At 46.2% G+C, this 70,544-nt stretch overlaps 3 protein-coding genes and 1 pseudogene across 8 annotated transcripts in view; 1 reads left to right on the forward strand and 3 right to left on the reverse strand.

Annotated features, from left to right (window-relative positions):
- Nucleotides 1-7,296, forward strand: part of TCL1A (T cell leukemia/lymphoma 1A) — an 8,254-nt gene extending 958 nt beyond the window's left edge. Inside the window, exons 2-5 of one of the 5 annotated variants that reach the window (XR_001113742.2) lie at nucleotides 848-1,024; nucleotides 1,442-1,490; nucleotides 2,374-2,857; nucleotides 7,286-7,296. Coding sequence is in view for 4 of the 5 variants with exons in the window: in XM_012498203.2 (XP_012353657.1) it covers nucleotides 911-1,024; nucleotides 2,374-2,748 (489 nt within the window). In the remaining variant the exon portion in view is untranslated. Of the gene's footprint in view, nucleotides 1-469; nucleotides 1,031-1,441; nucleotides 1,496-2,373; nucleotides 3,138-7,285 lie in introns of those variants that run through there. The other 4 variants (XM_030803421.1, XM_003275355.3, XM_012498205.2 and 1 more) reach the window with 4 other exon arrangements.
- Nucleotides 7,297-20,860: 13,564 nt separating this feature from the next.
- On the reverse strand, nucleotides 20,861-27,101 carry TCL1B (T cell leukemia/lymphoma 1B). The gene is made up of 4 exons (XM_012497900.2): nucleotides 26,870-27,101; nucleotides 22,593-22,763; nucleotides 22,162-22,230; nucleotides 20,861-21,564 (listed from the first exon to the last, which is right to left on the reverse strand). Exons 1-3 carry the CDS (start codon nucleotides 27,050-27,052, stop codon nucleotides 22,177-22,179), a joined length of 408 nt encoding a protein of 135 aa, XP_012353354.2. The 5' UTR covers nucleotides 27,053-27,101; the 3' UTR covers nucleotides 20,861-21,564; nucleotides 22,162-22,176.
- Nucleotides 27,102-35,607: 8,506 nt separating this feature from the next.
- Nucleotides 35,608-50,436, reverse strand: LOC101178768. The gene is made up of 5 exons (XM_004091835.2): nucleotides 50,246-50,436; nucleotides 44,313-44,382; nucleotides 43,355-43,490; nucleotides 42,451-42,603; nucleotides 35,608-37,278 (listed from the first exon to the last, which is right to left on the reverse strand). Exons 1-4 carry the CDS (start codon nucleotides 50,434-50,436, stop codon nucleotides 42,491-42,493), a joined length of 510 nt encoding a protein of 169 aa, XP_004091883.2. The 3' UTR covers nucleotides 35,608-37,278; nucleotides 42,451-42,490.
- LOC100581102 lies at nucleotides 43,518-48,868 on the reverse strand (annotated as a pseudogene). The gene is made up of 2 exons (XR_001113687.2): nucleotides 48,815-48,868; nucleotides 43,518-45,802 (listed from the first exon to the last, which is right to left on the reverse strand). The product of XR_001113687.2 is annotated as an uncharacterized LOC100581102 (transcript).
- Nucleotides 50,437-70,544: the final 20,108 nt, after the last annotated feature.

Below are 70,544 nucleotides of genomic sequence, written 5' to 3' on the forward strand. Positions count from 1 at the left end.
TATGTCCAGTAGCAAACAATCAAAAGTTATTGAGTGTTGACTGTGTCTCTACAGATGGGAAACTGAGGCACAAAAACGTACATTTGTCCAAGGTAGGATTGCTAGTGGGTAATGGGGTTGGAATTCTAGGCTCTTAACCACCACAAAATTTGCATTTTTATTGGCATTTCAATTTTTTAAATACGTTTTTACTTTAAAAATCAAGTTAAATACTTTTTTAAAATCAAAATTTGAAGAAATAATTTGAAGATTCAGTGAATTTCTTTTTTAAATCTCTGGTTGAGAAATCTCTTCTTCAACGTGACACCAAAACCACGAACCAGACAGTTTTTCATAAAATGATAAATGCTCCACAAAAAATAAACCACTAGCAAACTGTGGGACAGACAGATTTTGCCTCACATCATTGAAAAGGCCAGTATTCTTTTTCTCTCTTTCTCCTTTGTCTTTTTTTTTTTTTTTTCTGTAGATACAGGGTCTCGCTCTGTCACCCAGGCTGGTCTCAAACTCCTGGCCTCAAGCGATCCTCCTGCCTCTGCCTTCCAAAGCACTGGAATTACAAGTGTGAGCCACTGCAACCGGCCAGAAAAAAGTGTGCCTTTCATGGCCCTGTCTGGGTGGCTAGACACATGTGCGTGCTGGTGGTCCTGGCCCAGCCAGAGTCCCTGAGGGGAGCATGCATGGCCTAAGGAAGTGAGCTTCAGGGAACAGTGATGACCATCATTCCACACTCGGACCCCTGCCCAGATGGGTGGGTGGCTGGCAGGAAGGATTCCGGTTTTCTGTGCCTGGAGGAGCCCTGGCAAGCGGAACCTGAAAGTATGCCCTGTCCTTTTCTTCTCCTCAGATAAAGGATAGGTTACGGTTACGGGTGCTCTTGCGTCGGGAAGACATCGTCCTGGGGAGTCCTATGACCCCCACCCAGATAGGCCCAAGCCTGCTGCCTGTCATGTGGCAGCTCTACCCTGATGGACGATACCGATCCTCGGACTCCAGTTTCTGGCGCTTACTGTACCACATCAAGGTGAGAGTGTTTCTCCGAGGGATCTATCGGGTGATCTTAGGTTTCCCCTCCTCCATGTCTGGCCTTAGTGGTTTATCTTCCCTCCATCCCAGTCCCAAAAGCGTTAAAAAATGGGAAATGTACAAGTGCAGATTTCTAAAGGACTTTACCAGAGAGAAGATAGATCCTCTGAGGTCTCTAACAGAACCCTACCTCCACTTTCTCCTAGCCCCCTCCTGGCTGCAGGAAGACATCTCTGGTGGGCAGTCACAGGCTGAAGGCTGGTGGGAGGAGGGGCAGTCTCCGAGAGCCCCTGAAATCCTCACACCTGGGTTCCTACCTGCTGTTTCCAGCTAGGGGAAGGAGCAGGACTGAGGAATGGAGGGAGTGGAGGGCTCTGGCCGATCAATGCCTTCTCTCTCTCTCTCTGCCTCTCAGATTGACGGCGTGGAGGACCTGCTTCTCGAGCTGCTGCCAGATGACTGATGTATGGTGAGCTCCACTGGAGCCTGACCCCTCTTAGTCCACAGTGGCTGTATCACAAAGAAAGACCACCCCTTCTCCATAAAGGCAGTGCTAACCCCTCCCCGACTGCTGCCATCTGAGGGTCCCCAGGGATGGGAGAGGCTTCCTGGAGGCACTCATGTCTCTCCCTTACCACTTTGGGAGCCAAGGGCTTTGTAGGCAGCCCCCTTTATCGCAGCTGCTCATATCTATAAAGTACTTCACAAGTTTCAGCCTGCACTTTCATTTACCATTGCTTTTTTTTTTTTTTTTTTTTTGAGATGAGTCTGGCTCTGTGGCCCAGGCTGGAGTGCAGTGGTGCAATCTCAGCTCACTGCAATCTCTGCCTCCCGGGTTCACACCATTCTCCTGCCTCAGCCCTCAGAGTAGCTGGGATTACAGGTGCCCACCACCACACCTGGCTAATTTTTTGTATTTTTTTTTTTTTTTTTTTTTTTTTTAGTAGAGACGGGGTTTCACCGTGTTAGCCAGGATGGTCTCGATCTCCTGACCTCGTGATCTGCCTGCCTCGGCCTTCCAAAGTACTGGGATTACAGGCGTGAGCCACCACGCCCGGCCTTACCATTGCTTTATTAAATAAGCACTGGTGCTTGATTATATCAGCTAAGCCAGATATTATGCTATTGAGTTTTGAGGAAGTAAGACTACAAAACTCAGAAATGAGTTGAGGAAGTACCTCTTCAGATTAGAGCCGGGGGTCAGAACTTGCCTTGGCCCAGAAGGCCTCTAGGGGCCATCCCTGACCACCAGGCTTCCCACTTAGACTTGCTCCAGCAGCACCACCCTTCGCCACTGCCTGGTCCTTTCCTTCACCCTTGACTCTGTCTTCTCTTGTCCTTCCCCAGGTCTTGCAGCACCTGTCTCCTTTCACCCCAGGGTCTGAGCCTGGCCAGCCTACAATGGGGATGTTGTGTTTCTGTTCACCTTCGTTTATTACGCCTGTGTCTTCTCCACCACGCTGGGGTCTGGGAGGAACGGACGGACAGAGGATGAGCTCTACCCAGGGCCTGCTGGACCTGCCTGTAGCCCACTCTGCTCGCCTTAGCACTACTACTCCTGCCAAGGAGGACTCCATTTGGCAGAGCTTCTTCCAGGTGCCCAGCTATACCTGTGCCTTGGCTTTTCTCAGCTGGCTGATGGTCTTCGGCCTCTTTTGTCCCTCTGTCCCTCACAGCACTAGTGTTTCATGTTGCACACCCACTCAGCTCCATGAACTTTGAGAACACAGCCGATTCACCTGAGCAGGACCTCTGAAACCCTGGACCAGTGGTCTCACATGGTGCTACGCCTGCACGTAAACACGCCTGCAAACGATGCCTGCCCACACAGGTTCAGGTGCAGCTCAAGGAAAGGCCTGAAAGGAGCCCTTATCTGTGCTCAGGACTCAGAAGCCTCTGGGTCAGTGGTCCACAGCCTGGGACGCAGCAGGAGGCCAGGCCGGCGAGCCCTGTGGATGAGCCCTCAGAACCCTTGGCTTGCCCACGTGGAAAAGGCATAGAGGTTGGGTTTCCCCCCTTTTATAGATGGTCATGCACCTGGGTGTTACGAAGTTGTATGTGGCATGAATACTTTTTGTAATGATTGATTAAATGCAAGATAGTTTATCTAACTTCGTGCTGAATCAGCTTCTATCCTTGACTTGGATTCTGGCATAGAGAAGTGAGAATAGGCAGCCACCAAATAAAAAATATTCATGGATTTATTTATTTCCCTTTGAAGATAAGGGACTACAATTTTTTTCCCATGTAATCCAATGCTTAAAACCCTAGTGTTCTTGAGGCATACGTTGAGAACCATTGAAGTAAGCAACCTCAAAAACGTTGTTGGCAATGCCTGGTATTCAAGAGCCCCTCCTGCCTCCATCTGGTCCTGCCCTCCTCACCCTCCTCATTCCCATGTGCCCTCGGCCCCAGCCAGCTCTGCCTCCTCCTCACCGAGGTATTCACCAGGCTCTGTCCTTGCACAGATACTTCTATCCTCTCTGCTCACAATCCCAGCAGAAGCCCCTCCTGCCTGAAACTGTCCCTGACTACTCAGGCCCCAAGCAGACTCCCTTCCCCACCTCCCATGACCTACAGTCACAGCAGATCCCACCCTGTGCCCTGTCCTCATGCTCCCTTCTCAAGACCCTGCTGCCCCTCCTGCACCTCCATAGATGGTAGCTGGACCTCAGATATTAGCAGGCGATGCCTTCCAGAGAAAGGAATCCGTCCTGTGTCAAATCCTGGGCTTCCCACTTCCCTGTGTCTCTAGTCCACAGCTTTCTTGTCACAGAGATGAACTTAGAGGGTTGTTCTGAGGATTCAGCGGGATATATAACTGAAGTGCTTTAAGAGAACTGTATAAGAAAAACACTACTTCTCCCGCTTTACAGTCCCTGAATCCAGGTTTCTTAACCAGCACTAGACAGAGAAGAAACGCTGACGTCCAACGTGCCAGGGTCTGTGTCTTCTGTTGTCACCCTGCACAGACCACGGCAGCAGGGGAGTTTGGTCTGTGGGAGCAATTACTGTACAGATGCCTCTCAGCACGGCCAAAACATGGAAAGTCAGAGCAGGGGGACCATGGGAGATCAGGCAGCCGCCTCATTTTAGGAATAGGAACGCGGGGACCCAGAAGGAGGAAAGCTTTTGTGCGAGATTCTTTTGTTGACCAAATATTTGACCATCGCCATGAATGGTGCCAGGAACTGGGACTCAGCAGGGACAAGGCGAAGGCCCCACTCTCATGCAGCCTTAGTTCTGGAAAAAGATAAAAAGAAGGTGCAAAATCCCAGAAGAAAATAGAACAGGGTAACAGGGTAGGGAGTTCGATTGGCTGGTAAGGAAATTCCTGTCTGTGGGTGTGGCATTTAAGATTGGGCCTTGAAAAAGAGGGAGCTAGATTCTTAGGAAGGGGATGGCAAGCGCTTCACAGATTTAATTTGCTGTGGAAATTAAAAACATAGCAAAAGGATTACTTTTTACTAAAAGAAATGCTGTTTTGTAAGAATAAATGGCCCTAATAAATTAACTAAATGCAATGCAGAATCTCAGTTTTCCTCAAGACTGACTCTAGGGTTTTGGCTGGAAACACAAAGTTGTTTTGTCAATGTATTCTAAATACCTCATAATTTTCCCTCTACATATATATATATATATAAAATTTTTTGCGGGGGTGGGGGATGGAGTTTTGCTGTTGTTGCCCAGGCTGGAGTGCAAAGGCGGTCTGGGCTCACTGCAACCTCCACCTCCCAGGTTCAAGCGATTCTCTCGCCTCTGCCTCCCAAGTAGCTGGGACTACAGGCACCCACCACCACGCCTGGCTAATTTTTTGTATTTTTAGTAGAGACAGGGTTTCACCATGTTGGTCAGGCGGGTCTTGAACTCCTGACCTCAGGTGATCCGCCCGCCTTGGCCTCACAAAGTGCTGGGATTACAGGCGTGAGCCACCGTGCCCAGGCTCCCTCTACATGTTTTGTTACATATATATATATTTTCTTTAATTTCTTTCAATAACATGTTGCAGTTTTCAGAGTATAGGTTTTGCATTTCTTTTGTTAAATTGATTCCTAAGTTTATTCTTTTTTTATTATGATAAAATCCAATTAGCCTGGCGTGGCGGTATGTACCTGTAGTGTCAGCTACTTGTGGGGCTGAGGCAGGAGGATCGCTTGAGCCTGGGAAGTCAAGGATGCAGTGAGCCGTGTTCCTGCCACTGCACTCCAGCCTGGGTGACAAAGCAAGACCCTTCCTCAAACAACAAAAAAAAGCAAACAAAAAAACTAACATGAAATCTGCCCTCATAACAGACTTTTAAGAGGGCAGTACAGTATTGTTAATGATATGAACATTGTTGTACAGTAGATCTCTAGAACTTTTTCATCCTGCATCACTAAAACTCTGTGCCCTTTAAAGAGCACCTCTTCATCACCTCCTCTTCCCCAGCTCCTGGAAACCACTACCCTTCTTTCTGCTTCTATGAGTTTTACAACTTTGGCTTCCTCATCTAAGTAGGAATCATGCAGTATTTGTCCTTTTGTGACTGATTTATTTCACCTAGCCTGATGTCCTCAAGGCTCATCCATATGGCAGGACTTCCTTCTTTTCTAGGGCTGCATGAAGTTTCATTGTATGTATGCACCACCATTTCCTCATTCATTCATCCACCAGTGGATAGGAGGTGGTTTCCACCTCTTTGCTAGTATGGATGGTGCTGCCATGAATGTGGGCATGCAAATATCAATTCAAGATTCTGTTTCCTAATTCTTTTAGATGAATACCCGCCAGTTGGATTGCTGAGACATATGGTAGTTCTATTTTTAATTTTTTGAAGAGCCTCCATACTGTTTTCCGTAACAGTTACATTTTACATTCCTACCAACTGTGCACAAGGGTTTGCCACAGCCTCACCAGCATTTGTTGTTTTCTGGTTTTTTGATAATGGCCATCCTCACAAGTATGATGTGAGATTTATTTTACTTATTCTGTTCCAATCTGGATGATTTTTCTTTTGTCTTCTTGCCTAATTACCCTGGCTAGAACCTCTAGAACTGTGTTGAATAGAAATAGTGAGAGTGGGCCAGGCACGGTGGCTCATGCCTGTAATCCCAGCACTTTGGAAGGCCGAGATGGGTGGATCACCTGAGGTCGGGAGTTCGAGACCAGCCTGGCCAACATGGTGAAACCCCCATCTGTACTAAAAACACAAAAATTAGCCGGGCGTGGTGGCGGGTGCCTATAATCCCAGCTACTTGGGAGGCTGAGGCCGGAGAATCGCCTGAACCTGGGAGACAAAGGTTGCAGTGAGCCAAGATTCTACCACTGCACTCCAGCCTGGCAACAGAGCAAGACTCCGTCTCAAAAAAAAAAAAAAAAAAAGAAAGAAAGAGTGAGAGTGGACATCCTTGCCTTGGTCCTGATCTTAGAAATCTTCATCTTTCACCATTAAGTCTGATTATCAGCTATGGCTTTTTCATAAATGTCCTTTAACAGATTGAGGAAGTTCCCTTCTATTCTCAGTGTATTGAGTGTTTTTTTTTTTTCATGCAGGGATGTTAGATTTTGTCAAATGTTTTTTCTGCATCTGTTATCTATTGGAATGTTGGTTTTTGTCCTTTATTGTATGGATATGGTGTAATACACTCATTTTTATTTTGTATGTTGAACCATTTTGCATTTCTGGGATGCATTTTACTGGGTCCTAGTGTATAATATTTTTTATATGCTGTTGGATTTGGTTTGCTAGTATTTTATTAAGGGTTTTTATATCTGTATTCATAAGAAGTATTGGTCTGTAGTTTTGTGATGTCTTTGTCTGATTTTGGTATCATATATAACTTTTTAATACTAGAAATTTTATTTTATTTTTTAATTTAAAAATACTATTATTAGAAATAGGGTTTCACCATGTTACTCAGGCTAGTTTTGTACTCTTGGACTCAAGTGATCCCCCCACCTCTGCCTGTCAAAGCCTGGGCAAGATGTTAAGACTTCATCTCTAAGATAGGTAGGTAGGTAGGTAGATAGATAGATAAATAGATAGATGATAGATAGATAGATAAAAAAAAAAAAAAAAAAAAAAAAAAAAAAAAAAAAAAAAAAAAAATAGATAATAGATAGATGATAGATAGATAGATAGATAGATAGATAGATAGATAGATAGATGGATGATAGATAGACAGATAAAAAGGCCGGGAGCAGTGGCTCACACCTGTAATCCCAGCACTTTGGGAGGCCGAGGCAGGCGGATCATTTGAAGTCAGGAGCTTGAGACCAGCCTGGCCAACGTGGTGAAACCCCATCTCTACTAAAATACAAAAATTAGCCAGGCGTGGTGGCACACACCTCTAATCCCAGCTACTCAGGAGGCGGAGGTGGGAGAATCGCTTGAGCCTGGGAGGCAAAGTTGCAGTGAGCCAAGATCACACCACTGCACCCCAGCCCGGGCAATGGAGTGAGACCCTGTCTCAATAAATACATAAATAAATAAATAATCGATAAATGAAAAATAAGTAAAATTAAATAAAATTAAATTAATAAAATAATAAAATTAAAATAAATAAACATATCGGGCTGTGTAAATTATGCCCATATATCAAATGCACATGGATGTCCTCAGTTTTCATGATTGTTCCCTGTGCATTTGAAAAGGAGGCATTTCTCTCAACCAAGTTCAGAGATATAAATCTCTGCTTTATTATTAATATGGCTTAGGCTTTCTGTGTTCTCCGTCAGTATTTTTGTTCATTTGTTCTATCTCATCCTGAAAAAAATACAATAATGTTTCCTATTAGTATATTTCCATCTTCTCCTTTAATCTCTGGTAGTTTATGCTTCATAAAGTTGTTGCTGTGTTACCGGCCACATAAATGTTGATTGTTATATCTTGTGTAGCCTTTGGCTCAATGAACTATCCTTTCTTTGAGTGATTTCTGGCTAGATTTCTACCTTGTCAGATATGAAGATCATGAACTGTTGTCTATTTGTTTCTACTAATTTGCATTTGTCTGGCATATTTGTGCCTAGCATCTTATTTAAATCTTTCTGAATCTGTTTTAGGCATGTTCATTCATGTATGTGTGCATGTGTATAAAAAGGTTGGATTTTGATGCATTGTTTTGAATTAGTGAATTAAGCTCATTTCCGTTATTGATGTATCTGATGTACTGGTCTTAGTATTGTTTTATGTTTGTTTTTATATACATATAAAATTTTTCTCTATGGGGACTATTTTCTACATTCTTTTTTTTTTTTTTTTTTTTGAGACGGAGTCTTGCTCTGTCCCCCAGGCTGGAGTGCAGTGGCACGATCGCTGCTCACTGCAAGCTCCGCCTCCTGGGTTCATGCTATTCTCCTGCCTCAGCCTCCTGAGCAGCTGGGACTACAGGCGCCCGCCACCACGCCTGGCTAATTTTTTGTATTTTTAGTAGAGACGGGGTTTCACCGTGTTAGCCAGGATGGTCTCGATCTCCTGACCTCGTGATCCGCCCGCCTCGGCCTCCCAAAGTGCTGGGATTACAGGCTTGAGCTACCGTGCCCGGCCTACATTCTTTTTTAGTATTCTCTTCATGTTGCATTTTCATTTCATACCTTTAGACTAATATCTTGGGGTAGTTTCCTCAGCCCTTCTTTTTTTCTTTCTTTTCTTTTACTTTTTTTTTTTTCTTTGGAGACAGGGTCTCACACTGTCACCTAGGCTGGAGTGCAGTGGTGCGATCTCAGCTCACTACAACCTGTACTTCCCAGGCTCAAGTGAACCTCCCACCTCAGCCTCCTGAGTAGCTGGGACTACAGATGAGTGCCACCATGCTTGGCTAATTTTTAAAATTTTTTGTAGAGATGAGGTCTCACTATATTGTCCAGACTGGTCTTGAACTCCTGGGCTCAAGCAATCCTCCCACTTCAGCCTCTCAAAGTGCCAGAGTTACAGGCACGAGCCACTGCACCTGACCAGCCTTTCCTTTAAAAATACTATCTACTGTAGCATTGTCCAAAGAACTTTCTATAATATTGGATATATTCTGTATCTGTGTCGCCCAATGTGGTAGCCACTAGCTTCTGTGACTATGGAGCACTTTAAATATGGCTAGTATAATTGAGAAACTTAATTTAAAATTTTATTCAATATTAATTAAATTTAAATAGCCACATGTGACTGGTGGCCAACCCGTCGGGTGGTGCACGTCTTTTGATTCCCTATTGTGAGCAGAATTGAAACCCCTAACATTTCCTTCCCCCACCCCTCTCTCTCTCCAAAGCATCTAAAGTAATATTCTTTAAGTGCTAAGTAATACCTCCAAGGCAGCCATCAAGCTTACTTTCAGTAAGAAAAAATATTCTCTTTTTTCCCATTTTTGATAACTGAAATATACCTTTATTATCAGAGAATGTAACAAACACATAGGATTTCTCACATTCGTGCCCTTTATTGAGTCTTAGTTCTTCAGTTAAACGTATTCATTTCTCACCACTAGTCCTAATGAAAAGCTTCCTCAACATTTATTGATTGTGTGAAGCTCATAGCTTAGTGGATTACTCAAGAAGTGCTCACACGAGCATCATTTCCTGATTCCTTCCTTCCTCTTCATTGAGGTTTGTCTGTGGCCTTTCTACTTGAAGGTCATTTGGCTGAATTTAAAAATCCCGAAGTGGGGAGGGTGTTACGTTTCTTTTCTTGGGTATTTGTACTATGTTACTCCATTTACTCCACTGTGTTTTTAACTTAAAAGTATTCTGTGAAGATCTAATCCCATGTAAGTTACTTGGTCATTTTACCTTATGCCAAACAGATTTCTGTTCTATAACGTACAATAATTTTAAGGCTATGTCTTGGAGTCGACTGTTCTTGTTTATATGTTCTAGGCACATCATGTTCCCTTCAGATACGCAGGTTCAGGTCAACTTTTTTGTCTTCAGGAATGTTTTCTTTAGTAGTTTCTACCCACTGCCTTACTTTCCTCTTTGGGGGGTCTGGGGGTGAGACTTCTATTATGGATATGTTGCATCTTCGTTGCCTGTTATATCCATCACTTTCTCTTCAATTCTCTTTATCTTTTTATTCTGTTTTTTTTTCCTACTTTTCTATACTCAGTTTTTCTTTTGCTATCCTGGTTGCTCTTCTGGACTTTGTGAGGAGAATTGGGAGACTGAAAAACAATGCCACTGTCAGCATCTTGCCCTGAATCTTATTGTGTTTTAAAGTTACTTTGTTACTGTCACTGTATTTTGCTTACAAAACAACTTTATTCACAGTGAGGAAATGCCTGCGGAAATACACCAGTTCTCAAAGATTCTAACCTTTTTGTATATCAAGTGAGTTAACTTGAGCTAGTTCAATGAATTTATTGTCAGTGAACCTCCTACGGCAAATACAACTTACAAATTTAAGTGAGAAATTTTGCAAGAAAATGCTCTCACAAATACTTGACTATAATGATCGTTTATAGTATGAGGCAAAAATTCTATAGCTCTTGAAACTACTAAACACATTTTAATAATATGGGAGAGCTCTTTGTACTAGTCAATACTAAAACTTATAAATTCAATGTTGGTACCTGGTGCAGTAGTACGGGACTTACACAGCAGGTTCACTGGTTAAGATGCCAATTACTTGGGCCCCTGGACTTAGGAGGCCCCCAAAGCCTGAACATGGCGAGGGCTGTTCTGACCTGGTGGTGCCTCTCCTCAACACTGCCCCTATCAGCTCACTAAGCAAGGACAGCAAGAAGCCATGGCCGCTTTACCATCTTACTGGCTGGACTGTACTGAGTTAAGTAACTCAGTGTCTCATTTCTACTCATCCCCACAACTTGGAGGTCATGTGTAACCACAGTAAAGCTTTATTTTAAAAGAGACTCTCACATATTTAGGCTATCTTGTATAAGAATAATAGACTGAGCATAGTTTTATAATCCCATCTGGTTCATTGTGAAATGCCCTGTGCCCCCTGTATCTGTATGTCAGATGGGGCACTCCATCTTTTTAGACTTAATTTAGTTTGGCCCTCCCTCCCATACCACCTTTCACAATCTCTCCAAGGATTTCAATGAGGTCTTAATGTTTTTCCCCATCACCCCTTCCTTTGAGCTCTAACATCCACTGATTTTGTTTGGTTTTTGGCTGATCCTATTCTGTTCCACGCACATCACCCTACACTGAACATTAACACTACTCTGATTCTTTCTCCACAGGGCTGCCGATGTCAGCCTTTGGGGATACATTGGGGGTTAAGTTTGGGGGTTTTGGGAGGGGTGGGGGTTAACATTCAGACTACAGCTTAAAGTGGGATATTAGAAACTTTGTTTTGAAAAAGACCCTTAAGCATTGTTACAGCATTACCACCACCCCAGTAAAGCCCCACCACCCGCATCTTTCTCAAGTCCTCTCTGCCTCACAGACCGCACCCTCCTCCTCCCTTTATATAGGTAATCCTTGAAACACCAACATTCTTACTTTATTATGCAGAGCCACTTGGTTCTCTAACTTGGGGCTATCTTCTCTGGATTTAACACCAAGTCAATGTCGTTCCTGGAACTGAGCCAGGTCGGCTGTGTTTTCTCATAGCCCAATAATGAGAAGCAGATAATCAAGGAAAGAAGGGAATTTATTGCTATAACTGGATACAGAGAGAAGGCTGGAGATAATTCCACCAGACCAACTCAAAGTGTTGCAATTTTCCTAGTGCTTATATAGGTTGGGGTTATGTGCCTATGTGCAGTATAGCATTCACTTAAGGCTATAAGTAACTAATTTTGTTTCAACTAGAAGGAGATGGGTTCAAGAAATTTCTCGCTCTTCTCACTCAACTGGCCCTGCAACACCTGCCACTGTTGTATTTTTTCAGGGCAGCAGGCAAAATGAACCACCATTGGATTGTGATGATAATGTTGGCTTTTAGGTTTTTTTTGTTTTAGTTTTTGAGACAGAGTCTCACTCTGTTGCCCAGGCTGGTGTGCAGTGGCGCAATCTCGGCTCACTGCAAGCTCTGCCTCCCGGGTTCACGCCATTCTCTTGCCTCAGCCTCCCGAGTAGCTGGGACTACAGGCGCCCGCCATCACGCCCGGCTATTTTTTTTTTTTTTTTGTATTTTTAGTAGAGATAGGGTTTCACCGTGTTAGCCAGGATGGTCTCGATCTCCTGACCTCGCGATCAGCCCACCTCGGCCTCCCACAGTGCTGGGATTACAGACGTGAGCCATCACGCCCAGCCTGGATTTTAGTTTTAAAGCAGGTAACGGATGGAAAGTATCTGCCATATAGTGGGTTCCATAAATTTCAATATTCCTCCTTTATGATATTGTCCACATTCAGTGAAAAGCATCAATAGTGTTCTTAGGAGGAAAAAATTAGAACCTTTCCTAAGATTATTTTACTTTGAAAAAAGATCATAGAAAGTACTGAGAGACAAACTAAATGTCAGCGTTTGTCCTTCCATTTTTATTCATATAATTTAAGCAGGAGGGAAGGAATTACTACTGGTCTGCAACTAAAGAGATCAAGAATGTTGCAAGAATAACACAATTTGCTCAATTTTTTAAAAATCAAACAATTGGCTTGAGATGCTCACCTTAAAAAATATGGCATATAATCACAAATAATTAGGTCGATTTTTGCTCCAAGTTACAACTGCCTTTTCTCAACATCTCTACTTTCTTTGGCAACTGTTCAACAGGGTGACAAGCACCCCCACCTACCTTTGCTTCAGGCTCTCTCAGAATGAATGTAGTCAGATGCTAATGTCACAGCAGGAAAAACTAAACCTGAAGTAAAACTGTATCGTTAGCTTTGTAATTACTTATAACAAAGGTCTTTGTATACATAAGGAAAAGAACAAAATGTATATATTATGCATTTTTCTCCTTGAAATTCTAGAAAAATCCTTTCTTAAAGATGGATTTGTACATACCAAATTCTGAATTTTATTAATCTGTTTCTTGATATTTTTAAAATGAACATCACTACCTTTGTTACAAGAAGCTCAGGGTAATGTGCCCAGGAGTTGGCAATGCTAGGCTGAAAGTGTGTGATGTCATACAGAGTTACGAAGCTGGGGTTTTATTTACTCCCAACCACCTACGATCTTACCCCAGGAGAAAGCCTTGCCAGCCTCATTTGGCACCTAAGGTCAAGACAATAAATTCTGGATTTTTTTTAGAAGGCCAGGGGTGACAAGTACATACTGTTGTGTAATGGTTACACTAAGCAAAAAACACCAGCCACTCACAGTCCTTTACTGTAAAGTGTAGATAACATTGTGTGGTATGCCTTGATTGAGGAATTAAAGGTAGTTTAACTGAAGACCTTGAGAAAACTTTGTTCTGGTTTTAGTATACCAGAATTACTTTTTTTCAATTTTAGAAAACCAAGGAGGTTAGAAAAACTAGAGAGGAATTAGGGGATGCTTTTTTATGGGTTCATTTATAAGAAGAAGAGAACTAGCCATAAATACTTGGTGAGATTTGTCCTGTCTTAAACTTGAATTATAATATGAGTAATGCTTAAGGGAATTTAATAAAGAAGGAAAGCTAAAAAAACAGAGAGAGAGAAAGGCAGTTGGTCCAAAAAGTGATTCCAGTGGACTAGCTAGTGTGATGTGTGATTAACACAGATTATCTCCTTCAGGCCTTACGAAGAAGTAAGTACTCTTGTTACCCCCAAGTTCTTGGTGAAGAAACAGCCTCTGAGACTAGAAGTTACTTGCCCCAAGTTAGTGAGTGGTGTGGTCCGGATGTTGCCAGAATCTGCCCTGTTTCTCCCTTCTGGTATTTGTTGATTCAACTCAATCTTTGGCCCTGAGCTAGGTTCAGGGGGTATGCATTCTAGCACAGAAGGAAGTCCCATGATGGAAAGAAACCGAGCAGAGTGATCAGGAAGGCAGGAAGAGCTTTGTGTGGGCCCTTCAGGCAAGGCCCCTCTGGGAATTCCCCATTTTAGGTCTCTTTTTCAGCCAAGTATAAGGCAAGGACATCGCACCTATGAGAACAGATGGACTGACACAGCCATCTTTGATCCAGGGGAAACCAACTTACTGGAGAAACTTGATAGAATTGCTGAGCAGATCTGGCCTTTTGAGGTTTGCAGGCAGGAATTCAAAGTGGAAATTGTCAGCCTATTTTTATGAGTATTTTGTCTATCAATATTTTTCTCTCAGGTTTAGAAAATAAGGCAAAGTGGGTTCCACCAAATGTGGCACTTCACCTGGCAAGTGATGCAGAAGAGTGGGGCAGACAGTCTCCCATGTGTGTGAAGGAGTTTTTGGAACGCAGAATCTAAGCTGGTAAGGGATGAATGAAGTGTGGAAACAACCATAAAGAATCTTTAGATATTCAGGAAAGAAGTCCTTTGTCAGTGTTTCTCCACATACTGATCTGTGTTTTCACCATGGTTAACTTGTTTTGTACTTTATTTTGTTGTTGTTGTTTCTGCTAGGCAGAAATGTTTGATTTTTTAACATTGTCATACGTATTGCTTTTCTTTTGTGTATTCTGGGTTTAGGTTTTTCTTTTTTTTTTTTTTCTTTTTTTTTTTTGAGACGGAGCCTTGCTCTGTCTCCAGGCTGGAGTGCAGTGGTGTAATCTCGGCTCACTGCAAGCTCCGCCTCCTGGGTTCAAGCGATTCTCCTGCCTCAGCCTCCCGAGTAGCTGGGATTACAGGCACCCACCACCAGACCCAGCTAATTTTTTGTATTTTTAGTAGAGATGGGGTTTCACCATGTTGGCCAGGATGGTCTCGATCTCCTGACCTCGTGATCTGCCTGCCTCGGCCTCCCAAAGGCTGGGATTACAGGTGTGAGCCACTGCGCCCGGCCCAGGTTTTTCTTAATAAGGACTTCTCTGCTCCACAATAACAACTATTCTTCATGTTTTCGTCTATCCTTTTGTCATTTCCTTTGTTTAAATCATTAATCTATCTGGAATTTACTTCTATATGAGAAATGAAGTAGTGATCCAACTTTTTTATGCAAATGGCTAGCCAGGTCTCATGACACTGTTTAGTGACTAATGTATCCTTTGGCAGTGCTTTGAAATGCCACCTTGATTGTGTAAGGAAGGCAAAATTTCACCTCTACCCTCTTAGCATTTTCGGCTGGACTAGAGAATTAAATTGACATAAAACAGATTCATAGGAGAAAAGCATATTGATTTAAGTTTTCTGTGACACAGGAGCCCTCAAAAGGAAACAAAGACCCATAGAAAAAGAGTTAAACACTAATTTTGGACAAAGAGTAGTATATTGTGGAAAATGTGACTAGGCAAGGGGCCTTGGGCTAGGCAAATTGCTTGTGGCTGGAGGAGAAAGGTTCATTTATGATGTTAGTTTATACAGAATTCTCTCAGCCTCAACTCCCAGCCCCAGTGATGAGTGTTATTTCCCTTCTGACAGAGGGAGGACATCTTCCACATGGAGGTTTCTCTCTTGCTTTCAGGAAGAGAAAGGAGAAGGCAGAGCACCTTCGTGCATCTGTTGTTTATCAAGGGCCACTAGCACAAAATCGTTATAACAGAGTGGCCACCTTCACTCGTGTGCTGAATTCCCACTTGTGTTTTCAGCTCTCCCTCAGCCTCTTCCGTTTTCACTTCTCTGATGCCTGCACCTGCGTGAGCACCGCCCCCACCAGGGTTAGTTGCTGCAGCTTTAGGTTGCTTGTTGATGGATGCTAACCCTAGTCCACCCTCACAGCTCTCCTCGTTCAGATTTTGCCCAGCTTTTCTCACATCATAAATTCTCCATACCAATTTGAGGTTCAAATTGTCCAGGTACAAAACTCTTTGTTGTGATTGCATTACATATATAAATAGGCTTAGGGAGATATTATATCTTTGCAATAATGAAGCCTCCGATTGATTTAGACAACACTTTTCCATAGCCCTATGTACCACTAAGAGCTTTACAAATACTAACTTCTGCACAACAGCCCATGAGATGGCTATTTTTATTGTCCCTGTATTACAGATGAGGAAACTGAGGCATAGAGGTAAATTGTCCAATTCACATGACTATTTTAAGATTTTTAGGTTTATTCGAGACTTGTTTACTGTCCTTCAGAATTTTAAAATTTGCTTCATGTAAGTACTTTACATGTGATCACCCATTTTTTTTTCTAAATGACATGAGTCTATATACAAGAAAACTGTTGGCTGTTATATGTTAAATGTATAAACACTTAACTTGTTGAATTCTCTTATTGGTTCAAATATATTTTGGGAAGGTTGTTTTTCTTACATAATTCAGAAGGTCTGAATTGCACCTTTAGAGCTTTTATCATTTTTTTGAGACAGGGTCTCACTCTGTCACCCAGACTGGAGTACAGAGGCGTGATCTCACCTCACTGCAATTTCCACCTCCCAGGCTCAAGCGATTCCCCTGCCTCAGCCTCCTGAGTAACTGGGATTACAGGCATGCACTACTACCGCCTGGCTAATTTTTGTATTTTTAGTAGAGACGGGGTTTCACCGTGCGGGCCAGGCTGGTCTCGAACTCCTGACCTCAAATGATTCACTGCCCTCGGCCTCCCAAAGTGCTGGGATTACAGGCGTGAGCCACCATGCCCGGCCTTTTAGAGCTTTTATGTGGCCGTTCTGTTTATTGTTCTATAACCTCTCCCAACTGTCCCCTGTGAAGGATGAGGAAACAGCATCCTTGTGCTTCCTCTCTCCTCCTGTCCATATCTGCTGCTGCCACATTTGGTTAGTTTTCTTATGAGTCTTAATTCTTCTAGCTTGTCCTTTAAATAATATGTTCCTAGCTCTGTGACTTGATCTTTCAACTGTATTTTCTGGACTTCTTTCCATGGGAAAACCTATGTACTTTACCTCTACCTTCTCTCTCCTCCCCTTCCCAATGTTTGAAAACACTGTTATTTTTGTATTTCTTGGAGGTCAGGAGGGTGGGACTAAAAGTTCCAATCCTGTAATCACATGGTAGGTTGAAAGGGATTTATTATGAAGAACAAAAGATGCTCCTCTCACTCCTATTACTTAGAAAATTCCAGAGGAATTCGGCAGCCCTATGCTAGGACCTGGGGATGGAGACCAAATCTGTATTTCTTATTGTATCACAATGTTACAGAAACTTAACAGCAAAAGGAGCCTGGGCCAGAGCCTCTGGACCCAGGCAATGCGAAAGAGCCCACTACTGACGTGGCCACTTTGTCTGGGGTATATACCCCGGAGTTCCTTGTACAACACAGACACACACGAGGAATTTAAGAGCAGAGGTTTAATAGGTAGAAGAGAAGAGAAACAGAAACAGCTTCCTCTACAGAGGAAGGGGTCTCCACGTGGATAAAGGACAGTTTGAATGCTCTTGAGTTTTGTGGTCCAGTTGAGGAAGTAGTATCTGATTTATATGTATGGCTCACAGATTAGTTTGGGCGGGGAAGGCTGGTCACCCACACGGATCTGATGGGCTTTCCAGTTGATTGGCCCCATCTGGTCTGCTCCTTAAAATACACGTGGCTGGCAGAGAAGTTTCCCACCTTGAACATGTCTAGTCCTTAGTTCCTGCCAGCACTCACCCATGCAAGCTCCCAGCTTGCAGGCTGCTTTGTTAGAAAATGATTTGGGGCTGCTTTTGTTAAAAAGAAAAGCCTTGGCCGGGCACGGTGGCTCATGCCTGTAATCCCAGCACTTTGGCAGGTAGATCACCTGAGATCAGGAGTTCAAGACCAGCCTGGCCAACATGGAGAAACCCTGTCTCTACTAAAAATACAAAAAGTTAGCTGTGCGTGGTGGCGCATGCCTGTAATCCCAGCTACTTGGGAGGCTGAGGTAGGAGAATTGCTTGAACCCAGGAGACGGAGGTTGCGGTGGGCCGAGATCGCGCCACTGCACTCCAGCCTGGGCAACAAGAGTGAAACTCTGTCTCAAAAAAAAAAAAAAATGAAGAAAAGCCTTACCGAGGACTCTCACGCCCTTGCTATCTGCCTAAATAATTCCTTTTTAACTCCCATATCAATATGGTGAGGTGGGGTGAGAGGTTCCCTGGAGTGCATCTTCTGTGGGGCACTGCCATGCTGCATCCAACACCAATGCCAAGTGCCAGGGCAAGCTGACCTCAGCAGAGGCTTGGGTGTGGACCACCCAGATGGCAGCTGGAAAGGGGTCACAGCTAACAGTTGGGCCAGAACAAGTAGTAGGATCCCAGGTGAAGCCAAGTCACCCAGACCCTGGGAGTCACCAGGCACAGACCATGCGTTGTCCTGCTGCAGACCTCAGCAGTGAGGCCAGGAGAGCATGCAGACCACCAGCAGGTGAAGGACGGCACCCAGGAGGGGCAGCAGATCCCAAAGTGTGCCTCCCTGGGGACCAGCCGGGGGCTGGGGGCCCCTCCCAATGCTATAGGACTAATAGCGCTGTAAGGTCAAGGAGCAGAGTTATCCTAGGTGGCAGGGACAAGGGCCTATTTCCCAAGGAAGAAGCAGCACCCGAGCTTTGCTTCCCATGGAACTGATGACTTCCTTCCCTCACCCTGGGAGCCTGAAACTTCCCATATGAAACTGCCCCCCTTGCAGTTTGCATGCTGGGTTCTGGACAGAAATACAGTTATAATTAAGCATTGATCAGGCTGCACTTAGACCCACTTTCTCGTTTCTGAAAGTCACGTAGCACTCTAGATAGTGACCATTTGCGTATCTGATGTTTCTACAGATGGGATTTCTGACTTCAGGATTGTAAGACTGACTGTTTAATAATTCATTTGTATCCCCTTTGTTCCTATAGACAGGATCTCTGACACTAGAATAAATCACTTAAGATGTTTTCCAGAGTCTGAATTCCAGCAACCAGTTCGAAGACCCCCCACAGAGGAACAGATCAGCATGGGAATACAGCTGCTTCATCTCCCTGTCCCATGTCATCCTGTACTTTTCAATCAATCAACAATCTCCCACTTTGGCCCGCTCCTAGTCTCTGGGAGATGGATTTGAGGTTTCCTCCTATCCCCTCCTTCGGTGACCCTACCATTCAACTGCTTTCTCTGCTGCAACCCAGTGTTGGGAAATGTGCGCATTTCACAACAAACCTATTAGAGTGACACATAGACCCCAAGTGTCCAGGCACTGGACGGCTGGCATTCCCAGACCCCACCCACCTGGTACCCAGGAAGTCTGTGCAGCCTTCATCATTGCACTTGCACCCAGCCTGCACTATAAGAAGGCAGCTAAGGGACTGAATTCTCTCTCCTGGATGCAGACACCCACTGGGTATCCAGCAGAGCCTGCTCCTTTCTGGGGGGCACGTTTCTGTGGGTAGGAAAACAATGCCTCCTTCCCTCTCTGGCTTTGTAAATTTCCCATTTACCAATAAAAACCTTCCTAGGCCGGGCACGGTGGCTCACACCTGCAATCCCAGCACTTTGGGAGGCCGAGGTGGGCAGATCACAAGGTCAGGAGATCAAGACCATCCTGGCTAACACGGTGAAACCCCGTCTCTACTAAACATACAAAAAAATTAGCCGGGAGTGGTAGCGGGCACCTGTAGTCTCAGCTACTCGGGAGGCTGAGGCAGGAGAATGGCGTGAACCCGGGAGGCGGAGCTTGCAGTGAGCCGCGATCGCGCCACTGCACTCCAGTGTGGGTGACAGAGCGAGACCCCGTGTCATCATGAAATCCTTATATTGACTGGGATGCATGCTGCATGACACACCCTCTCCTGCATACCCCCGACTCAGGCCAGTGGGAGGGAAGGCAGGCTAGGGGAGGAGGGTTCCTCAAAGACCAGGCTGCCAGATCAACACAAGCTTCTCAGCAGAAGGTACAATGCCAGCCTGCAGTGCTCACCCCAGCTCCTGCTCACGGGGCATCCCTTTAACCATGCCAACACTGTGGAATCTTAACTCTTACCACAATGCTCTCTCTTCATACCTCTTGTGTACACCACACGTGCAAGTGTTTATCTAGGGTAGTGATTCTCAGCCAGGGGCAATTTTGCCCCCACAGGAGGCATTTGGCATTTTTGGTTCTCACAAGTTGGGGTCAGGAGATGCTTCTGGCATCCAGTGGGTGGCAGCCAAGGATGCTGCTAAACATTCTACAATGCACAGGAGAGCCCCTCCCCGCAACACCACTGGGCTTGAGCAAGCCCGCTCCAGGCAAACACTGGCGTGCCTTATATACCATGCTAAATTGTGATTGATGCTTCCTAATATTTTGTCATACAGAAATGCTTCACTTGAAAAAGTTTGTCTTACACTGTCTTTTGCTTACACCTGTGTCTTACTTGGGTTTTTTTGTACCCCACGTTCATGAACATATTTCCCCAAACTTTCTATGAATGCTTTTACAGATTCATTTCGTAAGGTTGGGATTTCAGCCCATGGGTGATTTTTTCTTGTGAGTGACATGAGGGAGGGAATCCCTTCTCCTTGCCACCAATGCATGGGTCACCCTGACCTGCACTGTATCGTCCTCTTCTTCCTGGTCACAATGGCGGTGCTGCTCAGTGCCTTGGCCCCCTGCCTCATCCCTCCCTGTTCAAGGACTCTGCCCGTCTGTCACGTCATACTCTCCCACACATGGGCCCTTCCTCCCTTGCACCTGCATTCTGCATCTCCTGCACTGACATGTTGTTGCATTGTCTCGCTTTGGGAGCTCTCCCTTGCTCCCGGTTCTCCTGTGACCACCACGGGCTTTCCTGCCCTTTCACAGCAGGGCTTCACCCAGAGCCCGCAATAGTCTCCTCCCCTTCCTTACCTCCCACCGGCGTCCTGCTGCTGAATGGACCAATCACAATTTTCTTCCCAGTGTAGAAAAATATAAAATGGATCATTAAAATGTTACCTTAACATTTCGGTACCAGAAGCTGTATTTCTATGCTATAAAGAGGTCAAAGAGAGGCTCCAATTCAGCACAAAAGTGGACAGTGAGCAATAAAGTTTAATTAACCAGTACTGTGAGGTCACCTTCATGGACTAGCATCCCTTCTGTGAGCTGAAGGACTGAACAAGCAGAAGCACAGGCCAAACCCATCCCTCCATGCTCCCCACTGTGCAGATGGGCTCACTGAGGCCCCGGTGTACACTGCTTGCTCAGCACTGGATCTATTTCGGGCCAAAGTGTCAGCAGAACTGATACCCACAGGGCATCCAAGTCCACATCCAGACTGGGCTCCCTCTGCAGCCATCTCTTAAACCGAGCCACTGCCTGCTGATGGTGAGTTTCCAATCATGAGCTGCACTGAGGGTGCTGGAGGCCTGGCTGGGCACACATCCTGGTGGGTATGAAGGGGATTTGGGAGTGGCATCTAGAAGATCAGCATGAGGGGCACAGAGGAGAAAGAGAACCCACAGCTTGCAGCCAGCAGGGGAAACTGGCTCAGCGCACAGACAGGGCCCCTAGTGAAGCCCATCCAGGCCAGCTGCCCTAAGTGCAGATCCAAGCGGGACAGGACAGGACTGATAACTAAGGAAAATGAGAGAAGCTGAGTGTGCAGGGGCCCCACTGCCTTCTGCCCGCAAGGAGGCTATGCTGGGTGTGCAAACAGAAGAGCAGGTACATGAAGATCCTCACTGAGGGGGCATGAGAAGACACCAGGCCAGAAGAAGGCAGGGCCAGCAGGGCCTGGGAGAAGACCAAAGGAGACAGTCAGTGAACCATGGGGGAGCCCGGCACCCCATCCAAGCTGCTGGGGTCAAAGGCAAGCCCAGTGTCAGCCCCTCCAATGGACCAGGCCCTGCCTGGCCTGCTCCAAGCTGCTGCCCACCTGGGAGGAGCCCTCTGTGGGTCAGTGCTGGGTCCTCCAAGGCCACCGTCATATGGCACCTTAGTGCCGTGGTTAAATCTAGGGACCTGAAATCACTAGATTCACCGCTATTTCCTGGCTATATGGTCTCGAGGAAATCATTCCCATCCCCAGAGTCTTAGTCTTTCCATCGTGAAATGGGACATTAACATGTACACCTCACAGAATTCTCACAAGGATTAAATGATGAGTCTATTCAATGAGATCCCATGTTTTAGGAACTTATTATGGGGGCCCACCTACTGTGGACCATCACATCCAAGGGGCTGGGGAGCAGAGGTGGCAGGTGGCTATGTAAGAAACATCTCAGGAAACAGTAGGGAGGAGAAGGAGGCCACACCGTCTTTCTGAAAAGAGGAGAGGTCTTCTCGCTTTCGTCTGATCCCTACACCGAGACGCACAGGGCCCCAACATACCAGCCACTCCCAATGTCAGTCTTTCCTTTCCGGCTGATATGTTAGGACCAGCTGCTCCATGGAGTCGATCTGCAGGAGAGGGAGCAGCCATCAGAACCTCTGGGAGATGCCCCTCCAGTCAGCCTTAACGGCTGCCCATGCAGGCTGGCAGCAGCAGCAGGCAGGGGCGAGGCAGGTGGGAACTCCGGCTTGTGGATTTCCCTAGCCCAGGGAAGGCAACCCTCCCTCCTTCACCCACTCTGCCTGCGTCCCACATGGGAACTCATGCACCGACCCACCCACACACACTCAGGCCTCCTTGAAGGAAGACTTGAGCAACAGGAAGAGGACAGACAAGAACCCCAAGGGGGCTAGGGGTACAGAAGAGAGAGGGCCACGGCAGTCACCAGGGGGCCACCTGTCGCTTTCACCTGGAATCACCACACACTTGCCTGGCCATGGTCTGCTATTTCCCAGAAACTGGAATCCGCTGCTTGGTACTTCTTCCCGGAGTAGAGCTGCCACACAGCAGGCAGCTGGGAGAAGGGCATCTGGCCGGAGGAGAGTGGCTCCCGGGTGTGCACTGCCATCTGCCACAAGTGCACCGTGATGCTGGGTTCATACTGAAGGGACCAGAGAAGAGGCGGCAAATCAGGGATAGGGTTCCCTGCCAACTGGGCTGCACACAAGCAATGCAGGCCTAGATGCTCCGGCCCGGCCAGTGGGCTGCCAGGGTCAGAGGTAAATGTTTTCAGAATTCCAGACCAAGAGCCTTGGCACTGGTGCTTGTGGCTTCATCTAGGATGGCTGGGGCCCTTCTGGCCCCCTCTGACCTGCACCCTGTCTCGCCCCACTGCAACTCCCAAATTTAGCCACTGTTTCCAACCTGTCAACACCTTGGGTTAAAGCTGAGTATTCTCTTGGGGCTGCATCTCTGCCATTGCCATAATTTTTTAAATCTTCGTTTTAAAAACAAGATATCCATGGACTCCTGGATCTGAGGGTGATAGATTTTCCTGCCAAAATATACTGCAGTTCTGATCATGACCTTCACGCACTTAGAGTAAATATACAAAATAAGGCTGGGAGCACTAGCTTATGCCTGTAATCCCAACACTTTGGGAGGCCAAGGCAGGAGGACTGCTTGAAGCCACGAGTTCAAGACCAGCCTCGGCAACATAATGAGACTCTGTCTCTACAAAAAATAAAAAATTAGCTGGCCACGGTGGCATATGCCTACAGTCCCAGTTACTTGGGAAGCTAAGGTGAGAAGATTTCTTGAACCTGGGAGGTAGAGGCTGTTGTAAGCTATGGTCAGGTCACTGCACTCCAGCCTGGGAGACAGAGCAAGACCCTGTCTCAAATTAAATACATAATAATAAAAATAACAAAATTAGGCTGGTACTGGAAGTTAGAAAGATGAAAGGAAAAGTAAAACCAAAGCTTCCTATGTTATGCAACAAAATGGAAAGTCTTTTACACAATTTTCTAAGTATTTGTCTTCTTTTGTGATAAAATGTCTTTTTGAATTAAGAATATTAGTGCTCTATCAATCAGACATGTTGTGAATAATTTTTCTCAGTTTGTTGTCCTAACTTTTTTTACGGACTGCTTTTGCAAAGAGAAATATTTTAAATTATATGGCAAAATCTCTCCTTCTCTGTGTATTGTGACTTTAGATCAGAGATCAGCAAACTAAGTCTGGCTTGCCATCTGCTTTTGCAAATAAAGCTTTATTGTAAATAAACTAAGGCTCCTTCCCTCATTCCTTTACCGTTGCCTTTAGCTGCTTTTGCACTGCAACAGCAAAGCTGAGTAGCTGCAAGAGCATAGCTCTCAAAGTGGAAAATGTTTACCATCAGATCCTTTACAGAAAAAGTTAGCTGATCTTTGCATTAGATGTGCCCAGGAAGCCTAATTCCCACCCTAAGACATCGATCTATTTTTAAGAAAGAGGGAAAAAAATACTTACTAAGTAGGTCCCTTATCCCACCCATTGCTAAGTTATTTGAAAAATCCATTCTATTTCCATTGAATCATTTAAAAAAAAAATCTTAACTGTTTTTTTTTGTTTTGTTTTGTTTTGTTTGAGATGGAGTCTTGCTCTGTCGCTCAGGCTGGAGTGCAGTGGCTGGATCTCAGCTCACTGCAAGCTCTGCCTCCCAGGTTCAAGCCATTCTCCTGCCTCAGCCCCCCCCCACCCCCCCAGTAGCCGGGACTACAGGCGCCTGCCACCGCACCCGGCTAATTTTTAGTAGAGACGGGGTTTCACCGTGTTAGCCAGAATGGTCTCGATCTCCTGACCTTGTGATCTGCCCGCCTCGGCCTCCCGAAGTGCTGGGATTACAGGTGTGAGCCACTGTGCCCGGCCAACTGTTTTCAAGAGTACAGTTCGGTGGCATCAAGTGCGTTGACATGTGGAACCGTCAGCACTATCTACCTCCAGAACTTTTATCTTCCCAAACTGAGACTCCATACCTGTTACCAACATTAACTTCCCATCCCCGACTCCCTCCAGCCCCTGGCAGCCACCATTCCACTTTATGAATGAGACCACTCTGAGTACCTCATACAAGAGAATCTGTCCTTCTGTGACTGGCATATTTAATTTAGTATAATGTCTCCAAGTTTCATCCATGTGTCTGACTTTTAAGTGTGAATACTTCATGGTTTGTGTTTTGTTCACCCATTCATCTATCAATGTACACTGGGACTGCCTCCACCTTTTGGCTAGTATGAATGATACTGCTGTGAACATGGATGTATGAATACATGCTTAAGTTCCGGCTTCAAAGTCTTGTGGGTATATACCCAGAAGTGGCATTGCTGGATTGTGCCATAATTCTCTTTTTTGAGGAATCCTCATCCTGTTTTCCATAGTGGCTGCACCATTTTACAGTGCCCTCCATTAACACTTTTTCAGGCTTTTGAAAAACTTAAAATATTTGCTCCACAATTTTTGCATGCTTTATTTAGCGTATGTACAGAAAAGCCTTTCCACGTTCTCCACCAACATTTTTTGAAACAACCTATTTGAAGATTTTTTAGAAATGTGTTATATTGTTTAAAATGTCAGTGAACTGGCTGGGCGAGGTGGCTCGCCTGTAATCCCAGCACTTTGGGAGGCCAAGGTGGGCAGATCACTTGAGGTCAGGAGTTCAAAACCAGCCTGGCCCACATGATTAAACTTTGTCTCTCCTAAAAATAACAAAAAAATTAACTGTAAAAAAAAAATCGCCTGTAATCCCAGCTACTCGGGAGGCTGAGGCATGAGAATCACTTGAGCCTGGGAGGTGGAGGTTGCAGTGAGCTGAGATCACACCACTGCACTCCAGCCGCAACAGAGCAAGACTCTCAAAAAAAACAAACAGGCAGTGAATTGTTTACGATGACCTAAATGGTTTTTTTTTTTTTTCTTTTTTTTGAGACGGAGTCTCCTCTGTCACCCAGGCTGGAGAGTGCAGTGGTGCGATCTCGGCTCACTACAAGCTCTGCCTTCCGGTTCACGCCATTCTCCTGCCTCAGCCTCCCGAGTAGCTGGGACTACAGGCGTCCGCCACCACGCCCGGCAAATTTTTTGTATTTTTAGTAGAGACGGGGTTTCCCCATGTTGGCCAGGATGGTCTCGATCTCCTGATCTCGTGATAAGCCAGTCTCGGCCTCTCAAAGTTCTGAGATTACAGGCGTGAGCCACCGCGCCCGGCCCTAAATGGCATTTTAAATATCCGGATAAGCTTTTACCATATTACACTAAGGTACAGCCAGCCCCCCATTTCCGTGGATACTGCACCCATGAATTCGACTAACCTCAGATTAAAAATATTTGGGGAAAAAAAGAAATTCCACAAAGTTCCAAGAAGCAGAGCTTGAAGTGATGTGTAGGTGTAGCATTAGGTGTTATTAGTAATCTAATTTCAAATATAGGAGAGGATGTGCTGAGGTTGTATGTAATTACTACCCAGGTCATTTTCTATCAGGGACTTGAGCATCCACAGTCGGTCCTGTAATCAATTCCCCACTGCCACCCACACCAGAGACTCTACTGTATCTACTTTATCCCTCAAAGACTGGCTGTGATCTAAAGCCCTCATCTACAGCCGTTTCCTGAGTCATTATCATTATCACCTGGGGAGCTTTTGAAAAGTAAAGAATCTAGGACTCCACCCAAGCCTCCTGAATTAATTTCCAGAACCTGTTATCAGTCAAATGCTTCCCCAGGCCATTCAGGCGGTGAGCCATGTATGAAAGCATGTCTGTGACTAGCTTGCCACATTTTGCAGATTAATAATCTGAAACCAATGTCACATTCATCCTGTTGGCCCACCTGGTGCCTCCAGGTTGCAATGCTCTTGCTTATACTACTCCTGCCTCCTTTCTAGACCTGGAGAACTCCTACTCATCCCACAAAGCCCAGCTCAATAGCCGCCCCATTTGTGAGCCTTCCCAGCAGGCACTGGGAATGGCACTAAGCCCCTGAGCTAGCTTAGACTCGGCTTCATCACGCAGGACCACGTTATCTCATGTGGATGAGCTCGTGCCTGTGGTCCCTTTACGGGGGTGTTCCTGGGGCCAGGGCTGGGCATGGACATTGCTGCGCTCCTAAACCTGCATAGAAGTGAGTTTTCCAGTGCGGGTGAGAACGGCCCCCTCTGACCCCCACCGCGGTCCCACACAGGCAGGGGTCAGTGCGCAGCCCTCCCCACAGCCTCCCCTCGTGCCCAGGACTCACTCTGCCGCCCTGGGAGGCGCTGCCCTGGGAGCTTGAGGCCCTGGCCCATTCCCTATGCGAGGGATTGAACCGCACGACCACAGTCACCCAGGTCCTCCCCTCCTCATCTTCGTAGATGCCAGGCCTCTGGATCCACAGACGGTCAGGGAGCACCCCTAGACGCACAGAAGCTTCGGAGGCCATGGCAAGTCTGCACCGGGCCCGCCTAGAGGCTCACATGTGTAGCTTTCCAGCTGCGCAATCTCCTTAAATGGAGCAGCTCCGGCGTGGGTGGCGCCCGGGCAGGCCGTGGGGGCGGGGCCGGCCGTGGGGGCGGGGCCAGTCGGGGAGGAGGGGGAGGAGGAGGAGGGAGGAAGGGGAGAATGGGGGAGGAGGGAGGAAGGGGGAGGAGGGAGGAGGAGGAGGAGGGAGAAGGGAGGAAGAGGAGAATTGGGGGGAGGAGGGAGGGGGAGGAGGGAGGAGTGGGGAGGAAGGAGGAGGAGGGGGGAAAAAAGCAACCTGCAGCAGGGGCTAGGCAGGGACGAGGCCAAAGAGCAGTGGAGTTAGGAACCCGGCCTGGGTCTCCTGGAGGGGCTGTGGCTGGACCGGGAGCTGCTGGAGGCAAAAGGGCGGCTCCCGGGGATAGAGCTGCCCAGGCTTCACCCCGGGCCTCTGCAAGGAATTTGGCTCCTAAGACCTATTCCACCTCCCTTCCACTGGTCCCAGTCCCTCCGCAGCCTCCTCTCTGAGCACCCCTGCCCAATTTTCTGGCAGGTGATTCCCCTCCTTTGCTCCCCGCGACCCCCTGCCAACCATCCTGCCCCAGACCCTGAGCTGGCATGCACGACCCTGGTATCTCCCACCCCTGTGGCCATTCCTTTAACAGGACTCTGTGTCAGGGACCCTTCTTTGAGCTTAGAGCTTAGAGGCATGGGGGGCGGGGGGCACTGTAACCTCAGTGGACTCTTGCCCCTGGAGGTATCTGGTGAAGGTGCATCCTGCACAAATCAAGCTCCCTCTCCTTAGAAAATAAGCCAGTGCACTATCAGCATCTGAGATCAGGATCAGATAAAGCCCACAGAAAAAAGGCAACGGGAGGCCACGTGGCCACCTGGCCAGCTCATCCTTGGCCATGGGGCCCAGAGTGCCCACTTGGCCTGGTCGTCTTACTTGCTCGACTTTGTCAAGAGGCCTTAGAAGCTCAAGAACATAGCAAGAAGCAGGTCCGTTCTATAGGCACCCTGGGCTGCTTCTAAATGCACCATGAATAGGAACCTTTTCCTTTTGAAAACCACAAACATGATTCTTCTAGTTCAAGTGAAAATTGGTATTGACATGATGCCATTCTGCTGGGGATATGTGAAAATGATTTCTGGACAGTCCAGATCCAGTGTAAATGGCAGGTAGGATAACCACTTTTGAAGAACTCACTAGGCAGCTTCCGTGGAGGTCTGAGCCTTGTTTTCACAGCAATTCCACCTCCATCCCCAGTGCTTTTCAAGGAACCAACACTTGGGGTGGGAATGGAGTGGGCCAGGAAGACAAGGGACATCATAGTCTCATATAATGTGATCCATACGTGGAATCACGTACACGTGTCACCTTTGCCATATTCTATTGGTCAGGGGTAGGTCCTACCCTTACTCAAGGTTATGAATACCAGGAAGCAGGGATCATGGGGACCCCTGGTCTCCTGGACCCCCCGAAGCCTGTTTGCTGTAAGTACCTACCCTATGGGACTCCTCTGAGGATCAGATGAGGCTGTGTGTAAAGTGTTAAAGCCTGACACAGTGAATACTTGAAATACCCTGGTCAATAGTTATGTTCTCAGACTAGTTCCCTCTCCCAAGCAGAATCCATCATTCCTACCCTTGTAACCCCAATGCAATTACTATTTATCTCTATCACTTTCTGTTGCAAATGTATATATTGATATTCTCAACCTCATTCCCTGATGGGCAGGTATGTGGCTGTCACTGGGGTTGGAGGTAAAGGTTGCTTAATATGTGGGGAGCCCTCTGCCATGTCAGTCATTTTTCATAGGGTGTCTCACTGACACCTCCCAACAACTCCATAAACTAGAGACCGTCACCCCCATTTCATAGATGAAGTATCAGAGGCTTGAGTGGCTTAGTGACCTGAACGAAGTGGGTAGCAGAGGAAGGATATGGACCCGGCTGTTCCTGGCTCTAACATGCATGCGCTTGTTGACTGCCTTGGCCAAGTTTGGCTCATTACATGGAAGAGGCAGAACCTGGAGTAGGGAGATCCACAGTGGCTACTGTAGAAATGGTGGTGGGGTCTGAAGATGGAGACTGAGAACACCTTGCCATGAGTGGGTGGTCAGAAGGTAAGTAGAGGTCTCCACAGGCAGAAAGAAATAACTACCAGTTAGCCTCGAGGTGGAAAATAGATTGCTTCACCCATCACTCTCCTTGGCCAGGTCTCCCATCCCTCAACCCTTGGACCTGGTATGAAAAAAGCCACGGAGCTGCAGGTGAGAACAGTTTGGTCCCTGGTCCTTCAGCTGATCTTTGTCCATGTCATGTCTGAGATAAGGCTATGTCTTCTGGCCAAATTGTCCATCTCTGGTACCTGTGACCTGAAGGATTCACTCTCCAGGGTAGGTGTCACCAACGTCTTTGAGAAGCACTTTGATCTCTCCAGAATTGCTCCCAGGATTGCCTGGTACTGATGGTGCACTCATGCCTGGGCCCAATGCTCTCCTCCTCCAGCAGAGGGAGCCCTTCACAAGCCCCAAGCCCCGGGGACGTGGAGGCTGGACACCCACTTGCCAGAAGGATTCCAGACCACAAACAAGTAGGCACTGTGCAGGGCTCCTGATACCTCCGCACATTTCTGTTCAGCTCCTCCTAGGTACTGGGCCAAAATGGCAGGGCAGACAAGATGCCAAAGGCAGACAACCTAGACAGAGCGTGGTTTATAATTTATTCATTTTATTTTATTTTTTGAGTCAGAGTCTCGCTGTGTCACCCCGGCTGGAGCGTAGTGGCGAGACCTCGGCTCACTGCAACCTCCACCTCCCAGGTTCACGCCATTCTCCTGCCTCAGCCTCCCGAGTAGCTGGGACTACAGGCGCCCACCACCATACCCGGCTAATTTTTTTTGTATTTTTAGTAAAGACGGGGCTTCACCATGTCGGCCAGGCTAGTCTTGAACTCCTGACCCCGTGATCCACCCGTCTCGGCCTCCCAAAGTGCTGGGATTACAGGCTTGAGCCCCCGCGCCCAGCCGACAGCGTGGTTTAGATGGAACTGGCAAAGTTGTCCCACCAAGGAAGCAGCATGAGTAGACCTGGAGGAGAGGTAATTCAGGGTGTGTCTGGAGATCAGGAATAATGAGGATTATCCAAGCTCATATGATAAAGAATAAGAATGTGGTGGTGGTGGGGTGGTAGGGGCAGGAGTGGCGCTGATACTCCATTGTAAGGATCAAACACGCCAGTCCCAGCAGCTGGTTTTGAATGAGGAGCAATGAGTGTTTGAGACAAAGAGTGACATAAGTATGCACTTAATGTTTGAGCTAATGATAAAACCAAAGAGTGGCTTAGTATCAAGTAGATCATGACTACTAGAGAAAAGACTGGATGGGGATTGTGCAGATAATAACAAAAACAAGAACGTCCAAGTTCCAACTCTGCCTATTTCAGACAGTGAGCAGAGCAAACTTGCAAAGTGGTCAAAGAAAGAGCCCAAGCATGGAACTGAAGAATGAGCGTTTAGGAAAGTTTTGCTTATGTACACTATTTTCTTCTAAAGGTTTTATTTAGATTAATTTTTCCATGTTGATATCCAATTAATGCCATTTATTTAAAAGACTACCCTTTGTCTACTGTACTGTATTATCACTTCTGTCATAAATCTGGGAACATTTATGTATGAGTCTGTTTCTGGACACTTTCTATTCCGTTAGTCTGTTTGTCTGTCCTTGTGTTGATACCACATTGCTAATTACTATAGCTTTAAAATAGGTCTTTATATCTTATTGTAAGATTCTGTTTCTCTGGAGAACCCTAATATAGCTATTCTCTTCCCTTTACATATCCATATGCATTTTAAAATCAGCTTGTTAATCCTCCCCACCTCCAAAAGCCTGCTAAGACTGATTGGGATTGTGTTGAATCTATAGGTCTATTTGAAGAGAATTAACATCTCCAGCATATTAAGCCTTACAATCCGAAGCAATTGCATAGTGTATCCTTCCATATTTTGGGTTGTCTTTAATTGTTCTCTCTGATTTCATTAAATTAACTCTTAAGTATTTGATTGATGCTATTTTAAATGTCATTTTAAATTCTGTATTATGTTTGTTGCTGTTATAAAAAAATTTAACTGGTTTGTGTGCATTGACACTATATCCAAGACCTAGATAAATTGATTTAACTCTAATAGTTTATCCACTATTTGAGGAAATGCCTTAGCCATTGTATCTTCAACTATTCTTGTCTCATCCTTTCTTTTCCTCCCTTTCCCTCTCTTTCAGTGACTCCAATTACACATTGTCAGACCCTTTAAACAGTGTACCGTGCTCTCTATGCTCTGTTCTGTTTTGTTTCCTTTTTTTTTCCCTCTCTCAGCTTCAATGTTGATGTTTTCTATTGGTTTATCTTCCAGTTCATTAATGCTGACATCTGCTATATCCAATCTGCTCTCAAACAATTGATTTCTTTGCTGCAAATATTATATTTATTAGTTCCAGGATGCCCATTTGATGCTTTTTTTAAAGATTAAAACTTTATGTGATAATCTCTACACCCTTAATCATTTTGTCCATCATTCTATTTCTTTGGACATAATCATGGTTACTTTAAAGTTCTTGTCTAATAACTCTGGTTTACTAGTGGGCCTCCTTCTATTGTCTGCTTTTTCTCTTGGTTTTTAGTTAAATGGTCTTTTCTCTTGAGTAATATTTAAAGGAATGCCAAATATTTTGTATAAAAGCACTGGAAAGGCTCTAGTGTTTTCCCCCCAAGTAGAGTTAACCCTATTCTCTGCTAGGCAGATAGAGTGAAGTATTAAACAGTTTAATCCCAATAGGGACTGAACTGAGTCAAGGTTAAGTTGCAGTTTGGATAAGAATCAGTCTACCCAGCCAGGCACAGTGGCTCACTTTGTAATCCCAGCACTTTGGGAGGCCAAGGTGGGTGGATCGCTTGAGTTCAGGAGTTTGAGATCAGCCTGGGCAACACAGTGAGACCCCAATCTCTACAAAAAAATACAAAAATAGCTAGGTACTGTGGTGCATGCCTGTAGCCCCAGCTACTTGCGAGGCTGCAGTGGGAGGACCACTTGAACCCAGGAGGTCAAGGCTGCAGTGAGTCAAGATCGAGCCACTGCACTCCAGCCTGGGTGACAGAGTGAGACCCTGTATTTAAAAAAAAAAAAAGAATTGCCTATCTACCTCTAGTTTGCCCTGCTCTTAGAGTATGACCCTCAATCAAGAGTCTGGTAGGTCTTTGTCTCAGCACTGTGAACAAAAGTTCTCTGTAAAGGAAACTGGAGGAAAGAGACTTTATATTCCAGTGAATAGTTTGCAAACCAGGGAGATGCAGCCTTCAGTGTAAAATAAGGTGTGTCCCAGAGAACAAAGGGAGGGTTGGGGTCTTGTAGCAAAAGTTTCCACCCAGGTTCCCAATCAGGTCCATTTATGCAAATGAGAGATTCAGACTCAGGTAGTTCCAATTAGTTGATACAGCTGAGCCTTGATTGGTCAAGGCAGGTGGGCTCTGACTGGTTGGTTTAGGCGTGCTCTGAAAGTCCCCAAGTCGAACAGAGGTGTTGGATTTCTGGGAACTCAGAGTGCCTATGTGATTTCTAGTTAGCAGATGGGTGTTCGGCTCTATTTTACTATTTCACATTTAGGCCTCGTTAGCCACTAGGGATCTTTCTTTTTTTTTTTTTTGAGATGGAGTCTTGCTCTGTTGCCCAGGCTGGAGTGCAGTGGCACAATCTCGGCTCACTGCAAGCTCCGCCTCCCGGGTTCACGCCATTCTCCTGCCTCAGCCTCCCGAGTAGCTGGGACTACAGGCGCCCGCCACCACGCCCGGCTAATTTTTTTGTATTTTTAGTAGAGACGGGGTTTCACCGTGTTAGCCAGGATGGTCTTGATCTCCTGACCTCGTGATCCGCCCGCCTCGGCCTCCCAAAGTGCTGGATTACAGGCGTGAGCCACCGCGCCCAGCCTAGGGATCTTTCTTGAAAGATTGGCTCTTTCAGGTTCACATTTGTTCATGACACTAAGAGACTGCAGGAAATTATTTTGCTTTTGGGGTTTTTGGCTTTGCTCTTCAGCATCCTGCCCTGAACTGCTTCAAACTGTAAAAAGCCTGTGGAGAGAGGGTACTGGCCACGCATTTGAGATTCCCTCAAGTCTCCACATTTGTTCAGCTGCACAAAACTCACAGCTAATGTTCTCAGGAAAAAGCAGCTGCAGATGCCTGACAGCAGGGGTCAGTTCACCTGCTCTCCAGCGTTTTCAGCTCCTGCCAAGTTGTTCTCAGGAACTCTACCCCCTGGTGAGCCTTTGTCTTCTCAGGAGACCACAGGGAGCCTGGGCAACATGGTGAGACCCCACTCTACAAAAAATACAAAAAGTACCCAGGCGTGGTGGCACGTGCCTGTGGTCCCAGCTACTCAGGGGCTGAGGTGGGAGGATCACTTGAGCCTGAGAGGTCCAGGCTGCAGTGAGCTGTGATTGTGCCACTGCATTCCTGCCTGGGTGACAGAAAGAGACCCTGCCTCAAAAAAAAAAAAAAAAAAAAAAAAGACCACGGGAAATTCCACTCTACTTTCCTGAGGTCTGCAGCTTAGCCTGTAAGCCTCTCACATCACACAGCTTCACAGTTCAGCACGTCTCAAGGAGGAAGCTGGCTGGATGTTTGAGGCCCCCCAAGCTTCTAATTTGATTACTCCACAGCAGCCCCCGACTGGACTCAGCACCAATTTCAGTCTTTAGCCTGTGCCCAGAATTATCACATGACAGGAGGGGAAAGGCATCTGCAGATGCTCACCTAGGAGCTGTCCTCTCTTCTCCAGAATTTTACTTCCTCTGGCCCTTGTTGCTTCCATAGCTCCCCGATGGTTTGGAAAATACAACCTTTATTTTTATTTAGATTTTCCATAGTGTGGCTGTAGTGTTACCAGAAAGGGGTCCCAATCCAGACCTCAAGAGAAGGTTCTTGGACCTCATGCAAGAATTTGGGGCAAGTCCATAGGCTAAAGTGAAAGCAAGTTTATTAAGAAAGTAAAGGAATACAGAATGACTATTCCATAGGCAAAGCAGCCCTGAGGGCTGCTGGTTGGCTATTTTCATGGTTATTTCTTGATTATATGCGAAACAAGGGGTGGATTATTCATGAGTTTTCCAGGAAAGGGGTGGACAATTGGAATGGAGGGCTCCTCCCCTTTTAGATATATAGGGTAACTTCCTGATGTGTCCATGTCATTTGTAAACTGTCATGGTGCTGGTGGGGTGTCTTTTATCATGCTAATATATTATAATTAGTGAATAATCAGCAGTGAGGACGACCAGAGATCACTGTTGTCGCCATCTTGGTTTTGGTGGGTTTTGACTGGCTTTTTTTTTTATCACAAACTGTTTTATCAGCAAGGTCTTTGTGACCTGTATCTTGTGCTGACCTGCTATCTCATCCTGTGACTTAGAATGCCTAAGCTCATGGCAATGCAGCCCAGTAGGTCTCAGCCTTATTTTACTCAGCCCCTATTCAAAATGGAGTCACTCTGATTCAAACGCCTCTGAAAGTAGCATTGGCCTGTTGCAAACCACTTCATCTCACCCTAAGCGAGGGAGAGCTTTTTTTTTTTTTTTTTAAGGTAGAAGGAATTAAATTATGTCTTTGTGCTGATGGAATTGATGCAAGAGAGAATGGACTACAGGTAAGGTATAAACTGAAGGCAAGCACAGTGGTGAGAGCCCAAGGGGATGACTTGGCTTGAAGGAAGGAGGGGCTCTTCTTCCAGTGTAGCTGAAAGGAACAAGGAGAATCAGCTCAGATGCAAGTAAGCGTTTTAGGTTTGGGGGTAAGAAGATGAAATTCCTTTCCTCCACCTTTCACAACATGAAATTACAAATGGTTATTTTGTAATTTTCTAAGACCTAACCTTGGAAAATAAACATATGAAAATATTAAGAATATGTTTATGACCTTCGATAGGGATGACCTTCTTAAAGATGATAAACAAAGCAAAAGTATGACTTTTTTTTTTTTTTTTTTTTTGAGATGGAGTTTCACTCTTGTTGCCCAGGCTGGAGTGCAATGACATGATCTCGGTTCACCACAACCTCCGCCTCCCGGGTTCAAGCAATTCTTCTGTCTCAGCCTCCTGAGCAGCTGGGAATACAGGCACATGCCACGACACCAGCTAGTTTTGTATTTTTAGTAGAGACAGGGTTTCTCCGTGTTGGTCAGGTTGGTCTCGAACTCCCGACCTCAGGTGATCCACCTGCCTCGGCCTCCCAAAGTGCTGGGATTACAGGTATGAGCCACCGAAAAGTATGACTTCTTATGACAATACATGACTTTTTAAAAGTGACCAGAATAAGAGAAGATAGTAACAATATATAGCAAAGTATTAGTTTCCAGTATATGTAATGAACTCTTACAGATCAGTAAGTAAAGCAAATAACCCATTGGAAAAATAGGGAACAGCTAGAATTCACAGAAAAGGAGATGAAAACGGCTAGTTGCTGTATGAGAAGATGCTCAATCTCACAAGTAATCAAGAAAATGCATATTTTAAAAGTGAGATACATTTTTAAAATCTATAGTAGTGCCAAACAAAAGCACTTGGCAATATCAAATGTTGGCAAGTGGTGTCGTTTGCCTTATTGACCAGGTCCCTTCTTCACAAGGAGCTGGTGAGGGAGAACCAGGCTCTTCCTCCTGTGGCCACCCTAGCCAGTCAGTTTCCACAGAACTAGCACACGAGGCTGGGCAGGCCAATGCAAGTTTCTTTACTGAAAGGTGGGTCCATTTCAAAAGGACAATTTGGACACAGAATAGACAAACATTAGAGTTTGAGAGTTTTCCCTTGAGTTTTGCAAGACAAAACATCTAGTAACTTCGATATTCACCCGGAAAAATTCCCCAGTGTCCTCTCCCTCCAGCCCTTTCTCCTGCCTGCCTTCAGGATCATCCCTTGTCTCACAGGTTTTAATTTTTCAGATCTCCTTCTTGGATAGACTCTATCCTGCCCACAGGTGAGCCCTCTCTTCCCATGCCAAATTTCCATCTAACCCTTGGTCTGGAGCAGGTGCAGGCTTCAGTCAGGTGGAAGCTGCTGGGTGGGTGCTGCCTAGCCTTTGAGGCTTGGGTAAGGAGAAGCGGGGTGAAGTTAGGGTGATGGGCTCCAGTCTGTTGGCCAAGGTTGAGCCTGGCTTCTCTCATTCAAGTTTCCTCATTGGCAAGAACTGTAAGCCTGCCAGTTCTTTTATTAATAGATCTATAAAGTTGGCACCTCTCCCAAGGGCAGACCTTTTCTCCCCCATAGGACAAGACAGTCTAAAACCAAATTGAGGAAACACTTTCTCCGTTAGCACGGGCTCGTCCTGCCCTTGCAAACTTTGGTCTCATTATTGGCAGAGGGGCTTTTGATTTCTCCCCAGCTCCACTGAGAGGGGGTGGGGAGAGCTGGATTTATCTTTCATAGCTGAGCTTTGTTGGAAGAGGACCAAGGGATAAAATCATTCAGCCCAGCCATTCTTTCTCCTTCCCCAGACAAATGGAAAAAGAAGGTTCCTACAATGCAATAGTATTTTCCATTTGCAAATGAGTTAGGAAGCCAGGGGCACATAGCATCAAGCCTACGGCAGAACTCTTGCCTCCCTTTCAGTCAGAATAATTGTCTCCCACCTTTTATTCAGACTTTTGTTATCACATCAGCCTCACTCTGACTTGGCTTACAGCATGTAGGTTTATATTGCCCAGGTCCTATTTCAGGCTTTCTATCTCTGTCTCCACTAGACTCTGGCTCCCAAACAAAAAGGGGACCTGGAATATTTGAAAGTGAAATGGGAGAGTTCCCTGACCCCTGTCCCATGATGTGTGACAGGGGCATAGCTCTTATGTTCGGCCGCCACATCCTCAAACCCCTTACCGGAGGGGGAACATGCAGACGGGCAGATGCAGGAGCCAGGGTGAGCACTTTTTGGGCTCCAGCCCCACGGTGGCATCTATGAGTGGGTGTCTGCTATTCCCAGAGTCCAAGTGGGCACATGTTAGAGCATTTTGTTAGCCTTGCTGTCCATGGATGACTTAAGTGTTAGACAGTTCACTGCACCTAGGTCGTTGTCCAGTGTCCCGGAAGAATCAGGTCACACATAAACCTGAAGGATGAATGCAGGGGTTTCATTGAGTGGCGGAGGTGGCTCTCAGCAGGATGGATGGGGAGCTGGAAGGGGGATGGAGTGGGAAGATGATCTTCCCCTGGAGTTTGACTGTCCAGTGGCTAATCTCCTCTCCAACTGCCCCCAGCCAAATTCCTCTCAACATTCAGATGTTCCTTTTTCTTCTCTCTGTTGTGCCATTCTGCCATTCTTCTGCTCTTCTGTTTGTCTCCTCATCTGCTTCTGGAGCCTGGGGTCTGGGGTTTATACAGGTATAGGATAGGGGACATGGTGGGCCAAAAGGCAACTTTTGGGCATGAAAACAGGAATGCCTCTTCCCATTTAGGGCCACGGGTTTCCAGGTTTGAGGGTAGGGCCTTTGCCAGGGAACCACCCTCTTCTACCCAGTATTTCTGGGTCTCCTGTCTGTATCAAAAGCATATAGGGTTTGATGGTGAACAGCCCCAAATCCAAAGGTTAGTTCTACATCTGACTAGTTGTGTGACTTTGACCTTATAACTTAAATTTTTGAACCTCCTACTCCTCACCTGTAACACAAAGATGCTATCTACCTTACTATGCTGTTGTAAGAAATGGTAATCACATTTGTAAAGTCCCTGGCACACGGTAGATCATCAATGATAATTTATCAGCTGGGGGACAGAGACCATTTCTTATTCATCTCTATGTCCTCAGCATCAAACCAGTGCCAGAAACATTGGAAGGGCCCAGAGAGTATTTGTTGGATTGAAATATCCTTTAGTCAAATTGTTTCCTGGGTCAAAACAGTTCTAGCCAAGTTCAACATGAACCCAGAGGTGTGCTGAAAATATAATTCATTCTGACTCTCTTCCGCCAACTCCTCATAGAAAATGTACTCAGGAATGAAAGTGTTCACAGCAAAACAAAGGCCCTGGCTATTGAGAGTCTGCAGTGAAATAGAGAGGTCTGAGGGGTCAGGAGAAACAAAGCATCAGTCCGCAGAGACGGTCCCCCGGGGTCTCTGTAATTATCATGTCTTCTTTTGCAGGTCTGCTGTGTGACTGGTCTATTTAGGTTAGCAGAGTTGCCGAGGTGAGAGGTGCACTCTGATTGGCCACGGAGGCTGCCCTTGTGTGCCTGGAGCTTTTCCTGACCATGGTACAAAGCTTCCTCATGCAGTGCGTGAAGATCCACCTGCATCTTCCCTCTGCTGCCTCTCCCTCTGGCCCTTTGGGCTGTGGTTTTAAATGGTTCTTTGTTTAATCCATCAGAATGACCCAGAAGGAAGCAATTGTTTGTAAATGGGTCACTCCCTCAAGCGTGGTGGCAGCCTTCTTATGATGAAGAAATTGGGTCTTTGCAAATAGTAAGTGTCTAACCAAAGGCTGGGGTGAGGAGAGAGGGGCCCGCATGTGTTACAAGCTCCCCATGGAAACTGGGCAGTATTCCTATCTTTGTTTTAGAGATGAAGAACCAAGGCTCTGAAAGCAACCATCAGGATGGGCACGGTGGCTCACACCTGTAATCCCAGCACTTTGGGAGGCTGAGGTGGGTGGATCGCTTGAGCCCAGGAGTTTGAGACCGGCCTAGGCAACATGGTGAAATCCCATCTCTAGAAAAGATAAAAAATTAGCTTGATGCCATGGCACGTGCCCCATGGCCCCAGCTACTCAGGAGACTGAAGTGGGATGATCTCTTGAGTTCGGGAGGTTGAGGCTGCAGTGAGCCATGATCATGCCACTGCACTCCAGCCTAGGAGACAGAATGAGACCTTGTCTCAAAAAAAAAAAAAAAAAAAAAAAAAAAAGTGACCATCACTTAGTCAAGATCACAGAGGTAGAGTAGTTAGTGGAGGAGCTGGAATCTGAACTTCAGCATGTTTGATTCCAAAGTTCAAACTCTCTTCTACCACACCACAGGTACCTGGTGGACACTGCAAACCCTGTTCACTGATTGACAGAAGTCAGGCTGGTACTCATGAGCTGGGGACATATGCCCCAGTAACTCAGTAAGCCTCTCAAGCTACATTGCCAAATACTAATCACTCACCTAATCCACACAGGGCATCTGGGGCCCAGCTCCGAGCTACTCCACAACAACAGAGGGCACCATCTTATTTATACACGGGTCCAATAGGATCCAACTTGTGCAGGAGATATTCTGGGGATGAAATGGAGGGGACCTCACTGCATAACTCTAATAAATAGAATGCCTGATTTGCAAGGCCATGGTTGCTTGAATATCTGAGGTCCCAGGGATGCCAGCCAACATGCCTGGCTTTCTGGGGTTGGGAGAGGAAGTAACCCACCTCTCCCTCCTCTCTGTAAATACAAATATTATGAGGACCCTCCCATCCTTAGAAACAAGCCTGCCCACCACCATCTTTTCATGATGGTCAATATAGTATGTGGGTTAAAAACACAGATTCTGGAGCCAGATTGCATGCGTTCAAATCTCAGCTCCGGTATTTACTAGCCATGTGAATTCCAGCAAGTAACTCACCTGTCAAAAGATATAATGAAAAGACTACATACTTCGTATAGCTGTAAGGATTAAATGAGCTGAAGTGTGCTGAGTTCTTAGAACAGTGCCTGGCACACAGTAAGTGCCTTAGGTCTTGTTATTATTGAGTATTGTGCTAGCTCTCCAGCCTTCCCTTCAAAGCCGGACTTCTCAGAAAAGTCTAGAGGCACTAACCCTCAAGCCTGATACCTGGTACAGACCGTCTCATAATCTTGTTTCTGCCACCCTGCCTGCAGCCTCCACTGAAACTGCTCTCTTAAAGGGCCCCAGGGGCCTCCTTCCTGAAGCTGGTGGATGATGAGTTCCTTTAGCAGAAGCCATCCCAGTAACTCTGCCACCTGCCACACTGTGGCCCTTCCCACCTTCTCAACCCTCTGGTTTTCCTTTGGTTTCCATGCCTCGACACTGGCAATTCTCACCTTTTGACATACCAAAGTTTAAAATGTTAGGTGGAATTAAAATTAACCATCATCCATCTCCTAAAAGCTTTCCCCGTAAACTTCTTTTCCTTTTTTAGACGGTCTCATTCTGTCACCAGGCTGGAGTACAATGGTGCCATCATAGCTCACTGCAGCCTCAACCTCCTGGGCTCAAGAGATCCTCCCACCTCTGCCTCCCGAGTGGCTGTGACTACAGTTGCTTGCCACTGCACAGGGCCCCTGCCAGACTTCTGATAACAGCATGTATTTTGTCCCCACCATTCACCTCTCTCATCAGAGAGATCTGGTAAATGAGGCTTCACTGAACACATGGAGCCCAAGATGTGATCGTTTAACAGCCATCCATCTTTATCCACCAGACTAGACTCCCTAGTGCTCAGAGAAAAGGTTGTTCCCATTTTCATTATGCTATAGGGACCTGCTATAGGAGGCGGGCAGGCATAGGGGCAAGGCAGAAGCAATGAACAGCCACTGGCTGGTCTCACTGGGTTATAAAGTGTGTTAGCTGGACTTTCTGGGCAAAAATCAAAGGTCTCAACTCAGATCTTACACACACATGCAACATACAGCCAAGTCCATGGTCCTGTAACCTGCCAGGTTCATCATCCATCACTCCTCCTCCCCAGTGTCTGGAATCATTCATCCCTCTGAAACCTCAGCCCTGAACCAGCCCTGAGTCCAATTCTACCCTGATTTAGAGAAGGGGAGTGGATTAAAGACCTAGCTGAGAATTCAGCAACTCCAGCCTGTCTGCTGGCCGTGCTAGTGTTCGAAGTCCCCACTTCGAAACTAGGGTTCAAGTCTTCACACCCCAGTCCCTCCATCAAAGATCTGCCTTAATACCAACAGTTCAGGGAGCATTTTCTGCCCCCAACCTCCAATATACGCACACCCCTACACACAATGCATGCATACACATACACACACTCACGCATCCTTTGCAAAAACCAGAGGCCTGCATCTGATTCAGGGCTGTGCCTCAGGCCTCGAGTCCTGCTAACAGTCTCTCTGATGCTGAATGGCTAGACATGGACCATGTCATCTTGGGGTTTACAGAAGGCCTGGCACATACCAGGTGCCTGATAAAAGTCAGAAGAGCCAAATTCTTGCTGCCTCGTGCCTGCTGCAAGAAAAGTCATAAGGAACAGCATAAAGAGTATGTCCTTGGGGATGAGACAGCCAAGCTTGGATCTGGGTTCTGGCACTTCGTTGGCTTTGGGATGGTGAACACATTCCTCGACCCCTTTGCACCTCGGTTTCCTCAAGGTTGCGAGGATTAGCAATGACATATGGAAGTGTGTGCTGTAAAAATGCCTGCCTGGGTTTGATCCTGAGGAATGGTGCTATGAAAACGGAATATTATAACTCCCCTCCCCTTTGGGAGGGGAAATAAATCTAAAATACAAATTTGTCTTCAGGAAAAGAATTACTTGTAATGAAAATAAACTATGAAGAAACTACCGTACCTTTTTGTTTATCCAGTGCAAAAATGCTGCCTCTGCTCTGAAATATTTGTAAGGCCTTCTGGGTTATAAAGTGTGTTAGCTGGACTCTCTGGGCAAAAAATCAAAGGTCTCAACTCTGAGCTTTCTTCTGAGTTTTCACCCTCCCTAAGCTTCCTGATGCTCAAGGTCCAGAAATGCAAGAGATTGCTCAGCTGTGCACTCCATCTTTGCCTCTTTATGAAATATAAATCAGGCTGGGAGTGGTGGCTCACACCTGTAGTCTCAGCACCTTGGGAGGCCAAGGCAAGAGGATCGCTTGAGCTCAGGAGTTTGAGACCAGCCTGTGCAATATAGTGGGATCCCATCTCTACAAAAAAGTAAAACTAAAATATGAATCAGAACCCTATATTCTGTGTAGACTCCTAGCTTTGTGAAGCACATTTTATATTACTGCATGAAGCCATAAAACCTGGCAAGTGTAGGAGACTGCTGAGTGTTACACATTTACTCACTCGAGATAGACATATATAGAATTTGGTTTTGTTTGGGATTTTTTAAAAAAATGTTCTCTCCCTCTGTCCTCCTCCTCTGGTTGTTCCCCAGCACTGTGAATAGCTCCAGGAGCCTTTAGTGTTTGAGGGGGCAGCTTCCTGTGCTGATTCTCCCTGTTGGAGGGATGTGTAACAAGTTTCTATTGATAAAAGTGCTTTGGACAATTTCAGAAACTAAAATTCATCTCAAAACAAAATAGTAGCGATTGTTACTGCTGTAATTATTGTCAAGTCCTTGTGTATCAGCTTTCCCCCAGACAGTGGTAGTCACCCACTTGCTAAGATACCAAATTTACCTTTTTTTGGGGTCTCCCTCCTTCTGCCTTCTGTCACCTTTCATTTCTTCAATAAATATCGGGCTCCCACTTTGTGCTGGCGTGGTCCTGGATGCAGCAGATCCAGAGGCGAATGAGACAGGCACGTGCCTCTCTGCTTCATCCATGTCCTTTCTAGCGGGGTGGCAGATGATAAACAAAACCAACTGATGTTACTCTAGATGGCAATAAAAGTGTTATGGCACTGTAATGGGCTGGAATGATGGAGGAGGGTACCATGTCAGACCACAGGGCCAAGGAAGTCCCCTCGGAAGAGGGTATTTGGGCAGAGAGCCAGCTGCATGATCTGGCAGAGAGGGCACAGATTCCCAGGAGACAGAAAGACAGTGTGAAGGTCCAAGAGCAGAACAAGCCTGGAGTGCCTGAGAAACAGAAAGGCTGGCATGAGGAGGGCAGGGGGATATTAGATGAGGTTAGGAGGTAAGGACAAGCAGCAGGTCACACAGGGCTGTAGGCCAAGGTTTCATTCCAAGGGCTGTGAGAAACTGAGAGCGGATTAAAAAGATCCATCTTGTGGCTCCGCAGAAAAGGCACTGCAGGATTTGACAGCAGAAGCCAAGACCACCCGGGAGGCTGTTGTGAAAGTCCCAGTAAGGGATGAGGAGGCATGGACTGGAATGGTGGAGAGAGAGGTGAGAAGGCACGGGAGGAAGGATCTATTTCAGAGCTGACAGGACTCGACAGTGGGTTGAGGTGGGTGTGAAGCAAACACAGGAAGGAAAGCAGGCCCTCTGCCTCCCCAGTATGTGCTTCACCAGCCTTCCTGACCAGCCAAGACCCTGGCCCAGCCCCCACCTCCACCCAAGCACCATCCTGATTTCCCTCCTCACAGGCTACATGTTCCAGAGCCCCCCTCCTCTCTCACCTGCACTCTCACCTCCCCAGCTTCTGTTGTAACTCCAAGAAGGAGGAGGAGGGAAGAAAGGACGTAACTCGAATCTGCAATGGCAGCTGCTCTTGGCCCAGTGTGAATGTGTCTGGGATGTAAATCTGTTGTCTCTCTGGATAAAACAGGAAACAATTACTCATGCAGATGAAAAACTTTTATTCCCCTCCTTGACAGCTAACATCTCAAGGAGCCTTTACTATGTCAGTCCTCAGTTGAGAAAGAAGCAAATATTTTCTGTCTGTAGTCTCTGGGATAATGTAAGGCAGCTTCTGGTTTAATAATGAGCTTCTGATTTTTGGCAGGACCACGGGGATACAAGGCGGGGGGAGGAGGAAGGCAAAGAACAGCGAGAGAGGTTCTAGGGAAGTGCACCTGATTGCAGGTGAAAATTATTTCAAAGTCAGGGGAAGTCGGATATGGTACTGGTCTAGTTACTGAGATGATACAGGGGCTCCTGGGAGAGATGAGCCCTTAGACAGCCCCTGGGCAGGGGACAGGGACCAGAACTGGAAATTACAGCCCTGGGTTCCAAGCTGGGGCTTTTTTCATTTAATCATTCACTCATTTAACAAATCTTCATTGAGCATCCACAATGTGCCAAGCCCTGTGTAGATTTTACTTTAGGTACTGGCGGGAGTGGGAGGGGATTAACAAGTAAACAGAAAAATTATGATGCAGAGTAAGCATTAGAAGAAACCAGCACAGATTTGGATGCTGCTAATAAGAGCCCAAAGAAATTGCATCTAAGCAGAGGCCTTAGGATGAGGTGGGCAAAGGCAGAAGAGATGGAATTCCAGGCAGAGGGAACAGCATATGCAAAGACAGAAAGGCAAGTGCTCAGCAGGCCCAGGGAGTTGATAACAGCTCAGTGTAGCTACAAAGTAGATTGTAAAGTGTGGAAGGCAGCTTCTAAAATAGCTCTCAAGTTCTTCACCTCCTGCAGTTTATCCTTTGCACGGTCCCCTCTCCTTGAATGTAGGTATGACTTGTGCTTTGCTTCTAACCTGTAGAAAACGGGACAAAGGTGGCCGGGCGCAGTGGCTCACGCCTGTAATCCCAGCACTTTGGGAGGCCGAGGTAGGTGGATCACGAGGTCAGGAGATCGAGTCCATCCTGGCTAACACGGTGAAACGCTGTCTCTACTAAACATACAAAAATTAGCTAGGTGTGGTGTTTATTTATTTATTTGTTTTTCAACTGAAAAAGCTTAGTAGCCCAGTCCTGTGGTTATCCACTAACTCCAAAGTTATCAACTAGTGCTTAGCTAGTTATCTGCTTATAAACACCAGAATTCTAGCTCAACTCCAGCAAAGATTAGTCAATAGCTGGCAAAGAGAAACACAGACAGATGGACAAGAGCCAGAGAACACCAGAGACAAGAGCAAGGCTGATTAGGAAGCCAGAGCTGCGAAGCCAGACAGGCAGCAGCCTCTTTCCAGCACTGTCCTCCACTACAGCATCACTCAGGTTTCCCTTTTCTTCGCTGCTTTCCTGGCTCACTTGAATCAGTTTACAGGCGACTCCATACACCTGTTTGCCTCTGCACTTCCAACCCCAGTGGGGTCTTCATACCTATCCAGAGGAGGCTGGGGAGTGAGGATTGGCTTATCCAACTCTGGCTGAGGGCAGCTTCTGGAACAAAGAGGCTGCTTAGAACACGCCCATGGAAAGAAGTCGAATTGAATCCATCAGAATTCCCCACTTGTTGATGCTGGAGTGAAGCAGAGACATTCTATTCCATGAGGCCCATTTTGTAGATGGGGAACTGAGGCTAGAAAACATGTCCCTTGAGCCTTGTTTTTAATGATGACAAAGAGACGGCCATGTGTAGTACAAAAGGCCTTGAACCAGAGATGCAGAGATCTGGGCTTTACTTGTACCTCTGTCAGGGACGCCCTGGGTGACTGCAGACAAGCCACTTATTCTCTAAGTTTAGGAGAAAATCAGAAATTGCTGATTCATCACTCACTCAGCAAACATTTCTGGAGCCTCTTTGACGTGCCAGGCCTGGGGATAACTACTGAAATATGTGGGCTCCAAACTGTAGCCAGATCACATCATGGAAGTCGGGTTTGGCCCTGCGGCCCTGTGTCCGCATGGCTTTCGGTCACGTTTTCTCACTTGCTGTGACTTCTTCACATATGTGTAAATGAGAGAAAAGAGGGGCCTATTTTCAGGCTGCTATGCAGATTGAATAGTAACGTAGGATGGCGCAAAGAGCAGCCTTGGCCTGCAGGGGTTCTCAAGCTGTAGACAGCATTGGTCAATGGACTGCTGCAAAGAACCAGCAACAGGCAGGACATTCAGTAGACCAGGGTCTGGAAACACTCCATCCAAGCCACACACCTCTGAAAACTTAGCAGGAAGGCTTAATTTGAAACATTTGTGATCATATTTCAGGATGTCACTTGTAATTCCCGTGATCTGCAAAAAGGTGAACTTTCACACTCACATTTGATAGCTTCATTCTAACATCTCTCAGGTACCCCATAAATACATCACTCTGCACCCACAAAGATTAAAAATAAAAAAATTTTTAAGTTGTTTTATGATATAAAAATAGCTTGAATCTAATCAAAACTATAGACAAAATCATGAGTTTGATATTCTGGTAACTTTTTGGAAATACATAAATGCATATTAATCATTGCAATTCTCTATCTTTGCAGCAGTTATAGCCTATCAGGGAAAAATTCCAAGAAATAGAAAAGCATTATAGATGGGATGGAATCATTAACAAGAGGTAGATTATGAAAATTTCTGAATGAGGGGCATGAGTAGTAGGGGTGACCTGGGCTTCCAGAGGGTTCTCTGGCCACAGAGTGAGGCAAGGGATTCCAGGTGAGCCCAGACAGGACCAAGGAGGGAGTTGGGCTTGTGACCAGAGCTCGAGTCTGGGAAGGGCCTCCACTGGCCACCCTGAGCACAACGAAGTTGTGGTACAATACCCAGTAGGGGCCTCACCACGTGCAGACATGGGCCCTCACCCCCTCCTGAGCTTAGAGCCCCCAGGGAGGCAGGCAGGAAGTGGTGTTTGCAGAGAGCTTTCAGCAGAGTGCCCAGCAGGTGCCCTTTGTGCAGATGGTACAGTTCCTAGGAGATCTCTCTCTGTGCCCTGCCCTCCAGCCCCACCCCTGGTTCCAGGGAGGGCCACACCCGGGCAGGATCCAGCAGGACAGCAAGAAGCCAGCTCCCTGCCTGCCTGACTACAAGGTGCCTGTGGCTCTCAGACAGTGCAGTAGTGGAGCAGTGGAGCTGCAGCCAGCCAGAACCCAGTTCAAATTTCAACTCTGCCTCTTACCAGCTGGCTGACCTGGGCACTTTCTTCCTTTTCTGTCCTCTGTCTCCTTCTCTGTAAAACTGAACATGAATATCTGTCTTCTTGGACATTGCATCCACCCGATGTTTACTGGGCATCAGTTATGAGTTAGGCATTGTTCCTGCTGTGAGATCCCACTGATGCCTGGGGATCATCATACTCAACAGAGCTTTCATTTATCAAGTGCTTCTTCTATACCAGACCCTGGATGAAATGCTTTACAGCTAATATCTCGTTTAATCTTCACCAAAACCCAAGCAGAGGTCGAATCACCCTATTTAACAGTTCAGAAAAAGAAGCCTCAGGAGGTGAAACAAGCTGCCCAAAGAGTTTCAGTTTAGCACAGCACAGCTGGGATGGAACCAAGGCCTGTGGGACACCAGCCTGCCTCCCAGCACCTCCCAACGGGTCCACACCTGGGACATTCTGGGGAAATGCCTGGGATTAACCAAGGTCCTTGATCCCCTTCCCACACTGCACTGCACACAGCACAGGGCACATTGAATGTCCATATCCAGTCAGGAGTGACTGGTGGAGGGTGGAACAGCATGACCAAGCATTCCACCTCACATCAGGGGTCCTGCCCCTAAATCTCAGTGGGACCTCAGCCAAGTGGCTCCCCGACTGGGCCTGGACAATGAAGAGATGACAGCTGATAAAGATCTTTGGAGAGTTCTCAGAGCACTGACCAAATATAGAGTCACCATTTGGATCACAGACAGCTCGTGTTGCTGGCCTTGGATGCTGGCCCGCCACTCTCTAGCTTTGTGACCTTGGGTAAGTGACTTAACCTCTCTGAGCCTCAATCCAATTCAGTTTTCCTGTCTGTATTCTAGGGATAGTAGTAATGCCTTTCTCACAGAGCTCAGAGATTAAAGGAGATGATGGAGGCAAAGTGCCAGAGCATGGTGCCAGGCCCCAACAGGGTGCAATGATGTGCTATGATCATAAGAAGAGTGGGTATGGTGGCAGCCCCATTTCCCTGCATCCTCCTGGCCCCAAGCATAGGAGGCAACACCCAGTAAACCTGTGGAATTGAGTTGAATCTACCAACCCCAGAGAAGAACCCATGTGCAGTGACACGAACCCCCTTGCAGTTATAGGGTAAAGACCTCAGAGGAAAAAAATATGCTTTGTCAGCCGGGCATGGTGGCTCACGCCTGTAATCCCAGCACTTTGGGAGGCTGAGGCCGGTGGATCACGAGGCAGGAGATCGAGACCATCATGGCTAACATGGTGAAACCCCGTCTCTACTAAAAATACAAAAAAAATTTAGCTGGGCGTGGTGGCGGGCGCCTGTAGTCCCAGCTACCGGGGAGGCTGAGGCAGGAGAATAGCGTGAACCCGGGAGGCGGAGCTTCCAGTGAGCTGAGATCTGCACTCCAGCCTGGGGGACAGAGTGAGACTCTGTCTCAAAAAATATATATATAATATATATAATAAATAATATATAATATATAAAGAATCTATTTTCCTTCCCTCCATATTAGAGTCAAGCCCATGTAGGGAGCTCCAAATGCCATGCCTTTCCCCAGCTGGTGGCTGCTGTTATGCTGAACCCCTGTCTACTCCAATGGGGATGGCAGCAGGTTTGAGAGGCTGAAGAAGGGACCCAGGGCTGGTGAAGGAGACATGGAGTTTTACTGGGGCTTACATGCAGGGGAGAGCATTTAGCAGTGCTGGGCTGGACAGGAGAGCCACACAACTTGCAAAAGTCATGCAGCGTTTATAGCATCTTCACTTAGCACCCTCCCCCAACAGTCTCCACCTGGCAACATTTACCTAACCCAAAACAAAGGGCCTTGATCCCCTGTACTGTCTGTGTTGCTCAGGGTGGGACAGGAGCTCAGATGTTCCTCATAGATAAGGAATAGGAATGAATCTCCAGGTTGGCCACTCCCAGATTCCTTAGCTCACAACTCCAAACCACATTCACCTGCACCTGCCATAAGGGTCATTCTCAGGGGATGCTTAAGTTATTGCTCTCAGGTGCATTCACTGTAAGCGGCTTTTGGGGAAATCACCGGCTGGGTCTGGAGGAGCAGGGCTATCATAGGAGAAGGTCCCCCAGGGTCAGAAGAGCCTGGTAATCTCAAGCACATCACCTCAGGCCTCACCTTCCCCATGCATCCATCCAGGGGCCTCTTCCTCTGTGTCACTCTGGGCTCCATCCTCTTGGTGCATTTGGAGTCAGACGAGACCTGGGTTCAAATCCTTGGCTGGAGGGATGCAAGATGCACGTGGAAGGAGAACCAATTCATCCTGTCCAGGCTCTTCTAGAGCAGCTGGTCTCCTGCTGACCTGTCTAGCTGACCCTAGCACCAGAGCAAGCTCAGCCAAGGTGGGCCAAGCCAGGCCCCAATTGGCAGAAACACTCAACTGACTTGAGACATGTGGGCAACAATAAGTGCTTGCTACATTTCGGTGTGGCTTGTCATGGAGCAATAGCTCACTGGTGCAACCAAGAGGCAGCAGAGCGGTGCATGCAGTAAACAGCAGTCCAACTGCCAAGGAACATTTCATATACGAAGGCAGGAAGCCTTGACAGCACCTGCAGCTTACCAGCAGGGTAGTTATGAGGCCTGGTGCTGTGGGGATCCTTCTACCATGAGAGAAGCCAGCCTGGGGACAGAGGACAGAGGAGACCCTATTCTCCACTTGTCCCCTCATGTGCTCCCACATGGCACAGATATTTGATGCTCAGAGCTGTGCCAGGCATCTTACAAAGGTGAAGGAAAGGAAAACTGTATAAATGGTGATGGCAGCTCAGTGCCCTGACCTGATGAACCAGTGCTGGAAGCTTCTGTTCAGGGATAAAAATAAGCCCTTCTTATTTCAGCTACATTGGCAGGCTTTCTGCTGCCTGCTGCTGAAACTCCTATCTGATGCACAGCGGCTGCCTGGTCCCCGCAGTTCCCTGATTTCTGCAAGACCAGGCCAAACACCAAGAACCTCCCATTCTGTCTCCATGCCAGAGGTCTGTGCCTAGTTGGTGCACTTCAGAATGCAATTAAAAAGCTTGTTTGAGGCCAGGTGTGGTGGCTCATGCCGGTAATCCCAACACTTCGGGTGGCCAAAGCAGGTGGATCACTTGGTCAGGAGTTCAAGACCAGCCTGGCCAACATGGTGAAACCCCCGTCTCTACTAAAAATACAAAAATTAGCCTGGCATGGTGGTGGGCACCTGTAATCCCAGCTACTTGGGAGGCTGAGGCAGAAGAATCACTTGAACCTGGGAGGCGAAGGCTGCAGTGAGCCGAGATCGCGCCACTGCACTCCAGCCTGAGTGACAGGGCAAGACTCAGTCTCAAAAAAACAAAAAAAAATTTGGTGCTCAGCCCAAATGTGGGACATTCTGTTTCTATTTTTTTTCTCAATTGATTCTTTATTAAAAGTTCTTAACCTGCTCTTTTAACATACTCTGTGTCACCTCCCCCAGACAGCACAATCCAACAAGGTGCTGGCACTGTTCCAAATTGCTGTCCACTCAAGATTAAAGTCCAAAAAGAAAGGGAGAAAATAAATCACAAGACATGAAACTGACCGCACCACTGCTGTCCCCTCTTTGTCTCCACACACACTCTCAGACTTTCTGTTTCTGATTGCAGGTGTGTAGCTGGAAGGTGAACCGAGATAGTATGAAAACAGGTGGCATGGGCTGCAGAAACAGCACTGGGGCAGGAAACCTGGATCCTGCGCTGCTCAGATGCACTTGGCTGTGTGACCTTGGACTTGGCCATCCACTGTCTGGGCTTCGGTTTTCTCCCGTGTTCAGGGAATTCTCACTAAGTCCTCTTCCCATTCTGCTCCTCTGTGAGTTGAGTGAGGATCTTTCTCTTTAATTTCAGTCTCCATCTTGTAAACCAAAAAGTATCCGAGACAGGTCTCAACTGATTTAGAGATTTGTTGTGCCAAGGTTAAGGACATGCCTGGAAGTAAAAAGACACGAAATCACAGAAACAGTCTCTAGTCTGTGCCTTTCTCCAAAGATGATTTTGAGGGCTTTGATATTTAACGTGGAAAAGCAGGCTGGAGAGGAGAAAGGCAGTGTATGGTCACATGACTGAATCCACATGTTGCAAAGGAAAAGGAGTAGGTAGGGGATAGTCAATTACGTATTTGTCTCATGCTCAGTAAATCAGCAGTTTACGTAAGATAACGTGAACATAGAATAGCTACCTGTGGAGCTATTTAACCTTTTATCTGTAGCCATCTACTTAGGAGCAAAAGGAAAGGCAGCTTCTTGTATGACTCAGCTTTTGGCTTTTTTTTTTTTTTTTTTTTTTTGCCTTTTTGGCATAGTGAATTGGGTTCCCAAGTTTTAATTTTCCTTTCAGAACCTGCAGCTGCAGCCGTGTCCCATGAGTGTGGTAAGGCTTAGGGTGTTTTTGGAGATGAGCAGACCCGAGTTTTAATTCCAACTATGATGCCCAAATGCTAAGCTAATGTTGGACAAGTATTTAACCAATCTGATCTTCAGTTTGTCATCTGTGAATGCGGAACAATAATAATAATAATACCTTCTTTTGATAATTAGAGATTAATTATCTCTATTTATGATATAAATATAAGCACATATGAGATATAAGCACAGAGCAGATGTTCCATGGCTGGTAAATATTCTCCCTCTTCCTCTCTGTGTGGTTGGTTGTCTGCTTGCTGTGTGTCTATGGAAGTCAGATGAGCATTTGCCCGGAGCATGGGTAGATGGAGCCCACAAGCTCATAAGAATAAAATAACTAGAATGGAAACAGAAAATTAGATGTTCCATATGTTGTAACTCATTTTTGGCTGGAAATTCTAGAGACCTCGGTTAGGAGTGTCATTAGATACTTGGAAAGGATGGGCGATGATTAGCACAGGTGGCTGGAGATGAAATCCCTGAACCGGCCCTGACATCTTGTGAGAGAAAAGCTCACATAGGTGTGAGCCTAGAATTTCAGTTAATATGCATTTATTCTGTATCTTGTCATCGCAAAGTTGAGTTTCACAGTCTGCTAAGAAGAGCAAAGAACTTCCCAGTAATATTGAAAGGTAATAGTCCTAAGGACCTTGAAAAGCTCCATTTGTTAAGGAGTTTATTGTAGAATAGCATGCTTGTTCAGTAAAAGTGAAAAACCACCTTTGTCACAGGTGGTTGATTTCACCGGACAACACTGGTGATAATTAACCCACCATGACCTCCCACATTCACTTTCAGTCGCCTCCACCTGTTTTTGCCAGATGCAAAGTATTTGTTTGATGCCAGATAAGTATTTGTTTTGCAAATAAGAATAATGTGGCCGGACGCGGTGGCTCACGCCTGTAATCCCAGCACTTTGGGTGGCCAAGGCAGATCACCTGAGGTCAGCAGTTCGAGACCAGCCTGGCCTACATGGCAAAACCCTGTCTCTATTAAAAATACAAAAAAGTTAGCTGGAGGTGGTGATGCACACCTATAATCCCAGGTGCTTGGGAGGCTGAGACAGGAGAATCGCTTGAACCCAGGAGGCGGATGTTGCAGTGAACCGAAATGGCGCTACTGCACTCCAGTCTGGGTGACAAGAGTGAGACCACATGTTAAAAAAAAAAAAAAAAAAAGATTAAGTTCTAGATCTATAGATGATCCTGGATCGCCCACATAGGCCCTAAATGTCATCACAAATGTCCTTATAAGAGGGATAGAGGGACAGAGGGACATCTGACTGCAGAAAAGGAAAGGCAACGTGAAGACGAAAGCAGAGGGAGATCTGAGGATGCTACGCTACTGGCCTGGAAGAGGAGGAAGGGGGACCGTGGGCCAAGGAATGCAGCTCTCCAAGCTAGAAAAGGCCAGGAGGCAGATTCTCCCCTACAGCCTCAGGAGAGAGCACGGCCCTAACTTGGTTTCAGCCCAGTGAAACTCGTTCTGCACCTTTGACCTCCAGAACTACTAGACAATGTTTGAAGGTACTCAGTCTGTGGGATTTGTTACAGCAGCCCTAGGAAGCTGACATCCCTGTTAAGGCTCAGAGTTGTTCCCAGACAGGGGACTGAGAGCAGGATCCATCCAGCGCTGCTCGGATCTTGCTGTCACCTTCAGGAGATCTCAGGGAAGAGTTTGGAAAAGGGGAGGCTTTGGGTGTGGAATAGTTAAGTGACTTGTCATAGAACCACACCAGAGGACGCTGTGTGGGTGTTAAAAATGACATCCCATAGAGCTTGGATGATGCAGGCAAATGCTTAGGATGTAATGCCAAACAAAAAGAAGGCATTTTTTTAAGTATACGTAGTAGAACTTGACTGTGCTAAAAAGGGGGGCAAGTCCGGTCTGAGAGCAAACAAAACAAAATATCGCAAAATGTACCCAAGGGCTATCTCTGGCTGTGGGGACTCTGGCGATGGCTGTTTACTTTGTACTTTTCTGTGTAGGGTCTCATTTAGGAGGATTCAGGGCTGCAGAACAGCAGCTGCTAAATGAGCAAGTTATAGCCAGAAGATTTTCAAATGTCAGCGGATCAGGAGCACTGAGATAACATTGGAGGCCTCCCAGCTGCTGCTGGAACCCTCAGGGTTGGACCATGGGAGGGGAGGAGGGGGAAGGAGAGAGTGTTGGAAGAACTAAGGAGGCAAGTTATAGACAATAATCTGCCAGCAAACAGGTTTTCTAACCCGCCTTGCCTGTGGGCTGCAGCACTGTTCTCTTTTTGCCGAGGGAAGCGGGGAATATGATGTTCGCCTTTCCCATTATCTAGGTCTCTGAATTATTGGGAAACACACATCTAGGCAAGCAGCAGGCTCATTTTAGCAAGCACTATTTCACACTGCTGCCAGCTGGGGCTGGATGGGGCTGGCAGGCATGGCAGCCTCCTCCCTGTCTCCAGACCTGGGCTGAGACTATGCCACTGACCCCAGGCTGGAAGGTGACTTTTATCTCCAAAAGAGCTGATCCTAGTTATCTAGTTCTCCAAGTGGTTTAGACATGAAGAAGCCCAGGACTGGAGGAAGAGAGAGCAGTGCCGGCAGATCACTGGGTGAAGCTGTGTCTATCTGGTGCCACAGTGAGTAATAAATTGGCAGGGTCCTGTGTCCAGAGGAACCCTGGGCTGCCCAGTGGAGATAGCTGTCAGGACGGACCCTTCTAAACCAGGAGCATGGGTCTTGGCTGCTGGGTGAGGAGTGGATCTGCCAGCTCCAGGCAGCGGGATCAGAGTGAGGAAGGGGCTTCTCCAAGCTCTGTGCTAATGGGAATTAGGCTGAGAAGGGACTTCCAACCTAGCAGAGCTCAGCTGGAGGCCTGGAGCAGCTGAACTGTCTTTTGGCACTAAAAATTAATAACGTGGAAAGCTGAGAAAGAAAGAGGCTGTGAGCCTGCCCACCAGGCAGCCTGGGCAGAAGTCAAAGAATTCTATTTTTATCAAGAAGTGCCACGTTCTATTACACTACTCTAAAAGAGATGCTCATTTTTAACATGGCAAGGAAGTCTCGGTCAGGGGTAGCTCTGAAAGGAAAGGTCTGAGTTGCAGGGTGTGTGTGTGCATATGTGTATGTGCATATGTGTGTGTACATCTGTGTGCATGTGTATGCATACATATATATAATATAAATACATAAATATATTTAAATATATAAATTTAAATATTAAATATATTTAAATATATATAAATATAAATATATTTAAATATATATAAATATATAAAAATGTATATATAAAAATATATATGCATGCATGTGTACATGTGTGAGCACCTACAGGGGCTGTTCAGAGAAGCCAGAAAATGTGACTGCAGAGATTTTTAACACCTGCAGCCTGGCTGGATTGGAGGCATGTGCTTTCTGGTCACTTCCCCTAGGCCAGATAAACAACCCAAGCATCACACCCAGGACCCTGCATATTCACTGCAAACTCCAGAGGTCCCCAGTAGAGCTCACTGTCCTCCTGTCCAAGTCTGCCCCTCCTGCTCTGGGTCCCACTTAGCCCTGCACAAACTGAGGCACATCTGAGATGCGGGTTTCCCCTTGCCCTGCATTCAAAGTGGGGCCAAATCCTCTCAACCCATTCCTCACCTCCCTCTTTTGACCCACCATCAAAATAAATAGAACACACCACCATCTACCACACTCTCCTCATTTGTTCCCTTTCCTCACCATGCGCGGGCTACCTGAACCCCACACCTGAGCCCCATACCTAAGCATCCTCCTTCCTTCCTCCTGGTCTTGTACTTGCAAATCTCAGCAGCCACCATGGCTTCCCAGCTCTGCCCACTGATGCCCCAAAACAGGGCAGATTCTGGACAAATGTGGTAGAATAACTTCCTGCCTCTATCTCCTCCCTACCTCCTAAACTCTATGAAAATGATAGTAAGGGAATGAACTAAATAAAAGCTGTTGACCCACAGGGATGGAGAGAACAGGAGCTCAGGCAATGGCAGACGGGATCAAAGCACCCAACACTTGAGAGCAGCCTCAGAAGAGTTGAGGACAGTGTATGGTAAAGGTGAAGGGGGTGTGGGAAAGTGGAGGGGCAGGGTGGGCATCAAGAACAGAGACTCTCCAATAAATCCTGGGTTTGCAATCATCAGGCACCAAGAAGAACTGGCACCGAAAGTCAGTATACTGGCTGGGCACAGTGGCTCACACCTGCAATCCCAACACTTTGGGAGGCTGAGGGAGGAGGATCACTAGAGCCCAGGAGTTCAAGACCAACCTGGTCAACACAGGAGACCCCATCTCTACAAAAAATAAATTAGCTGGGCATGGTGGTGTATGCCTGTAGTCCCAGCCACTTAGGAGGCTGAGGCAGGTAGATTGCTTGAGCCTAGGAGTTCGAGGCTGCAGTGAGCTGTTATCATGCCTCTACACTCCAACTTGGGCAACAGAGTGAGACCCTGCCCCTAAAAAAGAAAGTCAGTATACAGTTACCAGCTAGCACCCCAATCCATTTCCCTCACCTGCTCAAGCAGACCACACCCCTCCCCCCACCTCTCTCAGGAGACCCCAAATGATTGTGTGGTGAAACCACACACCACACCTCAAGACCTTATGCCCAGTCTTGAGGACACAAAGCACAGGGGAGGAAAGGGTGGGTTCCCAGCTGAAAGTGCGGGTTGTGTTTAAGGGAAACATTACATTGTGACCTGTGGGGGCCTCTGCTCCCTTCCCTCCTGACAAGTCCACAGCGCTCGCAATCCCTTGGGATGGAAATGGAAAGGTTCATTTCTGGAGAAACTGAAGGTGCCAGAAGGAGACACTTTGCCCGCTGATATCTGGGGATCCCCAACAAGAAGTTGGGCTCATCATCTTCGCTAGTCAGGGTTCTCCAGAAAAACAGAACCAGTAAGATAGATAGATGACAGATGGATGGCTGGATTGGTTGATAGACTGATAGGTAGATGACAGAAGACATGGATATAGATTTGTTATAAAGAATTGGCTCATGTAATTGTGGAGGCCAAGAAGTCCCATGATCTGCCACCTTTAAGCTGGAGACCCAGGAGAGCCGATGGTGTAAGTCCCAGTCCACAGAGAAGAGAAGACCAACGTTCCAGCTCAAGTGTTCAGGCCAAGAGAGCAAACTCTCCTGCCTTTCTGTTCTATTCAAGCCTTCAAGGGTATGGTGCCCGCCCACATTGAGGAGGGCAGCTTGCTTTCTTCAGTCCATCCATTCAAATGCTAATCTCGTCAGGAAACACCCTCTTAGGCACACCCAGAAATAATGTTTAACCAAATAACTGGACACCCCAAGACCTTGTCAAATTGACACATAAAATTAAGTATCACACCATCCAATTACTCTCCAAAAAAGCACTCTAGGTGACAATCCCACCCACATACAGTTTTAAAAGTTCCTAAGAATCTGCTCTGATCTTAAAAAGAAACAATGCTTCAGGAGAGATTGAGGAAGAAAGTCAGAAACAAACTAATTGGGGAAAGTAAAAAAGAAAAAAGTATCTGCAGAAAATTAAAACAAGGGAGAAAATACAACCTTCAAATATTAGACATAATATGCTCAGAAAGAAAACAGGAGAGCCCACACATCAAACAACAATGGAATGCTTTAAAAAAAAAGGGAACAAAAAAAAGCTCTTAGATATTTTTAAGGCATAAGCAGAATGAAAAATTCTTCAACCAAGAGTTGAGGAAAGTAGAATGAAAAGATAAAAAGATGGAAAATAAGAAAGAGATAAGATAATTAGAGGATCAAGGCAGTCTGGCATCTGACTCCAGTGTATTCCAAAATAAATAGATAAAAGGTGCAGGTGCAACAGCACAACTCCAGAGGATGCCATTCATAGAATATGGGGTGAACAGTGCCCTGGAGTCGGACGCTGCAGAGGCCCTGATCAGAGAGAGGGAAATCAGGCAATCAATGCTACAGATACTTTTGCAAAGCCAAAGGACACGCATTTCCAAGTTGAAAGGGCCAGTGAATACCCAGCACAGTGGGTAAAAGAGACTCACAGTAGAGTACATCATTGTCAATGACAATCAGAGGCTGAATGCGGTGGCTCATGCCTATAATCTCAGCACTTCAAGAGGCTGAGGCTTGAGAATCCTCAGTAAGAAGTTGGGCTCACCTGTATTAGTCAGGGTTCTCCAGAAAAACAGAAACAATAAAATAGATGGATGGATGGATGGATGGATGGATAGATAGAGAGATAGGTAGAGAGACAGACACAAGACACATACAGATGGATATAGATTTATTATAAAGGATTGGCTCATGCAATTGTGGAAGCCAAGAAGTTCTATAATCTAGAAAGATTGTTTGGGGCCAGGAATTTGAGACCAGCCTGGGCAATATAGCGAGATCACATCTCTACAAAAATTTTAAAAATTAACCAGCCATAGGTGCACATGCCTGTTGCCCCAGACACTCAGGAGGCTGAGATAGGAGGATCACTTGGGCCCAGGAATTCGAGGCTGCAGTGAGCTAGGATTGCACCACTGCACTCCAGCCAGGGCAAAAGAGTGAGACCCTGTCTTTTAGAAAAAAAATAAAAATATTAAAGAACGTCAGAGAAAAAAATAGTTCAATAATAGTAATAGCTAACATTAATTCAGTTCATTAAATTCCAGGATCTATTTTAAGTATTTTATATGTAACTTCTAGTGAGAAAAAACTGGTTTCATTAATAAATACGTTGGAATTTAAAATGCCATCAAATCTCAATGGCCATGCTGAGTGCTAGAAGATGAGGGGGCAATGCCTTCAAAGTTCTGAGGGGAAATATTTCCCATCCTAGAGTTTGTGAACCAAAAAGTATCTGAGACAGGTATCAATCCATTCAGAAGTTTATTTTGCCAAGGTTAAGGACATGCCTGGAAGAAAAGGACACAGAATCACAGAAACAGTCTATGATCTGTCCCTTTCTCCAAAGATGATAGTGAGGGCTTCAATATTTAAATGTGGGAAACAGACATGGAAAAATGCATCTCTGGAGGGGATAGAGGAAGGGTATGGTAATCCACATGTTGCAAGGGTAAAACAGCAGCTAGGGAATAGTCAGTTACATATCTGTCTCCTGCCCAGCAAATCACCACTTTACATAAGATAAGGTGAACATGGAGCAGCTACCTGTGGAGATATTTAACCTTTTATCTGTAGCCATCTACTTAGGAGCAAAAGGAAAGGCAGTTTCTTGCATGACTCAGCTTTCAGTTTTGTTTTGTTTTGTTTTTCCTTTTTGGCATACTGAATTGGGGTCCTGAGTTTTTATTTTCCTTTCACAAGTTCAACAGCCAGTCGCATTATTAATCAAAGGTGAGGGTCAAACAAAAACATTGTCAGATAAGGAGGGGCTCAAAAAACGGGTCTCCTGTGCACCCTTTCTTAGGAAGCTACTGGAGAACAGGCTTTAGCAAAAGAAGATAATAAGAAAGAGAAAAATGCATGTTAAAAGATAATTTTCAAAAACAGGTTAAATGATAACTCAATATAGATATAAAAATGAATATGTGCTGTATTAGTCCATTTGCACTCTGCTATAAAGAACTACCTGAAACTGGGTAATTTATAAAGGAAAGAGGCTTAATTAACTCACAGATCCACATGGCTGGGGAGACCTCAGGAAACTTACAATCATGGCAGAAATCGAAAGAAAAGCGAGCACCTTTTTCACAAAGTGGCTATAGAGAGAGAGAGAGAGAGAGAGAAGGGGGAACTGCCAAACACTTTTAAACCATCAGATCTCGTGAGAACTCATTCACTATCTGGAAACACCATGGGGAAAACCGCCCCCATGATCCAATCATCCCCTACCAGGTCCATCCCTTGACACACGGGGGGATTACGATTCAAGATGAGATTTGGTGGGGACACAGAGCTAAACAATATCATGTGCTAAAGATTAGATTTAACTCCTCAGTGAAGAAACTGAAGAGGTGTGACAGCTAATTCAAAGGAGAATCTGAAGGACAGGCACATTTATTGATCAGAAATATTGAAATGGGCTGGGCACAGTGGCAAATGCCTGTAATTCCAGCAAGTTGGGAGGCCAAGATGGGAGGATCGCTTGAGCCCAGGAGTTTGAGACCAACCTGGGAAACATAGGGAGAGCCTATCTCTATAATTTTTTTTTTTAATTAGCCAGGTATGATGACATGTGCCTGTAGTCCTAGCTACTTGGGAGGCTGAAGTGGGAAGATCTCTTGAGCCCAGGAGATTGAGACTACAGTGAGCCGTGATTGCACCACTGCACTCTGGCCTGGCACAGAGGGAGATACCCTAAAAAAAAAAAAGAAAAGAAGGAAGAGAAGAGAAATATTGAAACGAATGTGTAAAATGGAAGCAAACTGGGGGATTTGGGGGGAAGTGAGGAAGGGTTGTCTCTCTTCAGAACATAAGCATTTGCATATCCATAGACAAGAATTATTTTTCATTGCTATCGGTTATCTGTAGCTTTCAGAATGGTAAAATAGGTCCCATAGAATTGGAATCAGATAACCTGGAAGAGTATGCCCTAGACAGAGAAAGATTCTGTTCCTTGCCTCCCACTGAAGCAGAGTGTTTTCTACAAATGCAATCCAGGTAAAGGAGAATACCTGTTAGGAAGCCTGGGAAGAGCATTCCGGTGTGGGGCTGGGACGGGCTGAGAGATGCCAATCAACTTGTGAATACACAGCTAAACAAACTCAATAAAATATGATTTGCTTTTGCTTTTTGAGACAGAGTCTCGCTCTGTCACCCAGGCTGCAGTGCAGTGGTGTGATCTTGACTCACTGCAACATCCACCTCTTGGGTTCAAGCAACTCTCCTTCCTCAGCCTCCCAAGTAGCTGGGACTACAGGTACCTGCCACCATGCCCGGCTAAGTTTTTTACATTTTTTAGTAGAGACACAGTTCCGCCATGTTGGCCAGCCTGGTCTTGAACTCCTGACCTCAACACCATGCCTGGCCTAAACAAAATATGTTTTAAAAGTCTTCTCCCAAGCTGGGCATGGTGGCTCACACCTGTAATCCCAGCACTTTGAGAAGCTAAGGCAGGGGTATCGCTTGAACCCAGGAGTTCAATACCAGCCAGGGCATCATACTGAGACCCCATCTCTATAAAAATAAAATAAAAATCTTCTCCCTGTAATCCCACCAATTTGGGAGGCTGAGGTGGTAGGATCACTTGAGGCCAGAAGTTTGAGACCAGGCTGGGCAACAGAGTAAGACCTCCATCTATACAAAAAGTTTTAAAATTAACCGGGCATGGTGGTGCATGCCTGTAGTCTCAACTACTTGGGAGGCTGAGAAGGGAGGATCACGTGAGCCCAGGGAGGTAGAGGCTGCAGTAACCCATGATCGCACCACTGCACTCCAGCCTGGACGATAGAGTGAGATCATTAACAAATGAAAACAGTCAAGCTCTGTAAAATATATGAAGAGATTTATTCTGAGCCAAATATGAGTGACCACAGCATATAACACAGCCTTCAGGAGATCCTGAGAACATGTGCCCAAGGTGGTCGGGGTGCAGCTTGGTTTTATACATTTTAGGGAGACATGACATGTCAATCAAATACATTTAAGAAATACATTGGTTCTGTCCAGAAAGGTGGGACAACTTGAATTGCTGGGTGGAGGTTGGGGGCTCCCAGCTTATAGGTAGATTTAAAATTGACTGGTTGACAATTGGTTGAGTTTATCTAAAGATCTGGGATCAATAGAAAGAAAATGTCTGTGTTGTGATAGGAGGTTGTGGAGACCAAAGTTTTACCATGCAGATGAAGCCTCCAGGTAGCAGGCTTCAGAGAGAATAGATTGTAAATGCTTCTCATCAGAGAGGTATAATGAGTCCTGTCTGACCTCCACTTCCCATCATGGCCTGAACCAGTCTTTCAGGTTAAGAGTGCCCTGGCCCAGGAGGAAGTCCATTCAGATGGTTGCAGGGAGAGGGGGACCTTAGAATTTTATTTTTGGTTTACATCCTGTCTCAAAAGAAAAAAAAAAAAGAATAAAAGAGTTTTTGGTTTACACCCTCTCTCAAGAAAAAAAAATGAAAGAAAAGAAAAATCTCAAGGGCATGTAAGAGCTGATAAGACAGAAATTACCAGGCCAAAAATAAAAGGGAAGTGGAATTCAGAAAGGGAAAAAAAACAGAATGGAAGCTGCTTTTTCCCTGAGAGCTTTTTCAGAACCTGAAAATCAGAACATGTTTGAGCCTCATGGAGACTGGTGGAGAAAGAAGTCAAGCCAGGCCCTGCCCAGCTCTAAAGGAAAACCCAAACTTGTGGATATTCGATGAGACTATGAATCACTTGCCTCTTTTCACTCTCTGGTGCTCCAGCAGCACAGCCCCACACCAACCTTCATCTGGAGTGTCTCAAGACCTTCTGGAATCTTCTCCCACACACACCTCCTTACACAGGTCCATTCTGTGAAAATAAGCAATTCAAAATCTAAGCTGTTGGAACTTTAAAATATTTTGAGCCTTAAGGGAATTTGATCATGGGACCTGAGTCATGTAAACAGGCAGCTGCAACCTTTGTTTCTCTGATTATAGATTAGCCTTTTTCCTTACTTACACTGTTGTGTAAAATATTGTATATGACCGAAGGGCTCCAGGGAAGACCACTTTCCTCTTCACTGTTGATCTTCATTATAGATTAACTCCCTCTTTCCTCTCTGACAGAGACTTCATGACCATCACATTGTCTGGGATAGAATGTTAAACACATTCTTAAATTGGAAAGGAAATGAAAACAAGCTGTAGAGAAAAGAAAACAAAGTGGAAGCAGGGGAACAACCTATAATTAATTATAGGTTGTAACTCATAAACCAGCCTTGCATAGAAAATGTTAAACAAGAAAGTTAAAACAAGAGAAGTTATACAAGAAAATGTTCTACAAGGTTACTAAATTTATTTGCTTTCTGCCTATGTAAGCAAGACTTTAACTTTTAACTTCAGAGCCCTGGCCCCATTTCCCTGGAGTCTGTGTTTCTCAGATGGCCATTCCCAGCTTTTGGCTTGAATAAACTCTTTAAAACTGGATTCTGGGCTGGGTGCAGCGGCTCACGCCTATAATCCCAGCACTTTGAGAAGCTGAGGCAGGAGAAATCACTTGAGCCCAGGAGTTCGAAACCAGCCTGGTCAATAAAGTGAGACCTATTAAAGAGAAGTAAACTTAAAAACAAACAAAAACAACTTTAAAAACCCTGGATTCTGATCCTTTCAATTACTTTATGTTGACAATTCTACTATGGGTGCCGCCCAATCAGCCTTGTAAAGCACAGGGCTGACCACTTCAACTCCCTGCTGAGGGTTGAATCTGGAATAAAATCCAGATTCCAGAGCTACAGTGCCCTTAGATCTGGGGCTCTTGCTTTTGTACTTCTGTTTTTCCACTTTACTTAGCTGAAGCACATTCCCTACAGCAAGCTAAGAAAGGAAAAGGTCCATTCCCAAACCCTTGGCTCCCTAGACCACTGCTGTGTGTGTAGACAATGAAAACACACAAAAGGGAAGGACTAACTGCCCGGGGCAGGATTCAAGGAATGCCTGCTAAGCCCCAGGGAGGAAGTGGCTGTTGACCTGGGAAGAGTCTGTTGGGCAGTCAAGGGCTAAGGTGGTGGTTGACATGAAGGCCAATTTTCCATGCCCTGGTGAGAAGTTGGAATCCTTGCTGTGAACGTTGGGTAGTACAGTTTGCAGGACCATGTGCTTGGCTATTGGGTCCCACCTGTTGACAGGTGCCAAGCCTGATTTTCTTTGGCCTTCCCTCCTGATTTAGCTGAACACCAACCTTCTCAACACAACCCCGAAGTACACCTTGCTCAGTTTTTAACAGACTGCTAGATTTCAAGGTGTGATTCTCAGCACCATTACTATACTGAAGACAAAAACTCACATGGCGGCCATGCTTTTGCTCCCAGAACAGTGGCTAATGCTGGCAGTGTCCTTGCCCTAATGTGTCTGTCCCCACCTTGGCACACCACTAGGAAGAGGGGGAACAAATGGGAGCAGAAAAGCTGACTCCCATCTTCACACATAAGACTGGTGCTCCAGCCTTGTGCACCCATACCCAGCTTGTTCACTTCACCCTATCCTGGTATCCCTCTCCAGCTCTGACTCCTCCTTCTCAGCCATACCTGCCACTTCAGGGCAAGGAGCTCTCCTGCCATCTGGGCAGATCTTTGGAACTATTCAGGCCAAGCCAATTCAGACGGCCTTTCTGTTAGGGACAAGCAATTACCTAGCCACCACCATCTTTGCTCCCAGCATGGCTCACCTGCCTAGCTCAAACCTTCATGGAGCTGTGATCTGTACCCCAGGATACAAACAAAAGTGGGCACCATCCCGCGGTCCATATCAAACTCATGACCGGCTCCCAGAGGACCCTCCTGCTGCCACGTTCATCTTCAGGCTGCAGACCTGCTTGACTCTTCACACCTGGCTGCTACTGCACTCCAGGATTCTCAATATGACCCCTCCATCCACCCAGCTGCCAGGACCAGAAACCCTGGCCATGCAGTAAGAATTCACTCAACAAACACTGAGCCCCAACTCTGGTCAGGCACTGGGGACAAATCAGACGTGGCTCTGCCCTGCTGCAGCTTGCAGTGTGACTGGGAGTGATGACGATCCCTAGCCTCAGCCTGTCACCTTGCATCCGTCAGTCCCACATCAGCCCGTTTACCTCAGGCTCACATTGTCCATCGCAGAGACCATGCAGCTCAGTGTTGGCCCTGCCTCTGGGCTTGCCCCTCCAGCTCCCCCTTCACTCTGCTTCCAGAGATACATCGCCCATTCTAATTTAATTTTACCTCTTCCCAAATAAAACTCCTCAGTAGATGCCAATTGTTTTTAGGATAAAATTAACCACCTTGTTTTGGCACCCACAGGACTGCATGACCCTCACGCCAGGCCCCCGGCTCAGACATGTTGGTCCAGATGGAGCACCTGGCAGTTCCTCGAATGGGTCGCGCCCATCACACCTCACACTGCTGCCATGCTGGCCTTGTGCCATGAATGTCCCGCCTCCTCCTGCATGCTGCCTTCGTCAGATAGGCTTCGACTTGTCTCCCATATTTCAGAAAGTCTTCCCTGCCCCTCCAAATCAGGCTCCATGCCCTCTGGTTCCCCATAGCGCCCAAGCCATGCTCTGCAGCAGCACATATCATCCTGAATGGTAAATATTTACAGTCTGTCTTCTACACTAGACCACGAGGGCCTTGAGGACAAAGACAATAAAGCCATTCATTTTTGCATCAGAAACTAGCCCAGCACTCAATACATATGTGCCTGGTGAATATTTACTATATGAATGAATGTAATGATTAAGTAACTTGTCTAGACGTCATGTTTGGCCCACCGGCACTAATAATACCTCCTTAATCTTTCTCTTCTGACACTCAACTTATGACTCCCCTGACTCGGATTCCCATTAAGGACTGAAGGTTTGTGTTTCCCCCCAATTCCTAGGTTGACACCTCGACTTCCAATGTGACTGTGTTTGGAGGTAGCACCCTTAAAGGTAGACAGCAGCAGTTTATTGATCCTGGGCCACTTTCCAGAGACCACTCTCCTAGGACCGACCATTGAACTTTTATGGGTCCTACTGGGACCAGTCACAGTAATTTGGATTTATCTACCCCAAAAGGTAAATGGGTCAAAACAACACATTAATTAGATTAACTCCAAGGCAAAATTCTGTCTCTATTTTTTTAACTTTTTATTGAGAAAGAATGGTAGATTTGCATACAGTTGGAAGAAATAATATGAGAGATTCCATATATTCTTCATTCACTTTCCTCCCATGGTACGATCATAGTACAACATCATAACCAAGAAAGCCCTGGTTGATAATCCACTGTATTCAGATATGACCCACCATATTAGATATGATCCACTGTATCAGATTTCCTTTTACATGCACTCATTTGTGTGTGTGCGTGTGTACATGCACATTTAGTTATATGCAATTTATCACATGCACAGATTCATGTAATCACCACCACAATCAAGATACAAAACAGTTCCATCAAAGGGACCCCTCAAGCCACCCTTCTATTGCTCATTTTCTAAGTAGATTGGTTTTTTACTGTTGAGCTTTGAGCATTTTTTATATATTTGAGCAACGAGGAATATGGGCTGTATCTGGAAGGAATTCTGATGGATATAGTTACTTAGCTATTACATCACTTTATATACAGAGTTTAGCAACCAAATTTTCAAAATCAGGAATCTAGGGAAGAAGAAAACAATGAGTAAGAGAAGTCCTCAGTGTGGAAATTTTGAGAATGGCTTACAATGTCTCAGTATCTCAGACTGCTGGCTTCTGAGGAGCCCCACTAAGACCCTGCTGTCCCCATGTGGGCCTGGCTGGGGCAGGCAGCCTGATTCTTATCCATCAGGTACTAACAGCCTCAGTGACATGGGGCAGACATCCCTGACACCTTTGCCAGTCAAAGCCCATTACCAGCCCTGCTGCCCCACCCGCCATCACTGTCTTTCTTGTGCAGGTAGCTGGTGTGGGAGACACAGAACAATTTATGAGCCACAGCCTCAGGGCTTGGTTTGGCCAACAGAATCAGAAATCCAGCTTGAAGGCTGCTGCTATATTTCACCCTTCCACTTCCCTTTGAACACGTTTCAGAGCTATTGATCTTAAAAGTAGAAGATTAGTCACTTCAAAATGAGGCTCAGAGAGTGTGCCACAGAGGAGAGCTGTTCTGAGGATTACAGGCAGCTGCCCCTCCTCCTTCTACCCCTCCACTGCAGCATCCTCATCTAGGCCCCTGGGGCAGGTCTCCCAACTGGGAACTCCTCAACAGTGAGGGCAGGACAATTAAAAGAGGCCAAGCATGTAAAATGCCACAGTAGATGATCAATAAATGTTGGACAAGAATCTAAGCACGCTGGCACGGGCAGCAACAGGGAGCTACCACGCCTGACAGCCTGTCTCCCAGAGGCCTCCTGGTCAATGTTTCGCAATCCAGAGTCAACCTTCAACCTTGCATTCATAGAAACTGAATTTTCCAATTCTCAGTAGATGTCCACTAACCTAGCCCACAGGAGTGAAGTAAGAAGCATAAGGCCAGTTTATTAATTTATTAAAACAATGCAAGGTATAACTCTTTAGGGACCAGAGGAGCCCAAGTATAGGTGAGACTGCCTTCTCCATTGTCAGCAGATTGGCAGGGAGCCTGGCATGGCTTAACGAACAACAGGCAAAGCCTGAGAAGCCAGTTTGGACCCAGGTATCAAACACGGCAGCCCAGGCTCTTAACTGCTGTGCTATGCTCCCTCCAGCAGGTTCCATCCGAAACTAACTTGGGGCCTGTCCACCCACAGCCACCTGTGTCTGTTTCTTGTTTTCCCAGGAAGGCCATTCGCCCGATCTCAGATGGATCTCAAAACTTCACCCAAATTAGGGGCTTCACCAAAATTGCCCCCAGGAGGGGTAAATCCATCTTCCCAGTACTTCAGGCTCTCTTGTCAGGGGCTTGGTCTGAGCTGGCTACTCTCAGCCTACAGAAAAAATGAGCATCCCGGCTGGGCGCGGTGGCTCATGCCTGTAATCCCAGCACTTTGGGAGGCCAAGGTGGGCGGATCACAAGGTCAGGAGATCGAGACCATCCTGACTGACACGGTGAAATCCTGTCTGTATTAAAAATACAAAAAATTGGCCAGGCATGGTGGCGGGTGCCTGTGGTCCCACCTACTTGGGAGGCTGAGGCAGGAGAATGACCTGAACCCGGGAGGTGGAGGTTGCAGTGAGCTGAGATCGCACCACTGCACCCCAGCCTGGGTGACAGAGCGAGGAGATTCCGTCTCAAAAAACAAAAACAAAAACAAAACAAAAACGAGCATCCCCAGATATGCTGGATCTGTTTAGCTCTTCTGTTTGCAAGCAACGAATATTAAATAGCTCAACCCAAATGGCCATAAGCAAAAACGCAAATATGTTCATATAACGGGAAAGTCTAGGGGGAGGGGGAGGGGCAGGCCCCGCTGGATTAAGGGCTCAACTTGTGGGGCCAGAACTGGGAAGGTGGCTGCCTCAGTGACACCATCTTTTGTTCACAACCAGAAGATTGGAGAGGGGACAATCGGCTTCCTCAATGACCAAAACAAGTGTAGGATTGGGCCTCTTTGGCTCTGCAGCCAGAGTTAGTTCATGTGCTCATCCCTGAGCCAATCATTATCATCAGAGGGGGACCTGAGGCTCTGATTGGCCGGGCCTGAGTTGCATGCTCCCGGAAGCAGGGAGGAGCTCACTCTCATTAGAAGCAAATTGTGACGACTTTCAAAGGAAATTGGGGCTAGCCATGACTAGCCATGGCTGAGTGGATGCTGATTAGCTCCAAACCACAAATGTTCACCCCCCATGATCTGTGCTCACCTCTACGCTTGAACTCACCCCGATGCCCGCACCTGGAATGACCTCTTGTGCATCCCACCACTACTCCATCCTACACTCCTGTTCACTAAAAAACCCAGAGCCTGCCTCCACCAAGCAGCCTTCCCTGATTACCTCAGCCCATACATACCCTTCCTCGGCACTTTGAAGCCACTTACTGCCCACAAAGCTCACAGGGCACCTAGCACGGCTGCCTGGTCAAGCTCTTTGTCTTTTGGGGTGCATGTATTCTCTCCATTACAGTCCTCTAGGGCTAAGGTATATAAATTTTTTCTTTAAAGAATTGGATTGTAAATACTTTAGGCTTTGTGGGCCATACAGTATCTGTAGCAACCGTTCAACTCTGCCATTACAGCACAAAAGTAACCATAGACATGTAAATGAATGAGGATGGCTGTGTTCCAAAAAAACTTTATTTGCAAAAACAGGTGGTGGGCTGGATTTAGCCCAAGTGCTGTGGTTTGTCAACCCTTGCTCTAGGGCTTTCAGGACTGGAGGTTGCCTTCTTGATTTTTGAATCTCCCATTCAAGCCAGCATAGCACTTCACACACAGGGACCAACAGTAATCAAAGCTGATTGGACAACATTGAATTATATTATTTTAGTTTCCTTCTTTTAAAAGAAACAGTAGAAAGCTGTGAAGACTATAGCCAAATAGGAATGAGTGTGTGTTCCTGGTTCACACCAAGAATGAGATGCAGGATACACTGGGAATTTCTCTGTCCAGACTCTTCCAGAAGTCAGAAACAACTAGAGCAGCTGGTAAAAGATACTCCTTTCTGGGGCACACCAATCATAAATAAATGTAAAAGCATGCACATCTGTGGGTGTTTGTGTGTGTGTGTGTGTGTGTGTGTGTACATGTGTCTGCATGTATGTGTGAATGCCTGTGTGTAGTACCGGCACACCACCAACAGGCATCCACATTGCTGGCATCCACGATGCCAGCCCCATTATCCTGCTGAATCCACTTCCTCCTCACAGGCCCTGCCAAGACTGTCCCTTAGCGTGCATCTCTGTGACTATCTCTGGGAATAGAGATGGTTCAAGCCTGGGCCATTCTGTGATACCACGCTAGGCATTTTGGGAGCCCTTTGTTCTGTCTGGAGGGCCATGAGCTAGAGAAGTCACTGAGGAAAAGTGAATGTTTTTAATGGGAGTATTGCTCCCTCCTGGTCTTAAAGAGCCAATTGTGTCTTTGAGCTGAAAGCTGTGGGAAGGAGCACAGGAAAGAGAATGAATGGACTTGGGTTCTGAAAACCATCTTTTCTGCTGCTGGGAGGGGTTGATGGGCCCTCCTGGGGTTCCCCACTTCTATTGAGCCCCAGATATCCTCCCTTTTATGCCTCCTGCTTTCCTGCCTCACTGGGCTTTGTGATAGCATCTGGGCTCTACCACATATTTACCGTGGGATCCTGAACAAGCTGTGTTGTCTCACTGAGTCTCAACCACTCATCTGCACATTAGGAATAAAATCTATTTCTTAGGACAGTTGTGGGCATGGAAGATGACACATGCGAAGTTCCTGAGACACAATTTACTCTCAGAAATGGCAGTCAGCATTAATATTAATAATTCTACTTACTATTTTTAGCAATTACCTAAAATGCTTCATGATCTTCAGCTTTGTCCATGTGGCCTCATTCTCCTAGAGGGCCCTCCAATCTATCCCCACCCCACAGTGCCCACTTCCTCACGAAGGGACAAAAGCATTTCCCTAGCCATTCTTCATAAATACCACTAACTCTTAACTTTCATGAGTCTTCTGACTCAAACCACAGTGGAGGCCTTGTCTTGTTCTGAGAAGCCATATGGCAAGGTGGAAAAAGAACCCAGGAATGGTTGTTCAACCTGGGCATAAGTCAGGGCTCTCCAGAGAAACAGAACTATTGGGATATACATGAAGAGATTTATTATGGGAATTGGCTCTTGAGACTATAGAGGCTGAGAAGCCCCATGACCTGTTTTCTGCAAGCTGGAGAACCAGGAATGTTAGTGATGTAATTTTGTCCAAGTCTAAAGGGCTGATAATTGGGATAGAGTTGGGGGACAGCTGCTATAAGTTACTGGGTTCAAATGCCCCAGAATTAAGCTCTCTAATGTCCAAGGGCAGGAGAAGATGGATGTCCCAGTCAGAGAAAAGACAGAGAATTCACCTTTCCTCTGTGTTTTTGTTCAATCTGGGCCCTCAGTGGATTGGATGATGCCCGCTTACTTGGTGAGAACAGGTCTTTTCTCAGTCTACCCATGCAAATGCTAATCTCTTCCAGAAACATTCTTACAGACACACCCAGAAATAGTGCTTTACCAGCTATCTGGGCATCGCTTTGCACAGTCAAGTTGACACATACAATGAAGCGTTACAACCTGAGTTCAAATTCTTGCTCTGTTGCTTGCTCCTTGGATACCTAGGACAATCCTCAACCTCTCTGAGCCTCAGTTCTGCAAAAATGCAGTTGACTCTCGACTCTATGGGGTCACTGTGAGGAATCATTAAGGTGACAGTGCATGGTACACTGCAAGAGCTCCAAAAATAAAGGCTCATGTTCAATAAGTGCTGTCAACCCACAAAGACATTTCTTCCACCTGCAATATGAACTCGATTTCCACAAATAATACAACATTTTTCTTAGTCTACATTTTTTCCTAAGGAACTACCCAGTCGCACAGAAAATAAATTCTCACTTCCACCTTACTGGTGACTTGGACAACTCTCTGTCCTTCAGTGTCCTTGCTACATTCTCCCTCTCCCATTTGTGCTGTCATCAGCTCCATCAGAGCAGGAGAAAGAGGCAGGAATTAGGTCTTTATCATGATTACTTAGACTGACTGTCCTGCTAGTGTTCATTGAAAGACCTTTTTTTTTTTTTTTTTTTTTTTTTTTTTTAGTTCAAAATGCAAAAACTAAAAGCAAGGTCTTCCTTACCTAAATTCAAGTAGACATTTTCATTAAAAAAATAAAATAAAGACTCAGAAGCCATAAGGGAAACAAGCAAATGTTCATGCTCCCCCTCATTCTCCCTTGACTCAGCGGGGAGA

This window comes from Nomascus leucogenys, chromosome 22a, assembly GCF_006542625.1.
Source record: "Nomascus leucogenys isolate Asia chromosome 22a, Asia_NLE_v1, whole genome shotgun sequence".
Taxonomy (NCBI): Eukaryota; Metazoa; Chordata; class Mammalia; order Primates; family Hylobatidae; genus Nomascus; species Nomascus leucogenys.

What these genes read in the sequence shown, in the direction of transcription:
- LOC101178768 (XM_004091835.2), bottom strand. Translation starts at nt 50,436, where the DNA reads ATGGCCAAGTCCAAGGTCACACAGCCAAGTGCATCTGAGCAGCGCAGG. An exon ending in CAAAGGATAAACTGCAGGAG is followed by an intron (nt 43,491 to 44,312) that starts GTGAAGAACTTG and finishes TGTTTTATCCAG; the next exon opens with AGAGACAACAGATTTACATC. An exon ending in CTGGGGAGGTGAGAGTGCAG is followed by an intron (nt 42,604 to 43,354) that starts GTGAGAGAGGAG and finishes CCACCCCGCTAG; the next exon opens with AAAGGACATGGATGAAGCAG.
- TCL1B (XM_012497900.2), bottom strand. Translation starts at nt 27,052, where the DNA reads ATGGCCTCCGAAGCTTCTGTGCGTCTAGGGGTGCTCCCTGACCGTCTG. An exon ending in GCGCCTCCCAGGGCGGCAGA is followed by an intron (nt 22,764 to 26,869) that starts GTGAGTCCTGGG and finishes TGGTCCCTTCAG; the next exon opens with TATGAACCCAGCATCACGGT. An exon ending in AAATAGCAGACCATGGCCAG is followed by an intron (nt 22,231 to 22,592) that starts GCAAGTGTGTGG and finishes CCTCTCCTGCAG; the next exon opens with ATCGACTCCATGGAGCAGCT.